Raw genomic sequence first — 72,089 nt, 5'->3', positions numbered from 1 at the left:
AGGATGACCTCAAAGTCTATCATATCAAGTACCAGAAGGTCCACTCTAGTCTTGTAACCACATAATGTAACCACATAGGACTTGTAGATCTGATCCACAACCACAGAATCGCCCATAGAAGTGGATACATAAATAGGAGTACCCAAGGATTCATGAGGAATAACCAAGAAATGAGTAAACAGAGATGACACATATGAATAGGTAGACCCTGGATCAAATAATACCGAAGCATCCCTACCGCATACAGAAATAATACCTGTGATCACGGCATCTGAGGCCAATGCATCTGGTCTGGCCGTAAAAGCATAGAATCTAGCTGGAGCGCCGGCTAGCTGGCCTCTGCCTGGCTGAACAATAGCTAGCCGACCTCTCCCTACCTAGCCTCCACCTCTAGGAAGGCCCCTACCTGCCTGTCCTTCGCCTCTAGGCGGTCTGACGACTGGTGCTGTAATCATAGGCTGATGATCCTGCTATACTGCCTTGCCCCAAAGTCTGGGACACAATCTCTTCATGTGACCCGGATCCCCACACTCATAACAACCCCGCGGTGCCATAGACTGATGTCCCGAAGTCTGACTCTGATGGCCTGAATACCCACTAGAAGAACCCTGGATGGCTGGTGGGCGGTATGAACTCTCTGGCATGGTACTGAAATAGGCATTGGAGGAACCCTGATGAACTGGTGGGCGATAAGAACTCTCTAGCATAGCACTGAAATAGGGTCGTGCTGGAGCACCCAGGGGAAGTGGTGGTGGTGCTGGATATGTGGGCCTGCTAGGCTGACCCCTCCCAAACTGACCTCTGCCCCTAGCCGGGGAACCTCTAAACTCTCCCGAGAATCGGGTCCTCTTGTCCTGCTGCATCTGCTCTCTACCCCTCTGGCGGTAGCCCTCAATCCTCTAAGCAATCTCTACCACTAGCTGATAATCAGTACCCATCTCAACCTCCCTGGCCATACTAGCCCGAATACTGGGGTGTAACCCCGCAACAAATCTCTGCACTCTCTCTGCGTCCGTAGGAAGTATCATAAGTGCATGGCGTGACAACTCAGAAAATCTCGCCTCATAATCGGTCACAGACATCTGACCCTACTCGAGCTGCTCAAACTGACACCGCAACTCTTCCCTCTAATAGGATGGAATATACTTGTCCAATAGAAGCCGTGTAAACTGATCTCAAGTCATAGGAGGAGAACCCGCTGGTCTGCCAAGAAGGTAAGACTGCCACCATCTACGGGCCCTACCCTCCAGCTAGAAAGCGGTGAAATCTACTCCATGGGACTCCAATATTCCCATGTTGTGCAGTCTGTCCCTACACCGATTAATGAAGTCCTGGGGGTCCTTATGCTGCTCACCCCCGAAGATAGGAGGGTGTATCCTAGTCCATCTATCCAGTAGCTTTTACGGATCGCCGCCCGCAGCTGGTCTAGGCTCAGGTGCTGCTGCGGTAACTGGCTGGGCCCCGCCCACGGGTAGTGTACCCGGAGTCTAATATACTGCAACTGCGTGCCCAGGAGCCTTAGCAGTAGGGGTCTGTGCTCCCCCTCCTGCCTGAGATGTGGCTGGGTCTACTAGAAATAAATCAGCCTGAGTCATAGTGTCCATGAACCGCAGCATACGGCCCATGACCTCCTGAAAGCCCAGTGCTGCCATGAAATCTACTGGGGTTGACTCTGGAACAAGCACCTCGCCCTGCTCCTCCATGATGGGATCCTCCAATGGATCCACTAGTGGTACTACTGGGGCAGCTCTGGGACGCCCTTGTCCCCTCCCTCGGGCCGGTGTCCTCCCCCGACCTCTGCCTCGACCTCTAGCAACAGGGGGAGCAGCTCCTCCCGGGTCTGGAATGTCCGTTGTATGCTTTCTCACCATCTGTGAGAGAATAGAAATAAGAAACTTAATATACCATCAATTGCACGATAGGAGAAGAATAAAGAGTAGTTTCCTAACACCCTATAGCCTCTCGAAGATAAGTACGGATGTCTCCGCACCAATCCGCAAGACTCTACTAGGCCTGCCCATGACTTGTGAGACCTACGTGAACCTAGTGCTCTGATACCATGTTGTCACGACCCAATTCCATTATAGGTCATGAAGGCGTCCAACAGCGTTGTTAGGCAAGCCAACACTGATCAACTAGTGATTTCCCACTTAGATAGATTTGTAAACGATAGCTTTTTCTTTATTTTAAAAAAAAGATTTAGGAGTTTGCAATTTTAACATAAATAAATGGAAACAATTAGTACTTAATCATGTGAGCAAACCAAAATCATAAGTCTACTAGTGTGTATGCCAAGACCTAGTGTCACAAGTATGTGGGCAAACTAGTAGAATATACAAAACAATGCTAGCCTACTGACTGAAAGGAAATAGACAGAAAATAAAAGAACATAAGAGAGACTCCAGCTACTGCAAAATGGCTCAAAAGGACAGCTCACCGGGAAGTCTCGAGCTGGGAAATCAGTCTACGCGCCGGTCTGGTGGCCAGATGCACCTGCCTCAAATCTTTTACAATCAAGTACAGAAGTGTAGCGTGAGTATATAAAAATATGTACCCATTAAGTATCCAGTCTAACCTTGAAGAAGTAGTGACGAGGGGTCGACTTCGACACTCACTAGGGCTAACAATATAATAATATGTGATTCTAAATAAGCTTGATACACTAAACTAATAATAAACTCAGAACAAGAAATAACTATACAGTTCTTCCATCATATCTAAGAAAAACAAAATACTTCCTTCATTTTAAATAAATGATCTCTAAAACAGTAAATTTATACCAATTATAAAAAGGGCTTCCACTTCTACTATCACACACAAATTCCACCAAGGACGTTCGTCCCGATCCAACATGAAAATGTAAATTATGCACTGTCGAGGGTCGAATGGCGCGAACCATAGATGCATCTATTAACATGCCGAGGCGAACGACCCGCTCCCATGAGAGTAGTGGAAATAGTCACCCCGCTCGCGGAATATACTTACGACGCAGTTAAATATAACTATAACATAATTTTTCTCAATTCTTTTCAGAATATTAATTTACTTGAAATCTTGAAATCCTCAACTTAGTTCCATTCAATGCAAATAAACAATTATGTTCAGATAACGGTACCCACAAAGCATGGTGTAAGCCTAGAACTACCCGGACATAACAAGAATAGTAGCTATGTACGGACTCTAGTCACTTCATGCGTACATAGCCCCCATAACTAATCATACATTAATTAAGTTCACCTGTGGGGAAATTTTCCTCTTACAAGGTTAGAAAAGAGACTTACCTCGCTTTAAGACCTACGTTTCGGTCCAAGCTTATGCCCAAACCCTCCATTTGGAGCTGAACAATCCAAAACTATCCAAGTAGTGTAGAAACTAATCAATATAGGCTTAAAAGTTCATATCCCTACTATTTAAGTAATTTCCCAACACTAAATGCAAGATTCCTAAAATTCACCTCGGGCCTACGTGCCCGGATTTTGGATATTTTCGAAGAAAGTTGTTACCCATAACCTTAGGAACATAAATATATGATTTTCATTAAGTTCCATAACCATTTTCGCGGTAAAACTCCATTTTTTATCAAAAAACTAGGTTTTCATCTAACCCTATGATTTTCACTAATTTACATGTTATAACCTACCCATAAACCATGTATTTAATTCACATTTAATAGAAATTACTTACCTCAATTAGTTGATGGAAATACCCTCTCTAACCAGCTCCAAAATCGCCCCAAGAAGAGTAAGAAGTGAGTAAAAGTGCTCAAACCCCGATTTAAAGCATCACTACCCTTCAGCGACTTCCGCACCTGCGGTTAAATTGGTGCACCTGCGCTTCCGCTTCTGTGGACAACTCACGTAGGTGCGGACCAAATCTAGGCTACCTCATCTCGCTTTTGCGCCCAGGTGAGCGCACCTGCGGCCACGCATTAGCGACAAACGAAGCGCACCTGCGATACTGCCCGCTCCTGCGATGCCTGCCTTCGCACTTTGGCTTTCGCAGGTGCGGTCCTTCTTCCGCTTCTGCGATGGCTATGCAGTCTATGCTGGGACGCATCTGCGATCATGGGGCTCGCACCTGCAGCTGACCAAGCGCAGGTGCGATTATGACAGCAGCTGGAGCTTCAGCTTTGGTTTCCAAATTCTAACTTAGTCCGAGCCTCGTCTGATTGACACTCGGGACTCCCGGGGCCCCGTCCGAACGTACCAACAAGTTTGAAATCAGAAAACGGACTTGCTCAAACTCTCGGAACGCCCGAAACAACATTAAAACTAAGAATCAAACCTTAAACCAATTGAATCAAACTTAAGAACTTCAAGTTCTTCAATTTACTTCCAATGCGCCGAAACGTACTTATACTACTCGAAATGACACCAAATTTTGCGTGCAAGTCTTAAATGACACTACGAAACTATTTCCGATCTCGGAATTCTGTTTGGACCTCGATATTACCAAAACCTGCTCCAAACCAAATTTTAAAGAACTTCTAAAACCTTCAAGAACCAACTTTCACTATAGGGTGCCAAAACGCTCCCGGATCATCCAAAACCTGATCCGAACATACGCCCAAGTCTGAAATCATCATACAAACATATTGGAACCGTCAAATCCCGATTCTGAGGTCATTTACTCAAAATGTTTACCGAAGTCAAACTTGGCCTTTCAAGTCAACCTTAAGGAACCATGTGTTCCGATTTCAACCCAAACTCTTTCAAATCCCGAACCAACCATCCCCGCAAGTCATAAATCAGTAAAAGTATGTATGGGAAGTCTTATTTAGGGAAACGGGATTCTAGAAAGCAAAACAGTCGGTCGGGTCATTACAGTCATGACCCAAAATATACCTAGTCGTGATGGAACCTAACTCAACCCGTCAGGTAAGCCAATTAATAGCTATCCAACTAAATGAGATTTATTAAGATAAAAAAATGATAATACACTGCTTTTATACAAAAATTTTCTAAGGGCCGGTAGTACAAATCATGAGCTTCTAATATTAGAATTTACAAAGTTGTTATGAAATAAATACATTATTTGTTTGAATTGTACATAAATAGATTTTTTTTTATAAATTTAAGGCTACCATGAACAAGAGGCAGCTACGACCGGAACACAGGTACATCTTCAAATCCATCTCTCGTCGATCACACCAACATTAGCATCCAATATCTGCACGCAAGGTGCAGAAGTGTAGTATGAGTACAACCGACCATATGTACTCAATAAGTAACAAACCTAACCTTAGGTTGAAAGTAGTGACAAGCTGGAACAAAGGTCAGGGTCCAACACCAATAGCCAACAACAGTTCATAACAACATAATAGAAGTAATAAAACAAGAAGCTCAGAGATAAAATGCTCAGTTCGTTCACAGTTCCAGAAAAATAGTCCTGCTTTTCAAATATATCAGTGAAAACCCAATTCCTTTACCGAAATCACCAATTTATGAGTAAGTTTGAAAACTGTGATTTTTCCCAAAACTTTCAGTAGGTAATTATTTCATTTTTAAATAACATGAGTAAAATATATCTCTATGCCTTCATGTCAATATGTAGGAGAAGTCATGAATGATGCAATATCGTACAGCATGAGGAAAAATACATCTCTATGCATGTATGTCAAGCGTGCATGTCAATGCGATGCAACTCAGTAATAAAACCATATGCATACTCTCAGAGTATCATTTCACTCAGTCCTCCCAGTCACTCAGTCCTCACAGTCACCCAATCCTCCCAATCGCTCGGCACTCACACTCAGTAGGTACCTGCGCTCACTAGGGTTGTGTACAGACTCCGGAGGGGCTCCTTTAGCCCAAGCGCTATAACAAGCCAATCATGACATAAACCATTCAACCATGCTACAGCGTGCAGCTTGATCCCATAAATAATAAAATATATAAAGAAAATATGGCATGCTGCGGCGTGCAGCCCGATCCCATAATTATCCTCACAATCAAGCCCTCGGCCTCACTCAGTCATCAATCTCTCCAGTCTTTTGGGTTCACAATGTCATGAAACTAGCCTAAAAATGATGATATGATGTATCAATATATAACAACAGAGATTGAGATATGATATGCAATGAATGAATATGACTAAGTATGAAATTATAATTTAAACATATAATTCGACAACAGAAATGACCTCAGTGGGTCCCAATAATACCAGCATTTGCCTAAGCATGATTTGTAACATTAGTCACAGCTCAGTTTCTCTAACACATGAAAAATACATGGAAAAATACAAGTTAATTGACTATACAACTCTACGGAATCGACTGATTCTCAATTTCTACGGTGCACACCCACACGCCCATCACCTAGCATGTGTGTCACCTCCCAAACAATTCACATAACACATATAATCAGGGTTCATACCCTCAGCTCCAAGTTTAGAAGTGTTACTTACCTTGAACAAGCCGAATCCGTTGCCGAGCAAGCTAAACAATACTCCGGAAATTCCATTCTACGCGTATCAACCTCCGAACGGCTTGAATCTAGTCACAATTAATTCGATTCAGTCAACACAAATTATAGAAATTAATTCCATATGAAAATACTAATTTTTTCACAAAATCTGAAATTACACTCAAAAATCGCCAGTGGGGCCCACGTCTCAGAATCTGACAAAACTCACAAAATCTGAACCCTCATTCAACCACGAGTCTAACCATACCAAAATTACTCAAATTCAACCACAACTTGGCCTTCAAATCCTCACTTAAACTCTATGAAATTGTCTACTATTTTCAACCCAAAACACTAATTTGTTGGTAAAAACAACAATAGATTCGTATAATTTAACTAAAACCATTAGAATCACATACCCCAATCCATATGGTGAAAATCGTCTCAAAAATCACTTCAATCCGAGCGCCATAGCTCAAAATTTGTTAAAATGGCTTAAACCTCGAAATATAGCTTCTGTCCAGGCATTTACTCTTCGCGATCGTGGTAAACCAATCGCAATCGCGAACCACAAACTCCCCAACTCTTCCAGATAGCCTCTAGTATAATGGTCATAACTTTTTGTACAAAACTCCAAATGACAAATGGTTTGACTTTCGGAAAACTAGACATCAAGGGCTACAAGTTTTATTATTGGATCATCTCCAAATTCCTTATAGATTACGAGATATAAGATTCCAAAGTCGGGTTAGTGTAGCAGAGATTTTGTTCTTCGCGATCAAGAAAGAGCTTCCAAGATCGCGATTCATAAGACCCCAAACTGTTGTTTGCTCTTCGCGAACATGACCAAATGTTCGCGATGCACACCTCTGTAGAAAAAAACCAACACTTAAAAATGGCCTAGAAATGGTCAGAAACCACCCCGAAACTCACCCGAGTCCCTCGGAACCCCGTCTGAACATACCAACAAGTCCCAAAACATATTACAGACCTACTCGAGGCCTCAAATCACATATAACAACATCAAAACGACGAATCGCACCTCAATTCAAACTTAATGAAACAAAGAAATTTCAACTTCTACATTCGATGCTGAAACCTATCAAATCAAGTCTAATTGACCTCAAATTTTTCACACAAGTCATAAATGATATAACAGACCTATTCCAATTTTCAGAATCGGATTCCGACCCCGATATCAAAAAGTCAACTCTCCGGTCAAACTTCCAAACTTAAACTTCATATTTTCGCCATTTCAAGCCTATTAAACTACGGGCTTCCAAAAAAAAATTCGAACGCACTCCTAAGTCCAAAATTACCATACAGAGCTATTGGAATGATCAAAATTCTATTCAAGAATCGTTTACACATAAGTCAACATCCGGTCAACTATTTCAACTTAAGCTTTAAATCTTAGAACTAAGTGTTCCAATTTATTCTGAAACCTCTTCGACGAGTCACATAATTATAATTGAACACAGGATAAGCAATAAATGGGAGAACGGGGTTGTAATACTCAAAACGACCGGTCGGGTCGTTACATTCTCCCCCATTTAAACATACGTTCGTCCTCGAACGTGCCAAGAGTTGTTCCTAAGCCTTTAAATCATTATTCCACCCTACCACGCACATTCCCGGGGGTAATCCCACATCACCCTATTCTGTATAGGCCTGACAACACAACATATTTGAAAGTCATTAATTTAACCTTAGTCCATAAACCTTGTAATTCAATTTCTAACATTCAGAATTTCTTTTCAAGACCCGAATCTCACATCTACCCACTTTATAAGTCTGAACAATTTGTATTAAGCCTTAACCATAAACCGATATATAATCACATAACATACTACACAACTCGCATACTCGCAACACCATTTCAGATCACAGTAACTACTCAAAACCAACCAAGTACTAGTATTAAACCCCATATCAAACAAAACCTCATTCCAAAACCTTTGTACACTGATGATATAAATAAGTCATGGAGCTCTCTCGCCCCAACAAGAACCATAATCACTTTCTAAGCCGACTTTCAATGCCATCCTCCTAAATATACCATAATCAAACCTGATAGTACCCATTCTAGGTCCAGTGACCATATATTATTAAACACAACTATCCCACATACATGCCACACCAATATAACTCAAGCCACAGTTGCGCAATCTGTGTACCCAAAAATGGAAAATGTCTCAAAGAAGAGAACCGTATTGCAAGTTCAACAAGCACCACCACAACTGCAATGTTATAAGATCATCATATATAGTAGAACCAAGACATACGAATCTAATAGTGGTAGCCAGCTCTTCTAGAGATCACATTAAAATCAATCACACAGACAACTCAAGTACTATAGTATCAATATCTGGACTCGCACGGACAATTTACGTGCCAATAATATCAGTATATGGATCTGCACTGACAACTCACGTGCCAATAACATAATCTGCCTAGCATGGTCACACGCCTCCAGTCCAAGCATATCATACAGGATCAATTAAACAAGTACACATGTTTATGATAATGAAGTAAGATTCTCACACTCCTGGACTGGTATAAATAACACGCCATAGTGTAGGCATGTGCAAAGTATGCTATCACAGCTCAAATCGGCAAGTTATCACAAATTTAGTAACTACCAGTTTATTCAGGGAATTAACCTCTTTGTAACCTCAAGTATAACCCAGATAGTTCTCAACAAAGGTACGAATACGAGAAACGCTATAACTTTGCGCTTAACAGTCAACTCTAGCCATATCATAGCCTAAGCATTCTTCCGAGTATGAATACTGCCCCGATGCCCGCACATGGGCTCAAACCTCACATATATGCGCACTCATAGCGCGTAGCTATCATAATTAATTAGCGTAACTAGTGCCTCTACTGAGTTTAAATAAAACACTCACCTCAAACGGGTCGCAACCCTGAAACAATATGATTCTAAGAACTCCCAGTCTCCAAATTCATAGAACACATGAATCACCGTAACTGCTCCCAACTCCAGTACTCAAATAACTATCACATCTTTCATGCACGATCACCTCATGAGGAATACTTATATAATTATTACGTGCCACATAACAAAAAATCGAATACCAGCAGTCTATAAACCATGTGAGTACCGCAATACCAACGAAACATTCGTAAGTCAAAACACAATGCGCCTTTTAAAATGCGCACCCTTTTCAAGGATTATCGAGCAGTTATAACATTCATCTAAATATCTTAAACTAACCATTCTGTCCAAAATTCGTGATATTCCCTTCAAGATTGAACTGCCCCCTTGTACATGTAAATATTAATCCCGCACAACACACCATATCTATCATGCCATCATGTGACAAGCACGAGAATCTCATTATCAATTCTGAGTCACCAGCAAATTACATACCGGGTCATTTAGAAACCTTCCTTTTGCTTCCTTCAAGGAGCAAGTCACAATATATAATACGTTCCCCACACCGGTGGAAAATATCCGGTTCAAACCATGGTAGAAACAATCAAGAACACTTTGAAATCCATTTGCACATAACTAAGCTATCAGAACTGAATTCCTCTAACTCGACCAAGCCATGCAGGTCACCAAACCCAAGAAGATTGACCAAAAAATATTTGTAAAGTCTCACCACATCATAATTACGTAAAAGAACCGAGTATACCATTATCATACTGGTCTAGCCTACTATCCAGTTGTCCTATTTTCTCCGAGTTTCTTCTGAATTACCCTCAAGTTGACACTTCTCCCTGTCAGAACTCCACGATCCTTATCCAAAGCTCACTAAAAGAAATTCTAACATAAAATCACTCCGCCCTAAGGCCCATAAGCCATTGTATTCTTCTTAAGCACCTCCATAAATACCACAGCCGTAACACTCACTCTAAAAATACCTTATGTGAATTTAAAATTGTTTTTCTTAACTTTCTTATACTAAAATGAAGAATCCATAGTCATACAAAATTACCGCAAGTCCCAACACCATTAAATGTAAATCTCAAATTCTATCCATACACAAATTCGGAAAAATTCTCGATTGCTATATATCGAACCCATTAGAACCTTCTTGGGAGTCACCTTCTTTGCTCAAATCTAAATTGCACCGCCAAAACGGGCTAAAAGACACATGCCCCATTAGCACAACAACACTCAAAGAGGTAACCCCTTCTTAACACCACCGATCCAATTCATACTCCATGCGCACTACATCATTTATAAATAACAACTCACTCATCCCATGATTTTCATATACTCATAAAGCGCAATGTAACCCGTATTTAGGAATTTCAGTACTCGAGTCATCCTCGATCTCAACCTCTGCAAGTCATAACCAATCCATAAGTATGCCTCAGACCAAAACTAAAATTTAACATATAACCATGAAATTAAATTGTCAATAGCAGGCTCCCCCACTTGGCTCAAAGCCATAGATTAGAACACTCAATAACTCACAATACCCATACTCTATTACTTCCATAATACCGCAGTTAGTTCAACGAAAATTCTTCTCAAGTTCATGCAACGCCAACCATAAAAATACCTCAATCATCCGCTAAGCTCGCATTCATTCTCTTAACACTCAAGTCAACTTTCTCAACCAGATTCAAATTCAAATATCAACACATACACCCCGCTGAAAGAAAAGAAACTCTCTACTCAACATTATAAGGAACACACCTACGTAGATTACTCCGCAGGGGATAACCCACCAGCTTAGCCTCAAATTGGCATCTTGTTATACCCTTTCGCAGTCACAATTACCATGCAATCACTTAATCTTTCTGAGTCTGAACTCATTAACAAGACGTGAGAATTTAATTTATCCCAAAATTTAACAAAGTGAAAGATCCTTCAAAATATTCATACTCGAGATTGTACGTCACATCAAAACGAAAATGAAGCACCCAATGGCCCTTTTTACATTTCAAGGAAACACTTCTCATCACATTCAAATCGTCTTAACATATCCCGCAGTCATATCATACTCATCACAAAGCCATTCCACCGCTCATCGAGCCAAAAATTCTACTCATATGGACATTACCGGACATATGAGTCCAAATGTATAAGTTACAACTGAAGCTACCGAGCTTAAGTTGCGGTCTAACCCTGGCCTCAAGTCCTCCAGACTGGCCCATCACTAAAACACAGAATACTCATCTCGAACCTCGTTCATGGAATCATAAGCCGGCGATGCACAGCTGATACCGAGCGCCCACATGCGCACACGAATACATGGAAGGAATTCAAGGAGTTATGCTTCAAGATAAATCAATTACGCACGATAAGGAAATAAAGATGGAAAATTATCCTAAATGCCCTGTAGCCTCTCGAAGATAAGTATGGACGTCATCATACTGATCCGCAAGACTCTACTAGACACTTGCTCATGACTTGTAGAACCTATGAACCTAGGGCTCTGATACCAACTTGTCACGATCCAAAATCCACCTAGCCGTGATGGCACCTAACTCAACCCGTTAGGTAAGCCAATTAATAACTATCCAACTAAATGAGATTTATTAAGATAAGAAAAATGATAATACACCCCTTTTATACAAAAATTTCCTAAAGACTAGTAGTACAAATCATGAGCTTCTAAGATTAGAATTTACAAAGTTGGTATGAAATAAATACATTATCTGTTCGAAATGAACATAAACAGATTTTGTTTTTATAAATTTAAGGCTACCATGAACAAGAGGCAGCTACGACTGGAACACAGGTATATCTTCAAATCCAGTTCTCGTCGATCACAGCAACATCAGCATCCAATATCTGCACGCAAGGTGCAGAAGTGTAGTATGAGTACAACCAACCCCATGTACTCAATAAGTAACAAACCTAACCTTAGGTTAAAAGTAGTGACGAGCTGGAACAAAGGTCAGGGTCCAACACCAATAGCCAACAACAGTTCATAACAACATAATAGAAGTATTAAAAGAAGTAGCTCAGAGATAAAATGCTCAGCTCGTTCACATTTCTAGAAAAATAGTCCTCATTTTCAAAAATATCAGTGAAAACCCAAATCCTTTACCGAAATCACCAATTTATGAGTAAGTTTGAAAACTGTGATTTTTTCCAAAACTTTTAGCAGGTAATTGTTTCATTTTTAAATAACATAAAGAAAATACATCTCTATGCCTTCATGTCAATATGTAGGAGAAGTCATGAATGATGCAATATCGTACAGCATGAGGAAAAATGTATCTCTATGCTTGTATGTCAAGTGTTCATGTCAATGTGATGAAACTCAGTAATAAAACCATATGCAAACTCTAAGAGTATCATTTCACTCAGTCATCCCAGTCACTCAATCCTCACAGTCACTCAATCTTCTCAATCGCTCGGCACTCGCACTCAGTAGGTACCTGCGCTCACTAGGGGTATGTACAGACTCCGGAGGGGCTCCTTCAGCCCAAGCGCTATAACAAGCCAATCATGACATAAATCAGTCAACCATGTTGTGGCGTGCAGTCCGATCCCATAAATAATAAAATATATAAATCCAATATGGCCTGTTATGGCGTGCAGCCCGATCCTATAATTATCCTCACAATCAGGCCCTCGGCCTCACTCAGTCATCAATCTCTCCAGTCTCTCGGGCTCACAATGTCATGAAACTAGCCCAAAAATGATGATATGATGTATCAATATATAACAACAGAGACTGAGATATGATATGCAATGAATGAATATGACTGAGTATGAAATTACAGTTTAAACATATAATTCGACAGCAGAAATGACCTCAGTGGGTCCCAATAATACCAGCATTTGCCTAAGCAAGATTTCTAACATGAGTCACAGCTCAGTTCCTCTAACACATGAAAAATACATGGAAAAATACAAGTTAATTGACTATACAAATCTACGGAATCGAATGAGTCTCAATTTCTACGGTGCACGCCCACACGCCCGCCAACTAGCATGTGTGTCACCTCCCAAACAATTCACATAATACGTATAATCAAGGTCCATACCCTCAGCTCCAAGTTTAGAAGTGTTACTTACCTCGAACAAGCTGAATCTATTGCCGAGCAAGCTAAACAATACTCTGAAAATTCTATTCTGCGTGTATCAACCTCCGAACGGCTCAAATCTAGTCACAATTAAATCGATTCAGTCAATACAAATTATAGGAATTAATTCCATATGAAAATATTATTTTTTCTTCAAAATCTGAAAATACACTCAAAAATCGCCAGTGGGGCCCACGTCTCGGATTCTAACAAAACTCACAAAATCCGAACCTCCATTCAACCACGAGTCTAACCATACCAAAATTACTCAAATTCGACCACAACTTGGTCTTCAAATCCTCAATTAAAGTCTATAAAAAATTTTATTGTTTTCTACACAAAACAATAATTTATTGATAAAAAAACCAATAGATTCATATAATTTAACCAAAACCGAGTTAGAATCACTTATCCCAAGAAATATGGTGAAAATCGCCTAAAATTCGCTTCAGTACGAGCTCCATAGCTCCAAATGTGTTAAAATCGCGCGAAACCTCAAAATATAGCTTTTGTCCAGGTATTTACTCTTCGTGATAGCAAAGCACAAAATTTTCCAGCTCCAAATTGGCTCTTCGCGATCGCGGAAAATCTATCGCGATCACGAAGCACAAACTCCCCAACTCTTTCAGACAGCCTCTAGTATAATGATAATAACGTTTTGTACAAAATTTCAAATGACAAATGGTTTGACTTTTAGAAAATTAGACATCAAGGGCTACAACTTTTATTTTTTAATCATCGCCAAATTCCTTATAGATTGCGAGATAAAAGCTTCCAAAGTCGAGTGAGTGTAGCAGAGCTTTTGTTCTTCGCGATCGCGAAAGAGCTTCCGTGATTGCGATTCACAAAGACCCAAACTGTTGTTTGCTCTTCGCGAACGCGACCCAATGTTCACGATCGTGATGCACACCTCTGTAGACAAAAACCAGCAATTAAAAATGTCTTAAAAATGGTCTGAAACCACCCCGAAATTCACCCGAGCCCCTCAGAACCCCGTCTGAACATACCAACAAGTCCCAAAATATATTACGGACCTACTCAAGGCCTCAAATCACATATAACAACATCAAAATAATGAATCGCATCTTAATTCAAACTTAATGAAATTAAGAAATTCCAACTTCTACATTCGATGCCGAAACCTATCAAATCAAGTCTGATTGACCTCAAATTTTACACACAAGTCATAAATGACATAATGGACCTATTCCAATTTCCAAAATTGAATTCTGACCCCAATATCAAAAAGTCAACTCCAAAAGTCAACTCCCCGATCAAACTTTCAAAATTAAACTTTATATTTTCGTCATTTCAAGCCTAATTTAACTACGGGCTTTCAAAAACTTTTACGGATGCACTCCTAAGTCCAAAATCACCATACGGAGCTATTGAAATCACCAAAACTCTATTCCGGGGTTGTTTACGCATAAGTCAACATCCGATCAACTATTTCAACTTAACCTTTAAATCTTGAAACTAATTGTTCCAATTCATTCTGAATCCTCTCCGACGAGTCACATAATTATAATTGAACACAGGATAAGCAGTAAATGGGGGAATGGGGATATAATACTCGATACTACCGGCCGGATCGTTACACTCCCCTCCTTTTTTTCTTCCAGTAAAAAGTTATTGTTATTCCACCCAAAAAACTAAACAAACATTCGTTTCAAAATTATTTTCACTAAATGCCATCGAAAAATTCCATTGAAGACAAAAAATTTCACTTTATTTTCTTATTCTTCTATCAAAGCCACCTAAGTTTTCATTAATTCTCACCTGCAATTTATTAGCGACAGCCTACTAACTAGGTTTGCTTTGGAAGAAAAAAGAGAAAGGGAAAAGGAAGAAGAAAAGAAAGTTAATGGCAACGATATGGGATGATGGTGTTGGTTATGTGGGAGTTTGAGGGAAGTTGGGATAGAAAAAGTGGGTGGAGACTAGAAAATGAATGAAAAAAAATATTGGAATGAAAAGAAGGAGGGGAAAAGAAATGATTAAAGGGAAGGGAGGTAAAATTAGGATAGGAAATGAAAACAAATATAGAAAGGGGAGGGGAGTTTGCTAGGGAAGACAGAGAGAAATGTGGGAGGGGAGGAGAAAAGAGAAGGGGATAGGGATAGGTCTTTATTCTTTTTTATTTCTTTTTCTTGATTCTAATATTATTTAATTAAAACAATCCCATTACGCGCCTTGACAGCGTGACTTTCACTCAGTTCGTCCATGTCAACTACACCATTTCCACATAGGTATGGTCAACGGTCAAAAGTATTTATAGTAGTCATTTCTTCAATATAAGTGTTAAAATGAAAAAATGGGAAAGTTGTAAGTTTGTTTACTGGATTGACAAATGGCTATAAGTTTAGGTGGCCCCGAGGCTATTTTGCCAAACATAAACTAAGGTTAAAAACAAAAGAAATGATTAAAAAAGAAAAAAGAAAGAAAAACTGCAACTCCCCTTTCGTTTAACTCCACTGCCTTGCCCCTTCATTTTACCTCTCCCCATTTCTTTCCCCTTTCTGAAAATTCCACCCCCATTATTCCCGATGCCTTCACCTCCCCTAATTCCTCCTTAATTTCTCTTCTTTTTCTTTTCTTTTCTCGATTGATTTTTCTTCTAGGGTTCTTATGAGGTGTTGTCACTAGTGGTCTTTTTTTAATGAAAGACTGATTAGTGTTTTCTTAGTTGCAGGTAAGTGATTTGAAGGTTGAGTTTAAGATTTGGAATTGGTGGAGAAGATTTGGTGGAAGAAGGCATCTCACTATTAGTACAAAGGTGATGATGAATTGGTGTCCGTCTACGACGTTCTAATTTTTGTTGCTCGTTGCTGCCTTCGGTCTCTGAAGAGATGCAGGGTTGTTGGTGCTCTAGTAGTACATGACGATGGCATTGTTGATGGTGCTCTAGTAGTGCATGACGATGGCATTGTTGCTGGCATATCAGAATATTTTCAGAAAATGAGGCCGAGTTTTTCATGGGCAAAATGGTGATTTTATTGAACATAAGACTAAAAAGAGAATTTGGGTAAAAAATAGATAATTTAAGATATTTTTTATCCGATCAATAATTGGTCATGAATGAAGATTATGGTGGTAGTATGGCTCCGATGGAATAGTTTTGGTGGGGTTGAGAAGGAGAGAGAAATATTTTTAGCAAATTTCATAAATTGATTTAATACCCTGAAACTCGCCTAAACTATACAACTTTTGTCAGTTCCCCACCTAAACTATCGCATGTTCCAGAAAACTCTCTGAACTATATCCCCTTCATAATAAAGCCCCTTCGTCGCATTCTTACTAGTGCGTATAATACACTATCCAAATTATTTTTAAAATCTGTCATGTGGCAATCTACGTGGATATTTGTAGCTTAATCTAAAAAACAAACTTAATTAAGATTTTAATACTCTTTATTATATCATTATAAAAAATTACTTAGTAAAAATAAAAAGGGGGCTAGGGTTAAAACTAGTGGGTCAATTATAAAAAACTCATTTTCTCTTTGCTCTCATCGGAGAATGGCTACACTAATCTCTCAGTAGCGATTTTCACCATTAATCTTGGTTTTAATCTCGATTGCTTTATCGATTCTTGCTTCTGTTCGAAAATCAGGATAAAAACTAGGGTTTCTGCTCCTGAATCAGTATAGAAAATTAGAGTTTTGACATACTTAAATTCTGAAGATTGTCAAAGGAGATACCTAAGCTATTAAACAAGATAGCTACATGTCCTATTTCTTTATTCCCTAATTACTTGAAAGGCATTAAACCTCATGCTCTACAAATACTTTAAATAATGTTCTTTCTTTCAAATAAAGGGTAAGAAACAAAGTATGGATAAAATGACAAAGATAAGAAATTAATTCAGAAATAACAAGAGAGAGAATTTCAGATGGATTTAGATGAAGAAATGGAGAAGAATGGTGAAAAATGGAGAAAAAAGGTAAATAAATGAGGAAGGAAGGTGAAATATAAGAAAAATAGGAGAAAATATAAAGAAATATAAATTTCAAAATATAAGGGCTAATTAGTTGTTAGACACTGTAAGATGGGCTATTTTAATGGTTTTTTCAGCCTTCACGCGCTTTTGGACGATTTATTACACACATTATGCCATATAAGCGACGAGGGAATTTTATTATGAAGGGGGATATAGTTCAGGGGGTTTTCAGGGACATGCGATAGTTTAGGTAGGGAGCTGACAAAAGTTGTATGTTTAGGCGGGCTTTAGGGTATTAACTCATTTTAAAATGTAGGTGTTAAACCAGTAAAACGGTACAGTTGAATTTGTTACGTGGTTTATAAAAAAGTGAACCAATTTGATCCCAAAATGATAAATAAATTAAATTAAGTATAAGACTTAGCGTTGAAATCTAGAGAAATAGCAAGCAGACTGGTTTCGGCAGCAAAGCTTCCGAAGATAGCGATAAAGACAATATTAGAAAGAAAATAAAGTTATATTATTCAGCTTGATAGTAAAATGTAGCATAAGTTTTGCCAGAGATTTTGTGTCCTACAATGGTTATTCAAGTCCATTTTTATAGCTATACCTAGGGAACAAGATCCTAGGATCAAGACCCTCTTAAATGACAATAATGAGGGTCATTGATGAATGTGTAACAGCAGACCATGAATACAAAAATTCTCTGCAACGGCTGCATATTTAATACTGAAGAATATTCTTTATTAAATGTCGTCCGATAATAAATATTTGTTTGCCTCCATTGACTGTGTTCCATTCAGGATCTATCCGATACCAGCCGAAGTTATTATCCTCAGTCTTGGTTCCTACTCGCTTTATCTTCCGTCCGCCCCGGTTCCACGTGACATGTAATTATTCGAGCATTTAATACAAATAAATTTTACCCTATATATATAGTCCCCTTGCTTTCCGGTGGCACATCTTTGTGTCATCAGGAAGTTGGTGAAGATTCTTTTCTTGGCAGGTAAAACCCTTCTGAAAAATTTCTGACGCTTGATAAGACGCACGTCTCCTCGTATTTAATACCCCGAACACGTATTACCCCACGATTTATCAATATTTTTGCCGATTCTCGAGGTAATCATGACCACGATTTTAGCCGCATATATCTTTACTTATATGCCTCATTCTTCTTCTTTCACTTCTACAACTTCATAAACTTTCTTAACCTCTTTGCACTTATCTTCCTTTTGCTTTCATCTCTCTTTGATCCTTTTGAAAAAAACTCTATCATCTCCTTATCATCATGGCTTTTTTTACTAGTTCTTCTGGTTTTCTCTTCGGTGGGGGCCCGAAGAGGAGCAAAGATAAAGAGGTTGATGTTGATATTTGATCCTCCCACGATGAGCACCATTATACCTAATCATCTAAACACTGCCAAAGATTTCGAAGAGAAATTCGCCACTCCAAACCCTCGAACTTGGGTTGTTGGTAAATATTCTTCTTATATTCGCCCTTCTAGCATTCTTGCTGTGAAGGAGGACTGTAACTGGCATGCCCTAAACATCATTGCTCTCGATCTGGTGGAGTGGGTACCTTCACTAAGAAGGGTTTACGTACATTTATTTGTATCCCTTCACTTTGGGTCTGTTTTCTTTGAGCGGGGGATTTGACCCCATGATTTTGGAGTTGTGCCACTGGTACCAGGTCTGTTTGGCTCAGGTGGGTCCTTCGGTGTAACTAACAGTGGCTTGTCTGTGGCGGCTGTGCCAGGAAACGAAGGAGTCCCTCACCCTGGCACATATGATGAACCTCTACTCCCCCAAAATCTTTCGTGGGGGAGTAATAAATTTCAGCAAGTGTGGCCACCATACCTTGCTTACAAGCATGGATGATGATAATGATCATGGATAGATGGAGCAGTTTGTTGTCATTGCTACCAAAGATATCATCCCGGCCACAACTCCATCTTTCCCCGAATCTTAGAATCGTTCACGTAAGTTCAAAATCTATCTCTTTCTCAGAAAACGATTGTCCCCATATCATTGTTAACCCTTTTTCTTTTGTTATTTCAGCTACTCGATGGACACCACCAAGGGTTGAAGTCTTGGACCGATGGGTTAAGAAGATTATGGACATCACTACGTTAGAGACCCGCTGGTGGAAGGAGTTGGCCCTCAAATATGAGTGGAGGGTCAAGAACCATGGTAAACTGACTCTTCCTTCATTCCACCTTTGTACATAAGAAAACCTGCTAACCCTACCTTTTTATTTGATTCAGGTCTCCCGCAGGGTTCTGTTTCCCGCCTTGAGGAGGATGTTTTGGTCGGTCCCGCAGAGGTTACGAAGTTGTTGTAGGAAACTTTCACCCTAACAGGTGCCCTTGGGTCTGCTTCTAGTGCAAATACTTTCTCTAGGCATCCTCGGCTAGAGAACAAGCAACCAAAAAGGCGGCATTCTTCCTCGGTTGGGGCTAAAAATAAGAAAGTAAAGAAATCCACGCCCGAGCCAGTCGCAGTCACTGTAGTTATTGACGACGGGGAAGCTAGTGATGGAGAGGTTTCCCTTCTAAGGAGACAAAGATCTTCATCGGCTCAATCGAATTCTCAGTATGGAGAGCTTAGAACCCCAACTAAGGGCGAGGTCAGAGTGCTCTAGGGAGAACTGGATCTAGTGGAGAATGCTGACTCTTCCTTTCTAGTCCCAGTTGCTACTCCTGGTCCTATGAGGTTGAATATCGGGCATCTTCTGCCTTTGGATGGTGATCAACCAACAAACAGCACGGCCTCTATCGCAGCTACTTCTCAACCTAAACCACCATCAGCTTCATCTCCCTCCACACCGGTCGTGCCTTCATCACCAGAAACTGCCACATCTCCTATGTTGGCTGCAGACACCCAAGAGGAGGATGTCCCTCCTCCCTAGTCCCTTGACCACGGGAATTTGGGGCACAACTATTCATTCTCTTTCTGTCGATCCCCAAGGGAGAAGGGGCGTCTCTCTCTCTTGGTCTCAAAAGAGTTCCACCTGCTGTCCAGGCCGGTGAAGCTCACCAATTACCTGAAGCCACTGTCTTCAAAGAATGATAAGAAGAAAATACACTCTCTTTCAGGGAAGTGTATGTTAAATAACGCCATGCATAATGCAGCAGCGGTATTGTACTTGTTGTTTTTACTGCTTGTTTTTATTCATCTGTTACAGCAGGGTTTCTGACTTCGATATTTGTTTTACAAGCCAACTTCCTCGCTTCTGATGGCCTTCAGAGATTGATCCTTGACAAAGAGGGACTTATGTCCGAGCGGGATCAACTGTTGGCCGAGAGGAATTAACTCGTCGCACGCCTCTCGGTACTAGAGGCGAAGGCTGCTGAAGCGGCCGAGCTTCAGTCCCGGTTGCAACAGAGTGAGCAAGATGTGATGTATCACAGCCAAGAATCCACTAAACTACATGCACAACTTCAGGATGCAAAGTCTAGGCAGGCTAAATATCAAGATGTTTCTCTTGCGGCTATCGAGCGCGAGTCTGCCTCCATCGAACGAGCAAATAATTTGGAGGCAGCTTTGAACTCAAAGGCTTAAGAGGTTGTTGCTGCCAAGGAAAAGCAGGCTTGGGTGGAAGATAGGTACAAGAAGATCATGGATCAAAATAAGGTTCACATAACCACAACCCGTGATCTCGATCTTAGCCTTAGTGCCATGAGATCCGAGTTGGATTGCCGTTTGACCGAGGTTGATAGGCTTAAAGGAAAAGTTCAGCACCAAAGAGATTCTATCATCATTGAAAAAACACAATCTATGTACCATATGAAGAGAAAAACCTTGGAAGAGGCCAAAGCAGGCGTTATTGATATTGATGATAAGATTACCAAGGCTCGAACACTGGAGTTAATTGCTCGAGAACGCCTCCCGGCGCAGCCTGATGCAACTGGCTCTTCTAGTCCCGGTTTTGAATTTTCGGGAACCGAGGAGAAACTTGAAGAGAATGATGATGAAGGCCAAGATCCTTTGCTGACGACAGATCCGCCTACTTCCCCCGGCGGCATAGATGCTTCTCTTCCCCTGAGTTCCGGTGGCGACTAAGTTTAGCCTTTTTGCTTTGTTTTCTTTTGTTGTCTTCTTTTGTATCTTTGTATTCATGACGCTTGACATGTTTGATAAATAAAAAGGACCTTTTGTTTAAGTATTGCACAAATTTTATTCCTTTTATGTCGAATTAAGTAACACTTCGGGTGTGTTTTCTTCCGATAGCTTTTGGGTTCCGGGCATAAACTTTTCTAGAACCAACCCTTTACGATGAGGGTTTCATAAGAGAGGGCCCTCTTATGTTTATGTTATTCTTGAAGAGGACGTCTCATGTTCATTCCGGCACTAGTATTTGAAGTTTTTAGTTAACTTTCAAATGATAAAATTAAATCAATTCATTGTTTGGACAAGAAACAAGATAAAAATAAAAGGACTTCATTTTATTCCTTCTATCTTCAAAAGTACATTAGCATTCATTTGTTGAAAGAAAAGAAATTGCCAATACATGTGGCTAATTTGTACAACTTATTTCTACGGGGCTAGCTGTGCAGTCCCCAGTCTTGATAAGACATTATTGTTCCCGGGTCTCACAGTCTCGGTTTTCGTGGAAATCAAGTTGACGTATTCTTATACTATCCCCCCCCCCATTGTTCGAATGCGTCGAATGCGAATTGGAACACTGGAAGTCTTGCTTCTCTGAGGAAAAACACTTGTGAACAGTTGAATAGCCTTTGGTATGATGGCAAGTTTTGCTTCCCATTAGGAATTTGTCATCGAGCCAAAGACTATTTAACCATCCCGCAGTGGTTTGTCGTTTCAATGCCCTGTCATTTAAAGGTCTTAACTTTGCTGATGACATTTCCTTTGTAGTATGCTTTCCATTGGTACCTCGTTAAAAATCTTTCCAGAAAAAACCCAGAATGGAAAAAGAGTGCAGCACATACTTTCAGTGTAAGTAGGATCCATCAGCAGTGATACCTTTTGAGGAGAGTCACATTCCAGTTGCTCGGCAATTTGACTCCATCTTGGTTCTCTAGTGCATATGATCCTTTTCCGATGATAGAAAAAACCCGGTATGGGCCTTCCTATGTCGGACCCAACTTTCCCGCGTTGAGCTCCTGGGTGTTCTAAGTCACTTTCCTCAAAAACAAGTCTCCCACTTTAAAATAGCGGAGATTGGCCCTTCAGTTATAGAATCTTTCCATCCTTTGTTTCTGAGCCACCATTATTATATGCACCAAGTCCATGCGTTCGTCAAGCAAATCCAGTTTGACCAGTAATGCCTCATTATTTGCTTCTTTGTCCGCCCGGAAGTACCGCAAGGTCGGTTCTCCTACTTCCACCAGGATCAGAGCTTCTACGTCGTATATGAGAGAGAAAGGTGTCTCCCCCATGCTTGACTTAGTCGTCGTCCGGTATGCCCACAACACTCCCGATAACACTTCAAGCCACTTGCCCTTGGATGCTTCCAACCTCTTTTTGAGGTTTTGAATAACAACCATATTAGTTGATTTCGCCTGCCTATTTGCGCTTGAATGGTATGGTGAATATGTGATTCTTTTAATTTTCAGGTCTTCAAGAAATTTTGTAACCTTAGAGCCTATGAAATGTGGTCCGTTGTCGCAGGCAATCTCCTTCGGTATTCCAAACTGAAAATTATATTTTTCCACAGTAAATTGACCACTCTGCGCTCACCGATCTTTTGGTAGGGACCTGCCTCAACCCATTTAGTGAAGTAATCAGTTAAAATTAAAAGAAACCTTACCTTCCCGGGACCTGGTGGCAGCGGCCTAACTATATACATCCCTCATTTCATGAATGGCCATGGGGACAGTACCGAATGCAATAGTTCTAGCGGTTGGTGCACTAACGGTGCATGGCATTGACACTTGTCACATTTCTGAACGAATGCCTCCGCGTCTTGTTCCATCAGAGGCCAATAGTATCCTGCTCTAACTAATTTTAGCACCAATGAATCTGCACCAGAATGATTCCCGCATATCCCTTCATGAACCTCTCTCATGACTTAATCTGCCTCTGAGGCTCCTAAACATCGGGCCAATGGGCCTTGGAACGACCTTCTATATAGCTTCCCCCCTCCCTCCCCCTCCCCTAAAAGCTATAGCGAGCTGCTTTGGTAGAGAGTGCTCGGGATGCCCTCGGGTCTTCGAGAAGCTTGCCGTACTGAAGGTAATCAATGAATCATTCCTCCAGTCCCAGACTTGGTTGGTTGTATTTACTTTACAATAACCATCCACATCTAGTACCGAATGCATGATTTGTACGACGGTACCAAAATCTGATCCCTACATCTCTGTGAACGACCCAAAATTGGCCAACGCATCTGCTTTTATGCTTTCTTCTCTCGGGATGTGGATAATCGACCACTACCCCGAACCATGTGAGCAAAGTTTGAACTTTAATCACATATTGGTCCATGTGTTCCTCCTTTGTGTCAAAGATCTCATAAACTTGGTTTACCACTAGCTGCGAATCACATTTGATCTCTATGACCTCGGAGCCAAGTCCCCGGGCCTATTCGAGTCTTGTAATCAATGCCTCATACTCGGATTTATTGTTAGTTAAAGGAACAAATTTTATGGTCTGCCTCAGGGTTTCTCCCGAGGACGTGATTAGGAGAACCCCGAGCCCGGACCCTTTCACATTGGAAGCTCCATCTGTGAACAGGGTCCAAACTCCTGATGTCATTTCTGACACCATCATCGCTTCTTTTGCAGCCAAATGCAGTAGCCCGGGACTGAAATCGGCCACGAAGTCGGCCAAAACTTGTGATTTGATCACAGTCTTGGGCTTATACTCAATATCAAATTCACTAATTTCAACTGTCCATTTGGTCAGCCGACCTGACAACTCAGGTTTGTGAAAGACATTCTGCAAGGGAAAGGTTGTCACAACGGCTATCAGGTGGCACTAAAAATAAGGCCTAAGCTTTTGAGAGGCGACTACGAGAACTAAGGTCAGTTTTTCGAGGTGCCGATAATGAGTTTCCTCTCCCGACAAAATTTTGCTAACATAATAGACAGGAGATTGCGTACCTTCATCCTCCCGGACTAGAACGGCTCTTACCGCTACCTTTGAGACCGCTAAGTATATCAGCAATTGTTCGCCTTCCTCTGGTTTTGATAGTAGCGGAGGGCTTGATAGATAACATTTTAGGTCTTTTAAGGCCTGTTGGCATTCTAGATTCCATTCGAAGTTGTTCTTCTTCTTTAAAAGTGAGAAGAATTTATGACATTTTTCTGAAGATCGAGAAATGAACCTACTTAGAGCAGCCAATCTACCGGTTAGCCTTTGGACTTCTTTCGTACTTGTCAGCTGGTCTGGGATGTCCTTGATGGCTTTTATCTTATTGGGATTGACCTCGATCCCTCTTTGTGACAACAAGAAACCCAAGAATTTTTCGGAGCTAACTCTGAACGCGCATTTTTTGGGGTTGAGCTTCATGTTATGCTTCCTTAGGATATCGAAGGTTTCCAAGAGGTATTTTAAATGGTCACCTGCATTCAAAAACTTGACCAGCATATCATCTATGTATACTTCCATTGTCTTACCTTTTCGTTTTCGAACATCTTATTCATGAGCCTCTGATAAGTGGCTCCAGCATTTTTAAGCTCGAAGAGCATTACATTACAACAATATGTGCCAAAGTTTGTTATGAACAAAGTTTTTTCTTGATCCTCCGGGTTCATCTTAATTTGATTGTACACGGAATAAGCATCAAAAAAACTCATTAACTCGTGTCTGGCGGTCGCGTCAATCATTTGATCGATGTTCGGCAGTGGGAACGAATCTTTTGAGCACGCCTTATTCAAGTCTTTATAATCTAAGCACATTCAAAATTTATTATTCTTTTTCGAAACTACAACTATATTAGCTAGCCAGTCGGGATACCTTACCTCTCGGATAGAACCGATATCAAGTAACCGAGTTACCTCTATTAGGCGTTTCTTATGCCTTAGGGTGGGATGATTGGGTCCAGGCTTAGCTTGTGCACAGCTACCTCTAGCGGGATACCTTTCATATCCGCGTGCGACCACGCGAAACAATCAACATTAGATTTAAGAAAATCAATAAATCCTGACCTGAGCTCGGGGTTGAGTCCTGTACCCAAGTGAAATTTTCTCTCCAAGAATTTTTCGAACAAAGCCACTTGTTTGAGTTCTTCTTCCGTGAACTTGGCCGTGTCTATTTCTTCCGGTACCTGAAAATATCTTGGTACCTGATGGGATTCCGACGACTCCTCCCCTTTGTCATCTTCGATCGGTTCGGGAATAGGCATCGGTTCCTATAATTGCTATGTGTTGAGTTCATTCCCTTTTACTGCTGGAAATCGATACCGCATTCATTTACCTTGTTGTCAATTGATCTCCTATTATTTGTTTGATTCCCTCTGGAGTTGGGAATTTAAACAGTTGGTGATATGTTGATGGTATGGCATTCATCTCATGTAGCCAAGGTCTACCAAGAATTATGTTGTAGCCCATGTCGCCATCCACCACTTCAAATAAGGTGGTCTTCGAGACCCCTTTGGCATCTGTGGGCAACAAGATCATCCCCCCCCCCCCCCCGGGTTGTCACACTTACTAAGTTGAACTCGGCGAGGAGCTTTGTTGTCGGAATGATGCTTCCGGTAAGTATAGATTGTTCCAGCACCCTCCATTGAATGATGTTGGCTGAACTTCCCCGGTCAACCAAAACACGTTTAATATTGAAATCTAAAACATTAAGATAAATTACCAGGGCATCGTTGTGCGGCAGAAGAAGTCCATCGGCATCTTCTTCCGTGAAGGTGATGGCGTCATTGGTAACTTCCTAGAGTCTCTTGCTATGAGTCACTGATACCTTTGTCTTCTTGGCTGCCGAGAAAGTTACACTATTGATCTCGTTCCCCCCGAAAATCATATTGATAGTTAGTCAAGGAGGGTCTTCCCCTATCTTCGAGGGTTCCGCGTTGTCTCGGCTACGACTGTAATTATTCTTAGCCTATTCGCTTAAGAATTCCCTGAGATGGCCGTTCTTCAACAGTGTTGCCACCTCCTTGTGCAGATGTCAGCAGTCCCCAGTTCGGTGGCCATAAGTCCCATGATATTCGCACCATAAATTAGGATCCCTCTGGCTGGGATCGGATCTCATTGGCCTCGGGAATCATGCTTCCTTGATGTTTCTCATTGTCGATACCAGCTCCACTACGCTAATATTGAAATTATACTCTAACAGCCTGGGATAAGTGAAATCCCGGGAACCCGATACCTTTTTGTCCTACAACGACCTATTATTTTGACCGTGGTCAATTCTTCTACTGGGGTCGAACCTATCCGTTGATCGGAATCCTTTGCTACTGCGTCCTTCGACCCTCTCGTAGGGTAAGAATTGGCCCTTAGAAGATCGCCGATATGAATAAAAATCATCTTTCAATTTATCCCTGTTCTTTTCTCGATCCCGACCCTTGGTTGATGCCGAGAAGCCGAGCTGATCATCTTCTATCCTTATCTTTGATTCATAATGGTTATGGACATCCGCCCATGTAGTTGTTTGGAACTCGAGCGGGCTTTCTTTCACCTTTCGGGAGGCATCGGAGCTCCTCAGGTTCAACCCCTTAGTAAATGCCTCGGCTTCCCATTCATGTGGCACGACCGGTAACATCCTTTCTTTCTGTAACCTGATCACAAACTCACGCAGTAACTCGGGCTCTCTTTGCTAAATTCTGAATATGTCCGCCTTCCGGTCCTAGACCTTCATGGCCCCAACATGGGCCTTGATGAAAGAATCTGCGAGCATCTCAAAGGAATATATTGAGTGTTCGGGTAAGAGTGAATACCATGTCAAGGCCCCCTTCGTGAGGGTTTCTCCGTATTTCTTCAACCGGACCGACTCAATCTCATGTTGGACCAAGTCGTTTCCTTTCACCGCCATGGTATAGGTTGTGCTATACTCCTGAGGGCCTGAAGTCCCATCATACTTCGGTATGTGTGGCATTTTGAACCGTTTCGGAATCAATTCTGGTGTTGTGCTCGGCTTAAATAGCAATTGGGTGTACTTCTTCGAGTTCGGGCCCTTCAACGCTGGTGGTGTGCCAGTAATTTGGTCCATTTAAACATGGAACTCTTTCGCGTTCTGATCCATCCACTCGTTCATTTTCCTCATGAACCTCATGAGTTCGGTTTTGAAGGGATCATTGTCGTTGTCGTTACCGGCTCCGCTATCGATCCCCCCGGCTCCATCAAAGCCAACCTCACCCCTCGAGGTGTTGTTATCAACTCTTTGAGCTATTTGATTTGTGGGAGCGCCGAGAGGAACATGGCCTCTTCTATTCCATTGTTGGAAGCGTATGACAATGCCTGATTTAGTTCTCATGGCCTGGTCTTGCCTTGAGAGATGGCACATGATGGACTTTTGCTACTCTCTCGGGATCCTTACTATTTCCGCAACGTGCTCATCATTAGGATTTGTCTCCTCCACATGTCGGGTATATGGCCCGCCATGGATCGAAGTTGTAACGTCCCCCTCATTGTGGGTCTCATTGATCGAATCCTCGTGTTATGGCAGATTATTTAGTGCCTCAACGTTGTGTGTGATGTTAACATCGTCAGCTGCCATTTTATACGATTTTTGCTATGAAACAAAGAATCAAATAAGTTAGTAATAGATTCAAGGATCAACTCAATTATGCAGTTGTCTAAGCCCCACGATGGGTGCCAAACTGTTTACCTGTAAAACTGTACAATTGAATTTGTTGCGTGATTTATAGACAAGCGAACTGATTTGATCCCAAAATGATAAATAAATTAAATGAAATATAAGACTTAACGTTGAAATCGAGAGAAATAACAAGCAACCTAGTTTCGGGAGCAAAGCTTCTGAAGACAACGATAAGGACAATATTAGACATAAAATAAAGTTATATTATTCAACTTTATAGTAAAATGTACTCCCTCCGTTTCAATTTATGTGAACCTGTTTGACTGGGCACGGAGTTTAAGAAAAAATGAAGACTTTTGGAATTTGTGGTCCTAAACAAGTCAAAAAGGGGTCCAGAGTATTTGTGTGGTTATAAAAGCTTCTCATTAATGGTAGAATAGCTTAAACTAAATTATTTCCAAATTTAGAAAGGGGTCATTCTTTTTGGAACAGACCAAAAAGGAAATAGGTTCACATAAAATGGAACGGAGGGAGTAGCATAAATTTTGCTAGAGATTTCGTGTCCTACAATGGTTGTTCAAGTCCATTTTTATAGCTATACTTAGGAAATAAGATCCTAGGATCAAGCCCCTCTTAAATGACAATAATGAGGGTCATTGATAAATGTGTAACGACAGGCCATAAATGCTAAAATTCTCTACAACAGTTGCATATTTAATACTGAGGAGTATTGTTCATTAAACATCATCCGATGACAAACATTCGTTTGCCTCAGTTGATTGTGTTCCGTTCGGGATCTACCCAATACCAACCGAAGTTGTTGTCCTCGGTCTTGATTCCTATTCATTTCATCTTTCGTCCGCCTCCGATTTCACGTGTCATGTAATCATTCGAGCATTTAATATAAACCAATTTCACCATATACGGTAGGACCCATAAATTACACGTGTCAAACCATAAAAAACCTTATCATATGACGTGTTATCCTTGTCAACACAATTGAGTATCAAGCTTTGATGCAGGTGTTTAAAACGTGTGTTTTTATAAGTTAAGGTATTCAAATGAAAAAGTTAAAAGTTTATTTACCGGGATGAAAAATTAATGCAAGTTGAAGTGTCTACGAGTTCGTTTTGCCTAAAATAAAAATAAAACATAATTAAAGTCCAGCCGCCATAAAACTAAAGTGAATGACTCACAGCTGAAATAAATCAACGAAGTGGAGTACGACCCGAAGGTAGTGGTAACGCCTGCAAACGAAGAGAGCTTGCCCCGATGTTTGGAATCAGTAGAAATTGCGCAAAAAGAGCGTCTCATTTCCATCAGATTTCAACTCATTTACTCCACAGCTGCAGCGACTTCCCGTGCTAATACATTGGTGGACTTTCTGGTAAATTCACTTGGCTTCTCCAACAAAGAAGCCATTTCGACAAGCTCCAAGGTAACTCGTTCGACACTCCGAAATTATGAGCCACATTTGTTACTTGATCTCTTTCACAAAATGGGTATGAACAAAGCCCAGATTAAAACCCGTGTCTCTTCTTCTGTCAAGTGAAGAAGAGCTCGATTATTGTACAAAATCCATTATCAGAGAAAGAGAAGAGAGACGAAAAGAGAGAAAATATCTAATCTATTGAAATGAAAATGTCTCACTTGTTTTATTCCAGAACCATCTATTTGTTTATATAAAAGTAGAAGTGGCTATCAAGTAAATACAAAATGTGTCTATTACATATAAGAGTATAACATGTACAAAGAGGTTGCTTCAGCTATAATTGGGCCAGTGGTTTATTGGGCCTATGCTGTCCAATACCCCCCCTCCCCCTCCCGGAAGCTTGAGGGTGAGAGCACACCAAGCTTGCCAAACAGATTATGATGGAGGTGTCCTGGAAGAGACTTGGTTGATATATCAGCCACTTGTTCAGAACTGGAACAAAATGAAGTGAAACCAAGCCAAAATGCAGACTGTCGCGCACATAATGGCAATCAATCTCGATGTGTTTTGTACGCTCATGAAAAATAGGATTCCGAGCAATATGAAGTGATGCCTTCCTGTCACAATAAACAGGGATAGGAGAGGATATCAACAACCCAAGATCAGCTAGAATCCTAATCAGCCAAGAAATTTCAGCCACAACCATGTTCAAAGCTCGGTATTCTACCTCAGCGGAAGATAAGAAAATGGTAGGCTGCTTCTTACTCTTCCAAGATATAGGACAGCCACCAAGTGTGATGTAATAACCAGTGATAGACCTCCGAGATTGGGCACAAGTAGCCCAGTCAGAATCAGCATAGGCTATAAGAGAACAATCAGAAGAATTGGAGAGCAAGATCCCAAGATCAGGAACAGCAGACAGATACCTAAGGACATGTATAGCAGCCAACATATGAGGAATTTGAGGAGCCTGTAAGAACTGGCTAAGATGTTGCATATAAAAGGCAATATCAGGCCGGGTATGTTGAAGAAAATTCAACTTCCCAATGATCCTCCTATAAGTGTTAGGATCAGATAGTGGCTCTCACATGTCAGCAACCAACTTGATGGAAGAATCAAGAGGTGTCATCACTGAGGAGAAATTCTGACAATGAAATTCAACTAGCAAATCAGAAGTAAACTTTTGTTGGCTCATGACAAATCCCTGAGAAGTGTGAGTGACCTCTAAACCCAAGAAGTAATGAATGGAACCCAAATCGTTAATCTTAAAGTGTGCATCTAGGAAGGTCTTGACACTGTCCAACTCAAAAATGTTGTTCCCAGCCAACAAAATGTCATCAACATAAACAGCCAGTACAGTGAGAGACCCATCAACAGATTTTGTGAATAAGGAATAATCATTTTTGCTTGAAATGTAGCCTCTAGAGAGCAGAGCTTCAGACAGTTTATAGAACCACTGTCTAGAAGCCTGCTTGAGGCCATACAAAGACTTCTTGAGCTTGAAAACTAGAGGATAAGTAGAGGAAAACTGTGTAGAAGAAGCAGAAACTTGCAAGCCAGGGGCAACTTTCATGTATACTTCTTCATTTAGATCCCCATGAAGAAAAGCATTATTTACATCGAGTTGGTAGACCGTCCAATCCTTCTTGGCAACAAGGGAGAGGAGGCATTTAATGGTAGTGAATTTAACGACAGGGGAAAAAGTCTCATTGTAGTCAATGCGCTCTTTTTGAGTATCCCCTCTAATCACCAACCTAGCCTTGTACTTCTCAATAGAACCATCAGATTTCTGCTTGATTTTATATACCCATTTGCAAGGAATGGGCTTCTTGTTGGGAGGAAGAGAGACTATGTCCCAAGTGTGATTAGCCTCAAGAGCTTCAAATTCCTTTAGCATTGCCTTTTGCCAAGCACGATGGGAAGCATCCTGTTGGTAAAAGTGAGGCTCATACAAGTGTAGTTCAGCAGTGGATAGCTTAGAGTTAGGAGGGGAAGAAGACTGAACATTAGAACAGGAATAATCAGAAAGATAGGGAGGAGGATTACTCACCCTAAGGGACTTCCTAAGAGGTGGAGGAGCACAAGGTGCAACAGAAGAGGAAAGATCAGGAAGAGGAGTAGATACATGGGCAGAAATTGGAGAAGATGAGGAAGTGGAGACTAATGGAGCAGAAGAGGTGTAAGAAGGAGTGTCAACAAAATGAGGAGATGGAGCTGTGAAAATAGGAGAAGAAGGGGAAGCATAAGGAAAGACAAACTCATGAAATACAACATCCCTAGAGTAGAAAATGGATTGAGTGTATAAATTCAAGAGTTTGTATCCTTTCTTTCCACAAGGATAACCAAGAAAGATGCAAGAAATGGCCCTAGATTGGAATTTATCCCTCCCAAACTTAGGTGAGGTGGCAAAATATAAGCAACCAAAGGACTTGAGATGATCATGGGAAGGAGGGTGACCATAAAGTTTTTAATAAGGTGAGATGTTATTCAAAACAGTAGAAGGGAATCTATTGACAAGATAGGTAGCAGTTAAGACACAATCACCCCAATATTTGGAAGGTAAGTTAGATTGAAACAACAAAGCTCGAGATGTTTCCAGTAAGTGCTTATGTTTTCTCTCTACAACCCCATTTTGTTGTGGGGTGTGTGGAATGGTGGTATGGTGCAAAATACCTTGGGAAGAGAAAAAGGATTTGGCCTCAGAACTAGTACCAAGCTCAAAAGCATTATCAGATCTAAAACTTTGAACTGAAGTGTGGAATTGTGTGATTACCATAGAAATAAAAGCTTTAATAATAGATAAAGCATTACCCTTGCATGAAAGTATATAGGTCCAGGTGATTCTTGTAAAATCATCTACTAAAGTCAAGAAATATCTGAAACCATCAAAGGTATTAGTGTTGTAGGGTCCCCAAATGTCAATGTGTACTAACTGGAAAGGAGCAGATATCAAAAGATGGAGCTATCAGTAAATGGTAATCTTTGTTGCCTAGCCATAGGACAAATAGAGCAAATAAAAGATTGTTTAGAAGAAACCTTGCTAGAAACAAATGGAATAGATTTCATTCTAGCAAAAGGTATGTGGCCTAGTCTTTGGTGCCAAAATAGATCAGTTTTATTGATACTAGAAATTGAATTACAATGGGGAGCAAAGGGAAAAGGAGTTACAGGATTAAGTGCAGAAGTAGAAACATTACAAGACTGATTAGAAAAAATAGGGCAAGAAGATGCAGTAAAATCAGAAACATTGTAAACAGCAAATGGGACTGACATAGATGATGGAGCAGTATCATCAAGGTGGAGAAAATACAGACCATTAGTAACTTTACCAATTTCCAGTGGCCACTTCAGAGAAGGGCCTTATAAGTAGCAATTAGAAATGGTGAGTATTGCAAGACAATTAAGTTAAAGAAGAAGTTGATATACTGAGATCAAGTTAAATTGAAAAGAAGGCACAAGAAGGACATTATGTAACGTTATGTCAGCCCTAAGGTGTAAAGATCCAGTTGAGACAACTTTGACTTTATAACCATTAGGAAGAGTGATTAAGAATGGCTTAGGTAATGGTTTTAAATTGTGAAGAAACTGTTTATGAGGTGTCATGTAGTTAGTAGCCCCAGAATCTAAAATTCAAGTATCATCACTTAACTGAGAAGATGCACAAACATGAAAATCAACAGAATTAACCATAGAACTTTTCAACAAACCTGCAAAGTGAGCATAGCCAAAAGTTTCTCCAGAAGAACCATTGTTATTGGTACCAGGAGAAATATTTGCTTATTGTAGAAGAGAGACAAGATGTTGATATTGATCCTGGCTTAAACCATGAGTTGATGAAGTCACAGGTTGAGAAAGAGGAGCTTGAACTGAAGACTCAATAGATGAAGTGCCAGCATAAACACATGAGGCAAACCTTTTAGACCGTGTGAATTTGAAATCAAGAGGGAATCCATGCAGCTTGTAGCACTTCTCAATGGTGTGCCCTGGTTTTTTACAATACTTGCATGATATTCCCACACCTTGCCCAGGCTTTCTTGACTCAAACTAATCCCTTTGATTAAAAGTTTTCTGATTACCAGAAGGTGTAGAAGATGCAGAGAAAGAAACTGACTCGTTGGAGAGCCTGGTGTGTGAGAAGATTCCCTTTGTTTCTCATCATGTTGTAGCATAGAATAAGCTCTACTAACAGTAGGGAGTGAAGTCATCAAAAGAATGTTACTCTTAACTGTAGAGTAAAATTCATTAAGGCCAGCTAAGAAGCAAAAGAGCTTGAGTTCTTCAATGAACTTGGGTAATACACCACAAGAACAAACAGGACATACATATGCAGTACTCATTTCATCCCAAAGATTTCGCAACCTAGTAAAGTATGATGCAATATCTGAAGTCCCTTGAGAGATAGTGTCAATTTTCCTCTGAATCTGAATGAATTTGGACCCATAAGACTGTCCAAATCTTTCATTTATATCTAACCAGATTTTCCTATTAGTGTCATACCCCAATACACTGGTAGAAATCTCCCTAGAAAAAGAATTAGTGATCCAAGCGATCACCATGTTATTGCATATTTCCCAAAAGGGATAATAGAGAGAATCTACTGAAGGTTTATCATGCCGACCATTAATCAGGCCCAGTTTATTTTTGGCAGACAGAGAAACAAGCATACTTTTCCTCCACGCGACAAAATCAGTACCATCAAACGGAGGAGAAACTAAATGAGTATCAGGACTATCCGACGGATGAACATAGAAAGGGTGAGAAGGATCTAGACTAAAAGTAGCAAAACCTTCAGAGGAGACGGACGAAGACGTAGTTTCAGCATCTATGGTCATGATAACACCTGGTATTTCTAAAATCAAATGATATTTCTAAGAAAGCTTCAAAGCAGGATCACATATATACAGTAACGGATAGGAGTGAGAGTAGATGATACCGCTCTTCCTCTGAAATGGTGGAAAACTATCAAGGCTTTAAAATTCAGTCAAAACTCCATGGACAACATCATTAAAGCTTCATCTTTGAAGTAATCGACCACAATATCCGTAAAACCCCAAATTTTGGATTATTAGGGTTTGTATGTGAAACCGTTCCTTGTAAAACTAAGGTCGAGGGTAACATCGCTCGACTCGGACAAGAGAGCTCGATTATTGTACAAACTCCATTATCAGAGAAGGAGAAGAGAGACGAAGAGAGAGAAAATATCTTATCTATTGAAATGAAAATGTCTCACTTGTTTTATTCGAGAATCATCTATTTGTTTATATACAAGTGGAAGTGGCTATCAAGTAAATGCAAAATGTGGCTAGCTACTACAAAATGTGTCTATTACATAAAAGAGTATAACATGTACAAAGAGGCTGCTTCAGCTATAATAGGGCCAGTCGTTTATTGGGCCTGTGCTGTCCAACATATTTATTTTCTCACATTGATAAAAACCTTAAACCCAAAATTAAGGTTTTACAAGAACCTGGCTTATCTGGATCTGACCTTGTTACATTTATCAATAAAAGCGATTTCTTGACAAGAGGTTTACATACTACTATTAAACCCAGTGTTGATTGTCTTCTGGAGTTATTGGGCAGTTACGATGCAGTAGCTAGGGTCGTTAAGAAAGAGTCTAGGCTGCTTTCCAATAATCTCCCTAAAGCAATACCACCCAATATGTTACTGTTGCAAAATCTTGGGTTTTCACAAATGGACATTGAGACGGTTTTTTATCGGCGTCCTAGGTATCTGCTTAATAACCCTGAGTGGCTTGAGAGAGTAGTAAATCGAGCAGAAAAGAATTTTCGCATACCTCGGGAGTCACGGATGTTTCTTCATGCCATTGAAGCACTCGTATCACTTGATGAATAAAAATTAGAAAGGAAATTAGATATTTTCCGGAGTTTTGGATGGTCTGATTCTGATATAAGCGCAATGGTACGAAAGCTTCCTTACTGTTTGACTTCATCAGAGGCTAAGATAAGAAGTACATTAAAGTTTTTCATGAACGATCGGGTATGAACCTAGTTATCTGGCTTTTCGTCCGACACTCTTAAAGTTGAGCTTGGAGAAGAGGGTCATGCCACGGAATGAAATCTTGAAATTTCTCAAAGAAAACCAGCTGGTAAAAGGGAAGCTAAGTCTTTACACTGTTGTCATGTGTCCTGAATCCAAGTTTCTGGAGAAATATGTGCTGCCTTTCAGGGAGAAGATGCCCGAGGTGTATGATTTATAGATGAAAACTAGAAGCTAGAAGAGAAGTCTTTACAGTGGAGACAGTGGCTGCAGAGCATCAGTTATCTCTTAGTTTATTCAATTCCTTGATAATATTGCACTTTCTCTATAATGCTCTTGTCAAGCATAGTACTGCTTGTTTACTTTTCATGGCTGATGATACATAATTGAACAATTTCTTTTCAAAAAATTATTGAGCGATGAGAACTAAAAATTGGGAGCAGTTTCATTTTCAATTCAACTGATGCTTCTTGTTCAATGAGAAAGGAAAGCAGTGTAGAAATCAGACTTGATGTCTATGGCATTGATATTTGAATGCTTATCTCAATCAGGACGGTATTTGTTCTCGTTGTAAGTGAAGTTTCTTATTCCTATATCTTTGTGATAGGACAGCTTTGCTCCTCGACCTAATTCTAACTTGACGATTTTCCTTTCTTTCCTTGTGTAGGCGAGTAGTTCTATTATCTTCATTATATTAATTGGAAAAGCACCTTCTTTCAAGCTTGGTCAAATGTGGCATGATGCAACATGTACTTAATAGGCCATTGCGTGTTGACAAGAAAAAACAGTGTGATAACATATACAAGCAAATTTAGGATGACTTATGTGAAAGTTGTTTCAACCAATTTTACTTTCGGTGTGAGCTTTGTTTCATTTCTTTTGTTGTAGTCATGTATATGGAATTCGGCATTGGTTGACTCTTTACTTGTCCTGAAAGGGTGGAATGGTTCATGGTGTATAAGATAAACAGAAAGGTTTCCTCTCATAATGTGGCTGGTTTGGTGATATTGGAAGATGGAACCTTGCAATTTCAGTTGCTCTCTGAGCCAACTTTCGCAAACACCTTGGCATCGGATGATTGTTTTGATGAGTAATGTTGACAAGAATATATCTGATCGTAGAGCTGTTATGATACTAATATCACTCATTCTTTAATTTAACATAATAACTCTAGAGTCTCTTCAGATTGAGCTTTCCCTTGTAAGATATGTGTAGATGGGAAACTACCAAGCTACATTGGCTTTGGTAGAAGTCTTTATTTATGATTCTTGAGTAGGACTTAGTTTTTGTAAACAATCTTATTGGAATAACCAGCTGAATTCTTAAATTTGCATGAAAATAGGCCGGCTTTTATATTTTTGAGGTTTCATGTTTGAGTTGGCTGGTTTAGATTTTCTCTTTCATTTCTTCTGTTGCATGTAGTTGAAGTTTTTTGGTTTTTAAAGGGGGTAAAAGAATGAAGATAAAAGATCACATGATTCCACATGCACCAATAAGTATTTTCAAAATTGCTACATACTTTTGCTTCCTCTTCTATCCAAGCTGCTAGAAGCATTTCATATAAAACTTGTCTTATTATTGTTACGACAAACTATTCAGTTCTCTTCATATTTAAGAATTCCTGCAGACCAACCATGCTTGGTATATAAAGTGGATGATTATGATAACAAAATTTGCTTATGTAGCGATAGGAAAGAGAAACTCTTGGTAGGTAGTGCTTCCCCTTTAAATTGGCCTACGCAGCGCGAGTTCAGGAAATTACACCTAATGATGTTGAAAATAGTCACTCTTGACTTTTTGACCCGCTGGTTGAACCTTTAATGTACAAAGTCAAATGTGTTGTCTATGGGGCAAGCAAGAGGCAACACTTGTTAAACTTGAAGTGTTGCTCATGGGGCAAGCGGGTAAAAAAACCAATAGTGGCACCAAAGTGTCCTTTTTTTGTCGTTCATCCGCGAGAATTTGGATTAGTCGGGCCAATGAATTATGGAGACCAAATGGTTATACCAATAAAAAAATGCTTATCCCGAACACGTACTCCATATGGAAATCTGTGATGAGCGCAACCAATACTCTGTTAATTGTTAAGGGAATCTGTGATGAACAAATTGGTCATGTTTCCACTTGTTCATGAGGCATTATATGCTTGTCAAGACTTGTGTTTTATCTTTTCATTGGTAAATTCAAAGAACATAAAAACCTCAGTTTAAACAATTTCAGATGACCTTTCCACAATGAGCGTAAACATAACGCCGTGTAAAATACAAATATGTCATAAATCCAAGAGCACTTACTCCACAAAGTAGCCAATAAAAGTAATCTAGATGTCCTTTGTTCAAGTTGTCTGAAATCCAACCATCTTCGCCTTTACCACCTGTTGTTTTCTCAACGACAAAGATGAGGAAGCTACTTAGAAAGCTCCCCACACCAAAGATACTAAGGTAAAGAGAGAGACCTATGCTTCTGAATTCTCTAGGCACTTGATCATAGAAGAATTCTTGAAGACCAACCATAGTGAATGCATCAGAAATTCCAATTAAAAGATACTGCGGAACTAACCACCAGATAGTCATTGGAACTGTTGCATTTGGTACATCAGCCGATCCATATTCTCGTGCAATTTCGAGGCGCTTCTTCTCCACCAGTGCTGCAATTGCCATAGTAAGAACAGACAAAAAGATCCCAGTTCCGACTCTTTGGAGTTTTGTAATACCAGATGGAGTTCCAGTAATCGTTCTCGCAATAGGTACTAGGATCTGCTCGTAGATTGGAATGAAAATGACAATAGAAACATTGATAAAGGACTGAAGGGCAGCAGATGGTATCCTGAAAGATGGCGTAATTGATCTGTCCATTGTGACTGCTTGCTTTGTAAATAAGGTGAATGCTTGAGCAAATACGATCGCATATATCAAACACGACGCCCATATAGGAACCAGCCTGAGAAGTCCCTTTGCTGCTTCAACATCATTGATTTTGGAAATTTGGCCATCTTCAGCCGAATGATCATCAGGTGCAAGCAAAGCTTTGTTCAGAAACCTATAAACAGACTAACATTCTGTGAAGTATTATGCAGTATAATTCTGTTTCCAAGTCTTATATTTACAGCAGAAGATAGTCTAATATTCTGGTTAAGATAGAAAGAACAGCATTTATATCACACCATTTGCTTTTTTGGATAAAACTAACCACTTATCTGACTATTCAATAAGACATCAATAAAATTTTATAACTGACAACGGTTACCTGTTTTCCTGGGAATCTTGATGACACTGCACTCTTGTTTCTTCTATTGATGTCACTACAGATGTCGCAAGCCAATTTCTCACTGCTTTGTTGAAAACCATGCCAATTCTCACAAATGGGCTTATTTTATCACATCTGCTGCTAAACCGATAAGTTAATGTACCAAACCAAAAAATGACAAGTGCAAGGCACATGACAACACAAGGAATGCCAAACCCAAGACCCCAATTAAAGTTGTCCTGAATGTAGTTCAGAACCGAGATGGTCACAATATTACCTCCACACATGCCAAAGTACCACCAGTTGAAAAATGAGCTTCTGGCTTTGCATTCTATGGGATCTAGTGGATCAAATTGGTCAGCCCCAAAAGCCTGAACACAAGGCTTGTGTCCTCCCTGAGCTACTGCGACCAGATACAAAGAGAAAAAGAATAATACAACTTGGAGTCGAGGAGGAGAACATGCATCAGCATTATCAGTAGTTTGGCAGTTAGAAGAGCTGAAGAAGGGGAAGACAGCCGAAAGCGTCAATAGTCCGAGTCCCTGTTATCATGCGAATCAAAAGCACAAGTAGAAGTGACTGCCATTTCTAGATGGAATATTTGTCTAACTGAATTCAAAAGACATTCTAGTAGGCAAACCTTACAAACTCTCAACCTCATCCAACATAATATATATGAAAAAGTATTACTAAGTTCTTAAATATTTTTTGATAACCAAGAAATCCCCGAGGGCTAGTGGCGCATGATTCGAAACTCGTGGATAATGGGCTCGGTCCTCTATCCTTTTCTACATAAATACCAAGCTTTTGTCTGTGCCACGGTTCAAACCCATGACGTGCCCCTAACCTACACAACACGTGTTGCACTTTTACTACTAGACCCATGCCCTTGAGACAACTATAAGTCCTACACATTTGAAGGTTAAAATTTCAACTTTAGAAAACCTTGAGGAAGCGGCTGGTGGGTCCTAAATCCACCTATGCTAAAGGGGGTAGTATTGCTCCTAAACTAGCTTTTCCTCCACAAAAACAGTTCAAAATCTTACGACATGTTAAATCGAGGTTTAGAAATTTAAATCATAGAAAAATATAAACAGAAAAAAATCCAAAAGATGGGCTATATGAATGGGGCATATTCCAATGATAGAGTAAGGTTCATAATTCTGTAAGGTACAATCTATTGTATTCTATTAGGTACAAGCTGGAAACTCAAAGAACATTCAAATAGGCAATGAGAATTCTTGATCTTAGGCAGTTTTGTACGATCCATGTCCGATCTACAAAATTCTCATATCGTGAACTCACATCATGCTTTTCAACACCATTTCAAATTCAAAAGACCAAAACTTTGAACAGAATAGGATAAAGGTTATTAGAGCATTGAGCATTGAATCCATAGCAATCAATTGAAGGACTACAGAGAACAATATCCCTCAATGATATTACCTTCTTTAGTAACCCCGAGTACCTATACAAGTATATTGATTTGAGGTCTTGTGGACCATTTCTCAGTGCCTAACGCCAAGAACTTTGAAAAATAAGAGATTAACACTTACCAGAATGTAAAACAGAGAAGCAAACACAATTGTGCGATAACGACCGAGGAAGGAGTCAGCCACCAAAGCACCCAAAAGGGGAGTGAGCGACGCTGTTCCGGACCACGCATTCACATTCTCGGCAGCTGCCGCAGTGGACTGACCCAGTGGCCCAGTCAGGTAATTAATTAGGTTAGAATTTATTCCATAATATGCAAACCTCTCCGCTATTTCCACGCCTGCCATATAACAATATAGTAATAGTAACTAGCACTCTCTCTGCCTAACATGAAAGATGGAGTTCATAACTTCATATTATGAAGATCAAAACTAACAAATGTTTCAGACTTGTCTACATCTTGCGACGTGCACTAAGTTTGAATTCATTTTTTCAGAATAATTAGTGCTAAATTCAAATTGGAGACAGCAGAAATCTAGAACACGCAGATTAAAGGATTTTCATAGTGTAGAGGGTGTGTAAATATTTTAATTCTAAAATAAAAGGGGTATCTAAAGCTGAGTCATATTATAGAGGTGTTTAGTGTAATTAAACCTAAGAAAAAACACCAAATCAATACACTTGGTGCTGTCAATATCAAACAGCCAATCTAAGTAACTTTTCCAGTTAGGCTATATCCAGATTTTGCTCATGGTTTCAGCTAACTAGGACAAATTGCTGACTTCACTAACACAGTGAATTCCACTTTTTTTCTTTTTATAAGAAGAATTGAACTAATAATTTTTAAAAATCTAATCAGAAATATTTGTAGCGAAAGAAGTAGTGCACAAAATATTAGTAACTATGTGTAAGCAGGGTCATGTCAAATGAAATGAATAACGGAATACTAAAAAACGAAAAAGCATATCAATTGATGTGATTTACATATGATGAGAGAAGCGGATCGCCATCGACCGGAATTTGATCGGAGGACCGGACGGCCGTAGAAGTCAACGGAATCTGGAACGACATCGTTAGAATGAGTTGGAGTTTCAGTCTCCAGCAATAGCATAGCTTCTTCTTCTTCTTCTCCTCCTCCTACAATTGGTGGTGATGAGGAAATATCCATTTTCTGTAGCAGAAGAAGCTAGGCTGCTCGAACTGCACGCATACAATTGAATAGTTGACAAAGCTATGTTGACGGCGTTTGCTAAATATATACGTATATGTTGTCACTTGTTAGTGGCGTCACTCGCACGTCGAAGCAGAGAAATTTTAGTTTTATAACACATCGCAGCTGTGTGAGAACACTTCCTACCTTTGGCAAGTGGCTTGGCGGAGATGGAAATGGAGATGAGAGGTGTGCCACAATTTAAAGTTTGTAAGTTGCCGTTGAACTCACAAGCAATCTTATAGAAAGCTACTTTTGTCAAAAACTCTTTTCAAAAAATTTGTGTTTGGCTAATTAATTTGAAAAATATTTGAGTAACAATTAGTGCTTGACCAAACTTTTAAAAAATATTTTTAACTGTATTTTTCTCGAAAGCGCTTTTCAAAAAAGTATTTTTAGAGAGAAGCTATTTTTGTCCCAAAAAACACTTTTGACTAAAAAATAAGCTTGGCCAAACAGTCTATTAGGCCTTATTTATTTATTTAAAATTAAGATATCTCAATCAGAATACATATTTGAATATCAAAATGTGTATTAAGATTAAGACATCTGAATCTGAATACACATATAATTTAAGATCTGAATACTAAATAATTAAGGCTATTTGTTTATTAAACATCTGAATATATAGAATTTATCTTTATATAAAAATTAATAAATATAAATTCAAATAAAATACTAATTAATCTAATATTCTATCATATATATATATATATATATATATATATATATATATATATATATATGTGTGTGTGTGTGTGTGTGTGTGTGGTAGTTGGTGGTGATGATGGCTAACAGAGTTGCTTGTGAGTGCCGACTAGAGGTGGTGGTTAGTGGCGATTTTGGTTGATGGTGGTGGTTCTGGTAGTAGCTAGTGGTGATAGACAGTGATAGCGATTATAGTCAGGGGCGGAGCGAGCCTACTAGGTGTGGGTTCGGCCGAACCCAGTCACTTTTGCTTAGACACTGTATTTTTATTAAGAAATTTATTAAATATGTATAAATATTTAATTGCGAACCCAGTAACAAAGACGAGCTATGGGTCCCAGAAAAAATTCAGAACCAATAAACTTCAAATCCTGACTCCGCCTCTGATTATGGTTGAGGATGGTGGCGATGGGTAGTAATAGTTAATAATTGTGGGTAGTGATAGTTGTTGTGGTTGTGATTGAGTAAGGTGATGGTGGGTGGTGGTAGTTTATGATTGTGGGTGGTGCCGTCTATGGTTTATGGTGATTGGGTGGTTGGTGGTGGTAGTTTAGGTGGGTGAGTGTGTGGTTATTGTCACGACCCAAAATCACACCACATGCGGCGTGATGGCACTTAGTCTCTAAGAATAGGTAAGCCGATTACAATTACATTTCGAACCTTTATTTTTGGGATAAATTCCGTGAAACAATTTCACAACACATAATGAATCCCCGTACCGGTAGGACATATAATTCATAAAATTGTAATCAATTATCCCGAAATTACATCAAAACCCATTATATTGAGTAACAAAAAGTCACTTTTGGACTCATAGCCCTCAATAGTGTGCAAAACAACATGATAGACACGGGCTAACACCGTCAAATCTTCCAACAGGGATAAGCACGTGAGTGGTGTACAAATCACAAACTCGCCCTATATGGAGCACGATAGGAGGTCTCACCTCGATAATCAGAATTGAATCAAAATAAGAATAGTGCTCCTTTTCAGGGGCGAAGCTACGTTCCACCAATATTATACTACGTATAAGGTAAAATATTACTTATTATTGATTAAAAATAGACTTTTAACACCCTTGCATAGCCTACTGGTAGAGGTTTGAACACCCTTGTTGAATTTTCTGGCATCGCCGCTGCTCCTTTTATTATAAATTAAATCATGCCTGTAACAACACCATCTGGTGTACTGGCCTTAGCTAAGTCATATCAATTATATTAACAGGTCGGGCCTCCCTCTATTGGGCGCCCTCTACCCGCCTGTCCTACACTCCTAACTGGTTATGCACGTGGAGTATTAACTGAAATAAAACTTGTAGCCTGAGTGTTCTGATGAAATTCACCCCTCCCAAGTCTGGGACAGTTTCTCATGATGTGCCTAGTATCACCACACTCATAACAACCCCTCTGCGACTGCTCATACTGAGTATGTGCCGGATAACTGGAATAACCACTTTAAGAACCCTGTGCCGGTGGTGCACTAAAAGTATTACCTGGAGCACTACGAGTATTATGAATTGCGGACTGGGCTGACTGACTGCCCGGGCCTCCGCCATGATGAGTCATAGCTGCAGAGTAGAATCCACTGAATCCTCCAGAGTTCCGAGACCTTTTGGTTTCCTTAGGCTCATTTTCCTCACTTCGAACACGTTCTGACATTCTGGCAATCTCTACTACTTGCTGAAATGGAATGTCAGTCTACAACTCTCGATCCATACATATTTTAAAATCATAATCTAGCCCTTCAATGAATCTGCGGACTCACTCTCTAACTGTATGAACCAAGATAGGTGCATGACGGGCTAACTCACTGAATTTGATAGAATATTCTGACACTGTCATGGTGCCCTGACGCAATCATTCAAACTCTGTGCGCCACGCATCCCAGAGAGTCTGGGGAACAAACTCTTTCAAAAACATCTCTGAAAATTGAGCCCAAGTTGGTGGTGGTGTTTCGGTTAGTCTACCCCCTTCATAAGCTTGCCACCATTGATATGTTGCTCCTGACCGGTGCTCTAGCCGCGGTATGTGCCCTTCCTCGGCCTCCACCTCGGCCTCTACCTCGGCCCTGGCCTCTTGCGGCCCTAGTAGAATGCGCGGGTGTCTGTTCAGCTGACTCGGTAGCACGTGTCCTCACCATTTGTGAGAGAGTAGAGATACAAAGGCTCAAATTCCAAAATCAACAAATTTCGCACGACATGAATGAAAGAAGTTACGACCCAAAATCCCACCACAGGCGTCGTGATGGCACTTAGTCTCTAAGGCTAGGTAAGCCTATTACAATTACATTTCGAGCTATTTTTTTAACATATAATTTAATACAAGTGTTGAAACCAACAACGGAACTAATTATAACAACCTCCCACGACTGGTAATACCGAGTCACGAACTCTAACTGAATACATGGAATGATCTCAAGGATCGAATATACAATATTGTTTGAATAAGAGTTGACAGTACAATATAATGGAAAGATTCCAAGGGACTGCGATGACCAAGCAACTCTAACCTTGAGTCCTTGCGATCAACACCCTAACTCTGCCCGAGTCTGATATCTCTAATACCTGGCTCTATACAAAAATGTGCAGAAGTGCAGTATGAGTACACCACAGTCGGTACCCAGTAAGTATCAAGACTAACCTCGGTGGAATAGTGATGAGGTACAGTCAAGATACTCACTAGTCAAATAACTTGTGCAATATAGCATTCAAAAAATAATAGAAAATAAATAGTCGTGATGGCAACAAAGATCAATCAAGGATATGAACAACAAGGCAACAAGAACACCATAAATATTGCTCAAACGAATAAGGAACATAATTACAACCAATTAATCAAGTCCTTCAAATCTAAATCTTTCACATATAATTTTTTTTTTAAAATAAAAATCTTTCGAATATAATTCCTTCAAATAAATATCCTTCGAGTATAATTCTTTCAAATAAAAGTCACTATGTGACACCTCATTTCATAATCATAAAACACGGATCTCAGTCCACTTTTATTTTTTCACGGCACCTCATGCCCATATCTCTATTACAACCGCACGGACAACTAACATACCAAAATATCAATGTATATAAGATCCGCATGATCAATTTATTTTCAATAAAGTAAGTTTACAATTTTTAAACCAAGTAAGGAATCAACAAAGAAATTAATTTATTTTTGAACTCGTTTGGGTGAAGAAAATGACATTTCAATTAAAATGAAGCATCCGATAGCTACTGATTTGGATGTAAAATTTATTAAATTAAAATATAATAGCAATTTCTTTTATTCAAAATAACTCAAACCTCGAAAACCAGTAAAAACCAGAAACACAAATCCTCAGAGCCTTGTACAAAGAGCCAAAGCCGACACAATACAACAAGGAATACAAAATACATAATAAAAGCAAATAATGCATCACGGAAGAACACAAAAATTTACATATCACGGAAAAATAAAATAACCAAAGGCAAGTGCAGCCATAGAAAAATATCAACAAAGGGCACTTTCGAGGTACCGCCTCGTAGTCCCAAATCATAAATAAATTTTAATCTTTCCTTATATCACCGCGGGAGCCTTCACATTTAGTTTTTAAAATCATTTTTCCCGAAATAGCATCACGCATTTTAGCCACCCTTATCACACCGCATGGCTTCTAGTAGTTCCCTTACTAGCCACGCGTATCAAACCCCCCTTATCTCACCGCATGCGTTTCAACACCCAGATCTTATACCACCGCATGTGTATCAATATCACAATATATCACAACTCGCACCTCAAGTGCTCGATTATCATAGCATAACACAACTTGCACCTCAAGTGCTCAAATATCACAACATATTATAAATTGTACATCAAGTGCTCAAATATCAAAACATATCACAAATTGTACCCCAAGTGTTCAAATATTACAACATATCACAAATTGCACCCCAAGTGCTCAAATATTACAACATATCACAAATTGCACATCAAGTGCTCAAATATTACAACATATCACAAATTGCACATCAAGTGCTCAAATATCACAACTTGTCACAGAAATCAACAATACATTATTTTTCACAATAAGGAGCCCATGGCTCGACCATATTGTGTATAAAATCTTAACAAAAATATCCGGAAGTGAACAACTCAACAAAATAATATTTCACAATTTAACATTTTGCTTCAATATGATTTACGGCCTTTATATCTCAATACCAATTTCAATAACATGAACTGGAAAGTAATTCATCAAGGAACAACACCTTTTTTAATCCAAATTTTTGGCAAATAGATTAATGCCTCATTTAAATTTATTTAATAAATTATTTGTAAATGAATAAACCATAATGAAATTATCTCCAGGAAATATCAACTCAACAAAAACACAGGATTCACACAAAAATCAAGGTGACAATCACACCAAATTATCATATAAAAATAAATCCAACAAACAAGGATTTACTATGTTTCAACAATTTTCCAATTTAATACATAAGGGCGTCTACGAATTTTAACCAATGTAATTTGCACATATAAACCAAGTACGTACTCGTCACCTCGCGTACATAGTTTTCAATTACATAATTTTCACATAAGACTCAATGCCTAAGGGGTAATTTCCCCCACTCAAGGTTAGGCAAGATACTTACCTCAAACCGTAAAATTCTTTACTCCGCTGTGCCTTTGCCTCGCGAATTGGCCTTCGAAAGCCTCGTATCTAGTCACAATTAATTTGATCTTGTCAATACAAATTATTGGAATTAATTCCATGTGAAAATACTAATTTTCGAACAAAAATTCGAAATTTAACTCAAAAATTACCCGTGGGGATCATGTCTTGGAACCCGATAAAAGTTACAAAATATGAACGTCCATTCAACCACGAGTACAAATTTTACCAAATTCCGACCTCAGCTCGACCCTCAATTCTTCAAATTAAACCAAAAGGGTTTTCACAATTTTCCAACTTAAATCACCAATTAAATGTTAAAAATAACCATGGATTCGGGCAATTTGACCAATATTGAGTTAAGAATATTTACCCCGATGTTTCCCTTGAAAATCTCCTGAAAATCGCCTCAAAAATTATTTCAATCTGAGCTCCATAGTTTCAAATATGTTAAAATGGCCGAAACCTCAAAATATAGCTTCTGTCCAGGCATTTATTCTTCGCGATCGCGAAGCACAAAATTTTCCAACTCAAAATTTGCTTTTCGCGATCGCGAATCACAAACTCCTCAACTCTTCCAGACAACCTCTAGTATAATGGTCCTAACTATTTGTAAAAAATTCCAAATGACAAATAGTTTAATTTTCTGAAAACTAGACACAAAGAGCTACAACTTTCATTTTTGGATCATCTCCAAATTCCTTATAGATTGCGAGATATAAGCTTCCAAAGTTAGGTCATTGCAGCAGAAGTTTTCCTCTACGCTATCGCGAAAAGGCTTTCGCGATCACGATTCATAGTTTCCAAATAGCAAAATTGCTCTTCGCGATCGCGCCCGTTTGTACGCAATCGCGATGCATACCTCTGTGGCAAAAAACCAGCAACTAAAAATGGTCCGAAACCACTCTGAAACTCACCCGAGCCCCTTGGGACCCCGTCCAAACATACCAACAAGTTCCAAAATATGTTACAGACCTACTCGAGAGGCCTCAAATCACATATAACAACATCAAAACGACGAATCGCACCTTAATTCAAACCTAATGAAACTAAGAAATTCTAACTTCTACATTCGATGCTGAAACCTATTAAATCAAGTCCGATTGACCTCAAATTATGCACACAAGTCATAAATGACATAACAGGCCTATTTCAATTTTCAAAATCGGATTCCGACCCCGATATCAAAAAGTCAGCTCCTCGGTCAAACTTAGTAAAAATTTTTTATTTTTCAACTTTCGCCAAAGTGCGTCGAATTGTCCTATGGACTTCTAAATCCAAATCCGGACATACGCCTAAGTCCGAAATTACCATACGAATCTATTGGAATCATAAAAATTCTATTTCAGAGTCGTTTTCTCAAAAGTCAAATCTCCGGTCAAACTTTATAAATTCAAGCTTTATAAATGAGAATTGTTCTTTCAATTAAATTCCGAATCTTCCGAAAACCAAACTCGACTCCACACGCGGATCATAATACATATTACGAAGTTGTTCGGGACCTTAAGTCACTGAACGGAACGTAAATTCTCAAAACGACAAGTCGGGTCGTTATAGTTATGGTTGAGGATTATGGTGGTAGGGTGGTGGTAGTGGTCACGGCTATGGTTAAAGATGGTGATGATGGTGGTAGTTGATAATGGTAGGCGATGGTAGAAATTAATAATGAATGTGGATAATAGCATCTTAATGAAATTAAGTATTTGTTATAGATCTTAATCATACAGACTTATTCAGACTCATTAAGTAGTTGTGAAGTAAAAAAATACTTAATGATTAAGATTTGAATGATTAAAATTTAGACTTTAAAAACAAACACATTTAATATTTGAGATCTGAATGATTAAAGGCTCAGACCTCAATTAAGTGCAAGCAAATGAAGCCTTAGCTATTGAGTCCGTAAATAGATTTATACATATTTTATAAATAATTTAATACAAATACTAGATCTAAGCAAAATTATTGGGTTCGTCCGAATACGTAACTAATGATCTAGCTCTGTCTCTGAGCATACTGTTAGTAATCTGTATTAAAAAAAAAAAATTCACAACCTGTAAACAAACACAAAAACATAAATATAGAAGCAATAGAAATAAATCCGAGCCCACTAAATTCACAGTGTATCCTTAAGGAACTTAATCTCCTCCTAATATGCAAGATTTAGAATTATTTTCTTATAGGATAGAACCGATTAACCTCACTAATGTAATGGTACTTCAAACACAAGTGTTCAACACACTCAATAAGGCAGCAACAAATCACAATTACTTTTTCTTTATTAAAACAATGCAAGAGGGAAAAAGAGTGCTTTGACGTGTAATTATAGCCAAAAAGTGGGATCCAAACAAAGAGATGCAACCTTTCATATCAGGCTACCACTCCAAAGTGGCTGTTATATGTAACGACTATTCCATAAAATGTCTGAACAAATAACGAGAGGGAGAACTAAATTATCGTTACGGAAACGATTTATTTGGATTAAAAGTATTAGTGTAATCTTTATATTAATAAATAAATTTGGTCCAAAAAAGACAAAATGCAAAGTAGAGCGCGTGAGACTTGCTTCTTCTCAACTCTTTAAGAGTTAGAAGAAATACAATTATATATAAACTCATCAAATCTATTTTTCTCTTCTAATATGGACAATAATTCATTGTAAAAAAGAGAAATTCAAATATTTATTTTTTCTCTATTTTCCTCACACTACTTTGCCAAAACACAAAGGTCACTCGGACCTTGAGACAGGGTTTAATTAGAGTTTTACGTGGTATTAGTACATTTTTATAAGTTACTGTAATTACCTTTTAGCCCACTGCTCACAATTTCTTTTTTCCTTTTAATTCATTTTCTTTTCTTTGGGTTTTTCCAAACAGTTTCCTTGAAACGACAAAAACTCAGATTTGCAGCTTTGTCGAGTCGTTGAGCTCTCAAATTCCTCCCTCCTCCCAAACACCAATTCATAACTTCAGATCCAAAGAACACAGCGAAAGAGAGTGCTCACGTTCTGTCGAACAGTAATAAAAGATACAGAGCATAAAGAACCCGTAATTGATAAACAAAAAAGACGTTTCAAGAATCAATTTTCAAGATCTCACAGCAATGCTCTCCACCGTCCGATCCCTCTTTATTTTCATCATCTCCTCTCTGTTCCTTGCATACCCATCTTTTGCCAAGGTAGAAAATTTTGAAAATCTTGGAATTTCAGTGAATTAATAATTTGATGCACTTTAGTTTATGAAAATTTAAATGGGTTTTTGTTTTTGGGGTTCACCATTCTTGGATCTTGAGTTAACTCTATGATGTGTTTCTTTTTTCTTTTTTATTTATTTATGTAACAGCATTTTCTGTAGTCACAGCGGATCCAGGATTTGAACTTTAAGTATTCTGGATGCCACTGAACCCACTGACCATTTGAGTTACTGGGTTCGACATTTAATATTTGTACAAATTTAGTAGGTTTCTTAACACATATATCAGTTTCGCCGAACCTGTAGCTTCTTCTTTTCTTTTCTGCTGTTTATGTGTGTACATACTTAGTTTTTAGTGAAGTTGAGCTTTGTGGAAAAAAATAGAGACTTTGTATGATAATGCTTTTTGATGAAATTGTATTTGTGTAGTGATTTGAAGGTTACAGACTGGATGTTTTAAGGTCATTTTATTAAGATTTTATGTTTATAGGTGCTAAGCGTGTAATAATTTTGAGCTTTATAAAAGAAAATTTTGAACTTTTATATTATAATGATCTGATGCTGAAGGTCTAGTTGGATAATGATTTGAATCTTAAAAAATGGATGCTTTATGATCATTTTCTTTTTACACTGTTAATGTGTTTACATTCATACTGTTAATGATTTTGAGCATTGTTGAGAAAAAGGTTAGAGTAGTAACTCTTCTCTTATCTGGCTAGAGCATTTTGTTTGACGCTTTTTATGTGTATATGTGTTGATTGGGACTCTTATGTTTGCTGGAAGTATAACAACGGAATTCAAAGTTTCCCCTTGGCCCTTTCTCTCTGAATCTGTTCTCAATTTTACCTGATTATTCTGTTTTTGAGGTTATTTTTAATTGAGAAACTATAAATCATTATTGCTTGAAATCTCGTTTCACTTGTGGATTACCTTGCCTTAAGCTTTTTCACCTCAAAACAGTGTCTTCGGCTCTTTAATATGTTTAGATCAAAGAAGGGAATGAGAATGCAAAATGGAAAGGAAGATCGATAGATAAGCTCTCCCATTTAACTGACTAAACCAGATATATCTTCTTATAATTCTAATCTTTTCAAAAGTTGAAGGGTATGAAACCTTTATTTCACTCCTCCTTAGTCCATACCCTGTACTCTGTAACCACAAAACTGGCGCATTTACTCATCGCCTTCCTTTGAATATTTCTTGTTTCACCATGTCTTCTGCTACTAGTTCTTCTATTCTTCTATACCTTCTGCTGCCCTCCTAATAAAGCATATGCGATAGTTGATACTAATTAACATTCAACAATCAACGCGAGTGCTGTTCGGTTAGCATATCTTATGAGAGCCTAAAGACTGTCTCTTTTAATGTCTCTAAACTCAGATAGGAAAATCTGGTTTCACAAAAATTTTGCTGGTAAGAACGTGGTTTGAGTTTATCTGATGGTATGTATGTCTTTTCTGCTATTTGCTGCAGTATCAAGCAGATGAACCTGTCACTCTTTGGGTAAATAAAGTGGGACCCTATAATAATCCACAAGAGACGTACAACTATTACAGCCTTCCATTCTGTCACCCCGGTGATGGTGGTCACAAGTGGGGTGGCCTTGGCGAGGTTCTTGGTGGGAATGAGCTTATTGATAGCCGAATTGACATAAAGTTCAAAAGTATGTTTCTTTGAAATTTAACAATGGATTTGTTATTCCTCAAATGCGCATCTTTTTCACCATGTTCCGTTTTTAATACAACAGGAGATGTGGAGAAAAGCACAATTTGTGATCTTGCATTGGATGCAGCAAAAGTGGCACAATTTAAGGATGCAATCGAAAATTCATATTGGTTTGAGTTTTTTATGGGTATATTTTTTTTTTTATATGTCCTATGGTTTTTTCTTTTTTAAAGTTCTTTTTTAACAGTAACACATGGCTGCTAGATGAGACCTGCTAAGTTACTGACCTTTTTACTGTATCCTGTGATCTGTATGTATTTTGTGGTTATGACTTATGGCTTCCTGCATCAGACGATTTGCCATTATGGGGTATGTGCTCAGCTAGTTTTTGTCTTGTGAATTCTGATAACTAGATACTGTTTAACATAACTGAAATTCATTATGGTGTAATGGAAATTCAGGTTTCGTCGGTGAAGTGCTTCCTGATAGAAGCCGAGACACCAAGCATGTGCTCTACACACACAAGAATTTTCTTATTCAATACAATGGAGACCAGGTAATGTATTATTGATCTTCACTCTCGTGGTCACTTCTCATACCTATTGCAACTTAATGTTGCTATGCTGAGTTAACTTTTTAACTCCGACAGATCATTCATGTCAACCTAACTCAAGAGAGCCCAAAGCCATTGGAGGAAGGAAGACTCTTGGGCATGACGTACTCTGTAAAATGGGTTCCCACAAATATTAGTTATGAACGCCGGTTTGACGTATACCTGGATTACCCCTTTTTTGAACACCAGGTACATGCCAATCACCATCGATGATCCTCACCTTGCACTCGTATCGCTTTTATTGAAAGAATCAACTGAACAATGAAATGGTGATTGCAGTCTTATGCTCTGTTCATTTGGCTCTATCCTCTATGAGCTATGGCCGGGTCAATTATATGAAAGAACTACTTTGATAACTGAAAATGCGTCCAGTGGACAATTCCATACTTATTTCCAACAGATAACTGTTCACATTTTCTTTACTGATATGATTGGAGACAATACTTTGTTGCCCCGAGAGAAGTTGTAGAATTTAAATTCCTTGTGGCTTTCTTGTCTCATGTGTGTTTTGAAACTTCATTGTCATCTGGTCCTTGTTGAAACAAATGACTAACGGATAAATCTGCACACGAGTATCTCCAAGTTACTCTTTCTGTTGCCAGCCTCTGTTAACTTCTTATTCTTTATGCAGATTCACTGGTTCTCTGTTTTCAATTCGTTCATGATGGTTATTTTCCTCACTGGCTTAGTGTCTATGATTCTGATGCGCACTCTTCGTAATGATTATGCTAAATATGCCCGTGAAGATGATGATCTGGAGTCTCTGGTAATGTTTCTTCTTCTCTTGAATCATGTCTTTGCATGATGTCTGTGTGAGAAAAGCCCATAGTCCCTTAAGTTCGAGCGTTGATGCAAAATCTTACCTTAAATATATAGTGGGGCACTAGTAGTCCTTCTAGTTTTAAAAATGGTGCACTTTGGTCCTGATAGATGGAACTTGTTAGTTGTTTATGTGACCCGTATTTGTTGCTGCCCAATACAGAATAACCCTTTCCTGATAGAAATTGCAATTGCAGATGCTTTGATGGCATTTCAACTCCTAACTGATCTGTAAAAGCTAGAGGCCTAATGAATCTTTTTGGTTGGAGTAATCTATCCCCTGTAAATAATGTGTTCCTGTTCCCCTTTCTAGACTTCATTAGCTCTCTCATTCTGGCCCAACAGCCAATTTTCTGGTTAGCTCCCTGCACTAGATATAGAACTTTTTATAACTGGCGCTAACACATCTACTCTTGTACTTATTGCATCTTCTTCATGCCAGTAATATAACACCTTACTTCAAAAAAAAAAAGAAAAGAAAAACCCCGACAACACATTTCACCTTTCTTAGTGAAACCGGCCATGTTTTTCTTTACCTTTTTTTCCCGAAAAAGGGGCCATGTTAGCTTCTGCTACCAGACACTCACTATTCACCATAAAAACTTCCCGAACTTGCTATACATTTTACAAGAGATGGGTCTCCTCTGTTTACAAAATTAAATTGCTATACATTTTACAAGAGATGGCTCTCCTCTGTTTACACAATTAAAGATACCATCTAGTGTTGTTCTTGGCCGACTTTAATTTTTAGCCAATTGTTGGCTTTCGGGTTGGAAGAGCTTTTGTAGATTTTTTGCATCTTCTTTCATGCTATATTTACTTTTTGTAACTGCACACTACAAATAATAAAATTCTTTATTATTACTTATAAAAAGAATGACATGATCTTCTTGCGTAAGCTATGTGGCTTTGGGTCATTTCTTCCTAGAAAAAAACAAATATGAAGAAGCCTCCAGATTGAGTGGATCAACAACCTGAAAAGATGGTTTAGTTCTAATTAGCCAGCTTATCCATGAAAAGTTATTCAGTTTCAAAAGCCATCGCCGACAGATCTACAATGCTGCTTTCACACAATGGTAGTAAATCACCTCAAAGGCTGTTTCATTGGCTGCATTCTTTCCAGTACTGATTCTGCCTTCACACCTTTCCCCTGCTTATCAAGCACCCAGTATTGTTTTCATTCAATTTATTCTTGTCTTTTCTGAGGAATGTGGAAAACTCTCGGTCAGTGTTGTGAAGAGCGTGAAGCGAGGAAAAGCGACAAGCCCCTTTTCGCTTAAAGCGAGAAGCGAAGCGCTTGCTTTTTTGAAGTGAAGCAGAATTTAAAAATAAATATTAAAATAAATACTGCATAGACAATGAAGAAGAAGAAGAGGAGAATGACAATAAAATAAATACTGCATAGACAACTAAGAATAAATGATCTGAAAAAAATGGCAGTAAGTATGCCAAAAAATGGCAGTATAACTGAAACGAAAAATGGGCAGCATTTCGCTGCAATTTATCACTAAAACAGTGAAAGAAAATGAAGAAGAAGAAGAAGAGGAGAATGAGAAAAAGAACTGAAGGGAAAACATTTCGCCAACATTTCGTTGCTATTTGGACACTGAAACAGTGAAAGAAAAAGGAGGAGGAGGAAGAAACCACATACCTGGGACCAAACTTGATGATCTTGAAGTTAAAAAAAAGAGCCTTTTTAATTAATTAACGTTGGCAGCCCAGTTATAAAGAGAAGCGCTCGCTTCTGTCGCTTTGTTCGCTTCCTCGCTTCTCGCTTTTCCGGGGGAAGCAATCGCTTTTGTGTACCTGATACGCTTCAGATTAGAGAAGCGCCAGATGCCTCGCTTCGCATCGCTTCTCGCTTTAAGCGAGGAAGCGGTCGCTTTTAATAACACTGCTCTCGGTGTGGCACCAATCTATTCTCCCCCAGCTAATTCCACCCAGAAGAAGTCTTTAATCCACCTGCAGTGCACTCCCTTATTTACTTGAAAGGTCCCTATTTTCGGACCTCAGGAACATAATGGAATCACCAGCAACAATCTTTTTGTGATTCATGAAAGATGAAAGTACTCCATTCAAGTCAATACTTTGAGAGAGGTGCTTTTGTTTACGAATGGGTTGTTTTGTATTGAATGGCAAAAAGTAGGGGGTGATATTAGTAGCTAATAGATTCCATCCACCAGGACCAAAAGTGCACCATTTTTAGAAACTGTTACTGCTCCAGTCAGTGCATACATAAAGGACAATTTTGAGTCTTTACCCAAATTTAAGGTACTATTTGAGGCCTTTTCTCATGTCTGGCAAATTTTTGGATAGTTTATCAAAAATTTAAATTAATTGTACAGGAGAGGGATGTAAATGAAGAGTCTGGTTGGAAACTTGTCCATGGTGATGTCTTCCGGCCTGTACCAAATTTGGCCCTGCTTTCAGCTGTTGTTGGCACTGGCGCTCAGCTTACAACACTTGTTCTCCTTGTGATCATATTTGCTATTGTTGGAATGTTATACATTGGGTATGTCTGCGACCTTTCCCTCTAATTATATGTACTAAATCTGAAGATTGTGGTTCTAGGTAGAGTTTATTTCCGGTTCATTACCTCTGGCTCCCTCTTTAACCTGTTTCTTTTTTTTTTGTGTGTGGGGGGTGGGGTGGGGGTGGGGTGGGGGGGTGTTAATGAAGTAGTGATACACTTTAACCCATTAATCTTCATCCTCTTGTCTGAAGACTTTCAAATATATGTTCTGTGTAATCATTATTGTGTCAGTCACTTTCTATTTGAGTTCCAGTACATGGATTTGGATATTTCCTAGTGAATCAAATTTGTCAGTGTTTAAAATCTTTACTATTTTATCACCAGTAGTTGGCATTTACAGTGCTTCTCATGTGGGTATAACATTTTTTACTATTTTGGGTAATAATATAAATCTTATTCAACTAGAACAAGTTTAAAGAACTCAAATTTGTCTAATTAAATATAGTTTGGATTTGATTTTTTTTTCAGTAAGCTAAGGTTTCAAATATTAGTTAAATTTCTTACACTGCTACCTATATAGTATAAAAATCACATTAATATTGTAGAACTGTCCATGGTTAAATAATGTCACATACTGAGGGAGTATATTCCCCCCACCCCCCACCCCCCTACTACTTCTATATTGTGCTTATCTGCTGTACTTTATATTGCTCAGGAGAGGAGCTATTACTACAACCTTTATCGTATGTTATGCTCTTACATCATTCATTGCCGGATACGTGAGTGGTGGCCTGTATTCTCGTAATGGTGGTATGTTATCTTTCTGCAACTGACGTCTCTTCAGTTGATTCAATCAATTATCTCTAATCATTAAGTGATTGAAGGTTGTTTTTTTACCCTTGAATATTGTCAGGTAAAAAGTGGATAAAGTCGATGATCCTTACAGCGTCACTTTTCCCCTTTATGTGCTTTGGCATTGGGTTCATTCTAAACACGATTGCTATATTTTATGGATCGTTAGCTGCTATTCCCTTTGGAACAATGGTGGTTATTTTTGTTATTTGGGCTTTTATTTCATTCCCTCTGGCGCTTCTTGGTACTGTTGTAGGAAGAAACTGGAGTGGTACGCCAAACAATCCGTGCCGTGTTAAGACCATACCCCGTCCTATCCCTGAGAAGAAATGGTACCTCACACCATCTGTAATTTCTTTGATGGGAGGTCTTCTTCCCTTTGGGAGCATTTTCATTGAGATGTATTTTGTCTTCACTTCCTTCTGGAACTACAAGGTAATTATTCTCTCCTCTTTTTTTGGCTAAATGGAAATAGCATTTTTAAAAGATATTGTTCCTTGCACTATTTTTACTTGACAATCTTTTCAACTTTATTATATGTTCTTTTGCATCACTACTCAATTTTCCACTATCTAAGTGTTGAATTGGTCGGAGACATAGTAATTTTATTGCCTAAGAACTTATTTCATTTTGTTCGGAGAAGCAAGCAAGCATAAACACCTGTCTTAATTTGCTTGCTGTCAGTTAGTTGAAAGTAGGGGTGGCAAATAGGCGGGTCGGATATGGGCGGTCGAAAACGGATAAATTATCCCACCTGACCCATATTTAATATGGACAAAAAATGGGTTAAATCCATATTATCTATGGCTTCTTGAATATGATCACTTTTGGGAGTGTGAGAAAGCACGGGAGAAAATATGTTATTGATATTGGATAATAAATACAATACAAGAGGTCCCTATTTATAGCTATACACTACAAAGAGATATTACTCCTCTTCCAATGTGGGGCAAGACTACACTATACATATCTGTAAACTAACACCCCCCTCAAGCCGGTGCATACACATCATATGTACCGAGCTTGTTACACATGTAGCTAATACGAGAACCAGTAAGAGATTTAGTGAAAATATCTGCTAGTTGATCATTTGACTTTACAAACTTTGTAACAATATCTCCTGAAAGTATTTTTTCTCTGATAAAGTGACAGTCGATCTCAATATGTTTAGTCCTCTCATGAAACACCGGATTTGACGCAATATGAAGAGCAGCTTGGTTATCACACACTAGTTTCATCTTGCTGATTTCTCCGAACTTTAACTCCTTGAGCAACTGCTTGACCCAAACTAACTCACACGTCGCCATAGCCATGGCCTGATATTCGGTTTCGGCGCTAGATCGAGCAACTACATTCTGTTTCTTGCTCTTCCACGAGACCAAGTTACCTCCTACTAGAACACAATATCTAGACGTAGAACGTCTATTAAAAGGTGATCCTGCCCAATCAGCATCTGTGTACCCAACAATCTGCTCGTGGCCTCGATCCTCGAATAGTAATCCTTTGCCAGGAGCCGACTTTATATACCGAAGAATGCGAACAACTGCATCCCAGTGACTATCACAGGGTGAATCCATAAACTGACTTACAACACTTACCGGAAAAGAAATGTCAGGTCTAGTCACTGTGAGGTAATTCAATTTGCCAACCAACCTCCTACATCTCGTTGGGTCTCTAAGAGGCTCCCCCTGTCCAGGCATAAGCTTAGCATTCTGATCCATAGGAGAGTCAATAGGTCTGCAACCCATCATTTCAGTCTCTCAAGAATGTCTAAGGCATACTTCCGCTGTGAAATAACAATACCTGAGCTAGACTGAGCGACCTCAATACCTAGAAAATACTTCAATCTGCCCAGATCCTTAGTCTGGATTCTGGAAGTGCTGAAAGAGATGTTGCTTCAGATTAGTAATACCATCCTGATCATTGCCAGTAATAACAATATCATCAACATAAACCACTAGATAAATACACAGATTAGGAGCAGAATGCCGATAAAACACAGATTAGGAGCAGAATGCCGATAAAACACAGAGTGATCAGCCTCACTACGAGTCATGCCGAACTCCTGAATAATTGTGCTGAACTTACCAAACCAAGCTCGAGGGGACTGTTTCAAACCATATAGTGACCTGCGCAATCTGCACACACAACCATTAAACTCCCCCTGAGCAACAAAACCAGGTGGTTGCTCCATATAAACTTCTTCCTCAAGATCACCGTGGAGAAAAGCATTCTTAATGTCTAATTCATAAAGAGGCCAATGACGTCATGGACAAAAAGAGACGAACAGATGCTACTTTAGCTACAGGAGAAAGTATCACTATAATCAAGCCTAAAAATCTGAGTATATCCTTTTGCAACAAGACGAGTCTTAAGCCGATCAACCTGGCCATCCGGGCCGACTTTGACTGCATAAACCCAACGACAATCAACAATAGACTTACCTGCAGGAAGAGGAACAAGCTCCCAAGTGCCACTCACATGTAAAGCAGACATCTCGTCAATCATAGCATGTCGCCATCCTGGATGAGATAGTGCCTCACCTGTAGACTTATGGATAGAAACAGTGGACAAAGAAGATATAAAAGCATAATGAGGTGAAGACAGGCGATGATAACTTAAACCGACATAGTGGAGATTAGGATTAAGTGTGGATCGTACACCTTTGTGGAGTGCAATTAGTTGACTAAGAGGAGACAAGTCCGTAGTAGGTGCAAAATCTGATGCGGGGCGTGAATCACCTGGGCCTGATGCTAGATGTGGACGACAATGATAGTCAAGAATGGTGGAGCTGCAGAAGGTTGAACTGGATTATGTGGAGGAACTGGAGCTATAGGTGGTGGGGCTACAACTGGAGCTGTCGGTGGTGGAGCTGGAGTGACTGAATTTCCAAAAGATGAAACTGGTAGTACCTCAGAAATATCTAAGTGATGACCTGAACTTGTGAAGTATGACTGGATTTCAAAGAAGTAACATCAGCGGACATAAGGTACCGCTGGAGGTCAAAAGAGTAGCATCGATACCCCTTTTGTGTTCTCGAGAAACCCAGAAATACGCACTAAAGATCACAAGGAGCTAACTTATCTGTTCCTGGAGTAAGGTTATGGACAAAACAAGTGCTTCCAAAGATATGGGGTGGAAGAGAGAACAAAGGTAAGTGGGAAAATATGACAGAGAATGGAGCTTGGTTCTGGATAGCTGAAGATGGCATACGATTAATAAGATAGCAAGATGTAAGAACTGCATCCCCCTAAAAATGCAACGGAGCATGAGATTGTATGAGTAGGGTACGAGCAGTTTTAATAAGATGTCTATTCTTTCTTTCAGCTATCCCATTTTGTTGAGATGTGTACAGACAAGATGTTTGATGAATAATTCCATGAGATTTCATAAACTGCTGAAATGGGGAAGACAAATACTCTCAGGCATTATCGCTACGAAATGTGCGAATAGAAACCCCAAATTGATTTTGAATTTCAGCGTGGATGGTCTGGAAAATAGAAAACAGTTCAGATCGATTTTTTATCAAAAATATCCAAGTGCACCTGGAATAATCATCAATGCAACTGACAAAGTAGCGGAATCCCAAGGTGGAACTGACCCGACTAGGACCCCAAACATCTGAATGGACTAAAGTAAAAGGGGACTCTGCTCGATTATCAAGACGCTTAGGGAAATGGGAGCGAGTATGCTCCTACCGAGCTGACATGACTCACACTCTAGAGCTGACAAGTGAGATAAACCAGATACCATTTTCTGAAGTTTTGACAAACTGGGATGTCCTAACCGTTTATGTAATAAATCTGGTGAATCAGTAACATGACAAGTTGTAAAAGGAAGGCAAGATGTGAGTCCATGTGATTTAGCAAGGATGAGGTAATAAAGTCTGTTTGATTCACGCTCGGTACCAATGATCCGCCCCGTACTGCGTTCCTGTATAAAAACATGGTCATCAAGAAATAAAACAACACATTTAAGTGATTTGGCTAAGCGACTAACAACTATGAGATTAAAAGGACTATTGGGAACATAAAGGACCGAATCTAAAGGTAAGGAAGGAAGTGAGCTTGCTTGACCTATTGTAGTTGCCATGGTTTGAGACCCATTGGCCATTGTGACTTTTGGAAGAGATTGAGAATACAAAATAGTAGTGAAAAGAGATTTGTTACCAGAAATATGATCTGATGCACCTGAATCAATGACCCAAGACTCAGAGGATGAAGATTGGGAGAAGCAAGCCACGCTATTACCTGTTTGAACAACAGAAGCTATCTCAGAAGATGTCTGCCTACATGCTTTGTACTGAAGGAACTCAATATAATCTGCTAAAGAAACCATCCGACTATTCAAAGCATCGGTTCCCATGTCACTACAATTTGTAGTAGTAGGGTTAACTTGAAATAGTGGAAATAAGTAACTCCTGTGAGAAAACTGAAGAAATAGCTTGAAAAACACTGTTTATAGCAGGAAAACAGATCACTGTCTTGCGCCGAAAACACTGTGGAAACACTGTAGCTCGCCGGAATCTACTGTAGCTGACGGTAAAACTCAAACTGGTCGGAATGAAACAAAACCAGTGAGGGTAGGATCGGAATTACCAGGCGATCCTACTGTTCAACTGGAACTTTTTCAAAATCTGGCCGGAACAGTGCTCACGCGCCGGCGTGTGGGTCAGATCGCGCCGGAATTTTTTTTCTTTTCCAGGTGCGTGAGGGCGCGTGGACGTGTGTTTTCCGGTGGGGTTGACTGGGATTTGGTTGCCGGAGCGTGAGGAGTCTTGTGGTGGTGTTGATTTTTGCACAACACCAACAGAAAGTGATTTGCTTACGGACAACCTTCTAAGTCGCCGGAAAATTACACGGCGAAGAGGTCTTTCTTCCCGGAAGTCGCTGGAATGATGTACAACAACGAGTTTCTCACTAATGTTCTGATACCATGCGAGAAAGCACGGGAAAAAATATGTTATTGATATTGGATAATTAATACAATACAAGAGGTTCCTATTTATAGCTATACACTACAAGAAGATATTACTGCTCTTTCAATGTGGGACAAGACTACACTATACATATCTGTAAACTAACAGGGAGAATTTCTAGCCTCCCAAACTTGAGGAACCCCCAATTTGAGTCTTTGCAAATATAAAAGTTAAATACATTGGTTATCCATTGCTTATCCGTTTTTTAAGTGGATAATATGGTTGTTATCCATATTTGACCCATTTTTAAATAGTTCACTATCCAACCCATTTTTTAGTAGATAATATGGATGGATAACTATTTTTTTAAAACGTTCTGCCACCACTAGTTGAAAGTGAAGCTGCGCTGGTTCAAACACGAGCTTCTGACACGCGGAATATGTGTATGAGGCATTTTTGACACAATACAGAAGCACATAACTAACGCTCACATACCCAGAAAAATCTAATAAATATTTAATACCATGAGACATGCATAGAGATAGTTTTGCATTATAATTAGTTTTCTCAGTTTTTCGCTTCAGTAAGATGCTTGATCCTCCACCTTTCTCTTTTTATCCCGCTTCAAAATTGAGTTCATCTGGAAAGTTTCAAAATTCTAAATTGACCTTATTGCTAAAGAAAAAAAAATAAAGACATCGGACTTTTAAATGTATCTGTTCGAGGAGTGAGTACACACTTAAGACCTATGAATGATGTGTGAATAAGTTTTCATGGTCAGAAAAAAATAAAATAAGAAAGGTGACCTAGATGTAACATTGTTTTTGGCATGACGGCATGTCCCTGGACTGTCCGATGTGTTCCTGTCAGACACTACTTCCGACATGGATGGTGAAACCATTCTAACTGCCTTAGCTTAAGTTGGAAACCAGATTTGAACTTTATAACGAGGCATAGTGCAACAGAGCCAAACTTGCATTACATATCGATGTCTTTGCCTATAGATGCTGGTGACCATTTCTCTAGTTGCTTGAGATTCTCAAAACATTGATCTACTTATGTTTTTTGGTATAGTTCCTTCCGTTCTTTTTCTAAATTATTAGACAAATCATTTCAACACATAAAGGACAACTTGCAATGTTCACTTCTTCAAAGTAGCAACGATCTTAGAGCATTTAATATCTTCATGTCATCGACAATTACTACTTTCTTGTCTGTTAAGTTGCTGGAAGTTGTGTAGTATTTATCTATTGCATTTCTGCTGTATTATTAGCTGACCTTGATTTTGTTGTTGCGCAGGTCTACTATGTCTATGGTTTTATGCTTCTTGTATTTATTATCCTGATCATTGTCACTGTTTGTGTGACAATTGTGGGCACATATTTCTTGCTGAATGCGGAAAACTACCATTGGCAGTGGACTTCGTTCTTCTCTGCTGCCTCAACAGCTCTTTATGTGTATTTATATGCGATATATTACTATCATGTAAAGACTAAGATGTCCGGTTTCTTCCAGACCAGCTTTTACTTTGGCTACACTATGATGTTCTGCCTTGGCCTCGGTATCCTTTGTGGTAAGATATATATTATTTGTATGTCTCAAGTCAATACAGAATCTGGCGGGTTTCAATTAAATTCTTCATCCCTGTCATGGATTTAAGTTCTGACTTTAAATTATTCTTTCTTGATTTGTTTGGAAATCCAGGTGCTGTAGGATATCTCGGCTCTAATTTGTTCGTTAGGAGGATTTACAGAAATATCAAGTGTGATTAAGTGCCTAAATGAAGCAATATTGAAACGCTGCGCCACAGTTTTGCATGCCTGCCACTTGAGAGAAGAGTTCAGAGGATTTCCAGATAATACCACAGCAATTTGGTCACCTAATGTGAATGAAGATTATTTTGAGAAGAGGATAGAAAATTAGTTTTTATTTCCAATTTTCTGGTTTAGAATGGGTGAAAGTGTTTAGTAAGTTCTGTGGGAGGAAACACTGGAAGATTGTTTCTTAGTGCATAGATAATATTACTTACATTTGTTATTACTTGAAAGGACATAATCAACACTGTATTTTGGAATACGTTGAGAATCATTTTATGATGAAGCAACATATTACTTCAATTGCTTAAAAATGTTTCTTAGGTTCTTTTTCTTTCATTCCCCCCCCCCCCCCCCCCCCCCCTTCATTTCATGTTCTTTTCACCTAGCGAAATTCGAGTGCTCTATACCAAATGTTCTTGTCGACATTTTGCTATTATTGGTTGAACATTAGCTCTTGCCTATGCGAGTTTGCTCAGGTTGCCAATCCAAACTCGGATATAGGAAGAGGATTGCGACACATCTATGTAACAATGTCCACAGTGAGTTTGCGAATCGTTGTGATCGTCTCTTCTTTTTTAGGTTCCCATTTCCCTATCAACAATAAATCGTCTCTGTGTGACTAATAGTCACGGATTTGAACTATGGAATCAGTCACTACTAGTGTTGGCAATGTATGCTTCTCAAGCCACATCTCGAGACTTGTATGAGGTGTACAAAGATGATGTAGAGAAGGCAAAGAGATACAAAATATTCAAGAACAACGTTGAATACATTGAATTTGTCAACAAGGCCGGGACTCGACCATACAAATTGGGCATAAATAAATTTGCTGATCGAGAAATGATGAATTTAGAGCCAGGAATGGGTACAAAATGTCTTCTCATCAAAAGTTGTCAAAAACCACATCATTCGAGTATGAAAATGTGACTACTCCAACACTAAAATAATGTCGTAGGATGTTCTTTTAACTACCTAAAAACAAGCTAGAAGTTCTTATTTATTCAGTAGCTTTCTTTTTTTTTTTTTGTTATTTTTTTCTTCATCATTATCTGTGTAGAGAAATTATGCTCGCAAGTTGGATCATTGGTGTCACTACTGGATAATATAATCTAACTTCTGCACATTGATGTAAACAATCTTGAAGAAAATTCTCACCAGGCTGCATCTTGATATCGAATTCCTAGACTTTGCTGGAGATTTAAGAGCATGATGTGATGGTTACTCTTCTTACCAAACAGAAACTTCAACACGCCTCCTCACGTGCGGGTTAATTTTTTTATAAGACAAGCACGTCAAAATTCTTCTTGATAATAGGTAGTGGTGAGACTCGAAACTAAGACATCTATTTGTTCTGATATCATGCTAAGAAATAAACGTTGGGCTTCACTCAACTCAAAAAACTAGCCCACAATGCGAGAATTGTCCAAAACTGTCCAAGGAGATCAATAAGCCATCCCACAATCGACGTGGTACTTCTATCAACTACAATGAAGAGGAAAACAAGTAGTATATTCGGATAGCCTCATTCCCTAAGGATTGAAATTAAAGACCTGCGTGGCTTCTGAGAATATGCATCATAATGGGGGCGAAGTGCACCAATAGCCATTTTTAAGCCCGTTAAGTAAAATATATCCATAATTTATAATGTATTTAAAGATTGCCCAATTCACCCAAACTTCAGGATTAAGTATCCTAAGCTATATATATATATATATATATAATATGATGATTTTCATGATTTGAAGATTGATGAAGAAAAAACTCTTCGATCAATTTTTTGAAAGAGAACAGAACGCCTAGGCACCCGTGGCCGATGCACATGAGCACTTGTGGGTGCTTAATCACCCATTAACTTTGACCATATTTAATAAATTACATAGGCAATTGTACAAATATTTAGATAAATATTGAGTTAGCACCCATAAGTATATTCATTTTTCCTCTTCTTTTGGAGTCTTTATCGGCGAGCACCCATAACTTTAAAATGTTGGATCCGCCACTGTTAGGCACAATTATTTTCTGATGCAAAATAAATAAGAAGTCATACAAAGAGGATCGAAGCAACAACTGTTGGAAGAATTCAAAAGCAAAAGGTAAGAATACATGCCGCATAAGCACTAGGATGTGTGTTCTATTTAAACAATTTCACATGGTAGTAATAGCACGGGTAGGGGTGTTAATGGTTTGATTTGGATCGGGTTTTCCCTAAAAAGAAACCAAATCAAGTAAATCGATTCTTCAAATATTAAAACCAAACCAAACTAATTAAGTCAATTTTTTATCAATTTGGTTTTTATCGGTTTGGTCGGTTTTTTGGTTATTTATCGGTTTTTCTTAAATATGAGATATACACTACCAAACACATATTTCGGAGACTACATTTTCAACGTAACACTATCAAACTAATTGCTCTTTGAGAAATCTATCATTTACCAAGATATATTGATGATAATTGAATCAACTAGTGATAAATAATTTAAGTACTCAATTAAAAATTGATTATTTATAACATGAAATAAATTCTTGTACTTACCAAAAGAAAACTACCAATCAAACTAGAATGTAAAGGCAAAAAATTAGATTATTATAAAGGCAAAAAACTAGACTAATATAAACGACTCATATGTACCATAAAATTTTAGAAACTTTATATAAAAATATACATATATATAGGTGTAATAAAAATTTTAATAGCTACTTCTATAATCGGCTTGGTTCATTTTTTTCGGTTATTTTTTTATTAAAACCAAACCAAATTTGATCGGTTTTTAAAATTCAAAACCAAAATCAAACCAAACCTAAAAAGTATCGATTTTTTTGGTCGGTTTGGTTCGGTTTTTCGGGTTTTTATGAACATCCCTAAGCACGGGATAGCCACTTTTCAGCTCATGTAAGTGAAAAATAGCCATTGTCATGGAGTTTCAAATTCCACAGGTGAAACTCCATGACAATTTGAAACTCCACGACATTGCTATTTTTTAATTACGGGAGCTGAAAAGTGGCTATTTGTGAATCTTATCCTTTCATATGCAAAACAAATGACACAAAGAAGTCAACTAGCAAGATGGACAAAAATTAAACACATCTCCAATTCAGAGAAATTGCTTATCAAAATGTGATAGATCAGTTCCATGAATAAAACTTGAATGTATGTGCTCAATTTTGAACTAATTCTTGGGAAGAAGCTAGGACTAGAAAATATGGTATACATCTTCATTAACAGGTTTTGAGGTCACTACCTCATTACTAAGAAAATAGCACAATTGTAAGTTCCATGAAACTAAGAAATGATGGAGCTCCAAAGATTGAATCGATCTGGTTACTGAAAGGTAAGAATACATGCCGCATAAGCACTAGGATGTATTTTACTTTACCAATTTCATATGGTAGTAATAGCGCATGATTGCCACTTTTCAGCTCATGTAATTGAAAAATAGCCATTGTCATGGAGTTTCAAATTCCAAAGGTGAAACTCCACGACATTGCTATTTTTCAATTACAGGAGCTGAAAAGTGGCTATTTGTGAATCTTATCCTTTCATATGCAAAACTTGACACAAAGAAGTCAACTTGCGGAATCCCCAAGTAATTGTCATAGATAGCTAACCAGAATCCATGGTGAAGCTTTCTTACAAATGTGATCTGGAGGAGAATAACACCAAGTAATTGTCATGTAATTTGGCCCAGACCTGAACAGAAGCTTCTTGCAATTGTTATTTTAAGCAACACTTCTTTTCTTTTTTAGACTGCTTTCTCTTAGTGCTGCTGTATTTCAATAACAAAGTATGCATAGCCAGTGAGCTTCTTTTAAAAAGCTGTTATCTATATGAGTTTCCCACAATACAATCATTACAGCTCTAGTTGCACAAAAGTAAGCTTCGCATGCCCACAGGACAGTGAGAGAAGATACTGTCCCAAGATAAACTAAAGACATTCCACTTCTCTGCCTAGCAATGCAGAGGAGAAGCCCAAAATTAATTAAGAATTTAGTAATACTATCATATGGCAGAAAGTGGGTGAGGTTTCAGCCAACAGGAAAAAATGAGAATGGAATTATGGAATATGCTGTGGTGATTGAGATATGCATTCATACAATCAATAATTCAGGGCAAGGAAGCTAAGAAATTTCTGCTATTTCCTTCAGCATTTACAACAAGCATCTCGGTGCAAGGAAATGGAAACGTTCTCTATTTTAAGTTTTCGTTGATTTCTATGATAGTAACAAAGAAAAAGAATGGCTCTAATCTGCATATCTTACCAAAAAGAATTATCTCTTAGCATCTATTTCTAATGCATAAACACCTTGAGCATCTCATTCATAAAAGGTAGCATGTAGTTCTCTTAACACTTTGGCTCATACAATGACAGGATAGTGTATTAAAGATCTAGTTTACACAAAAACCAAGATTGTTCTAGTAAATCAGGTCAATATCCGACAGTTATTCCAATGATATAATTCAAATTAAGATCCAGTACTACAATACAACAAACATAAGACATGCTAACTAAGAGAAGCCATTTGCTACCAATACTCCAATACCAATAGAGGCGCTTCACAGGATTAAGAGAACAGAACTAGGCAGCTGCATAACATAGTACAACGACTGAACAATGTAAAGTAATCTCCAATTAGGAAAAGACTGGATATCATACGGATGATGAGTCTGTTTAGATGATGGTTAAGTTACACTAACATATTTGGACACATAAGCTGATTTTATGAAATATACTTCAGACGAAACATCAGGTTCTCTGTTACTTTTTACATCCACGGACTACCTCATTCTCCCAGAAGTGTGCATTACTTATAGCTTGTTTGGCCAAGCTTTTAGAAATCCAAAAGTATTTTTTTTTAATTAAGAAAAAGTTTAAGGGTAAAGTAAAAAGTTTAAAGTTAAATTGTTACTAAATATAGAAAGATGTAATTCTTTTTGGGACTGGCTAAAAAGGCAATAGTGCCACATAAATTGGGACAGAAGAGTAATAGGATATATGTGTATTGTCAATGTAACTATGTATTTCGATACAATATTCGGTATTTCATTTTGTTTTTTTCTTTCTAAAAAACCGAATACCGTACCAAATACCAAAATTTTTAAAAGCTTAAATCAAGTAATGTACCGAATATCAAAATATCGAAATTATGCACACCCCTACACATGAAAAATGAAATAAAGCTGAAACCTAAACTAAAATTGATATAGTGAAGTAATTTTTCTAGAATTCATCCCAAACTTGCTTCCATCTGAATCTTAAGTAACGGTCACTTTTTCTTTTCTTTTTGGGGCCCCATTTTCACTTTGATAACAATGTATCTTGACAAAAGGCAATGGTATACGGCTCCTATAAAAATTGTCAACAGGTACATGCTACATGTCGAAAGATCATGCTCACTTGTCAAAGCTGAAGAATGTGCTTTTCCAAGACAGAATGAAGATTTTAGTTCCACTCACCAGGACAAGGCAACACAAGAAAAGAAGCCTCTAGTCAAACCTATGTAATTGAGGAGCAAAATTATCCTAGAGCAAAGACAAAAGAAAAAGACTTTTCAGCGCAAGCCCGAAGTGTACTAACCTGACAGAGATAAGCATTCAAATAATCAATCTCGAAACATAAAATCTCATTTACTTCTATTTAAACAAGCACAGGTTGATTGAAGATGCGACGCGCCTCAATTTCCAGTATTCATCGCTCAATGATGGACCATCAGCTATGAAAAGTAAAAAAGCAGTAATATGTCTGAGAAGAGCATGAAAACAAAAGTGCAATATTATCAAGGAACTGAATAAACCTACTAGACAATCGACTATAAAGACTTCTCTTTAGCTTCTAGTTTTCATGTATAAATCATACACCTCGGGTATCTTTGCCCTGAAAGGCAGCACATATTTCTCTAGAAACTGCGATTCAGTACGTGTGACAACAGTGTAAAGACTTAGCTTCCCTTTTATCAGCTGGTTTTCTTTAAGAAGCTTCAAGATTTCACTCCTTGGCATGATCCTCTTCTCCAAGCTTAACTTTAAAAGTGGTGCATGAGAAGCAAGATAACTAGATTCATACCCCAATTCCATCATAAAAAACTCCAATGTACGTCTTATCTTATCCTCTGATGTAGTCAAACAGTAAGGAAGGTTTCGCACCATTGCGCAGATATCAGAATCAGACCATCCAAAACTCCGAAAAATATCTAATTTCCTTTCTAATTTCGATTCATCAAGTGACACGAGTACTTCAATGCCATGAAGAAACATCCGCGACCCCCGAGGCATATGAAAGTTCTTTTCCAGTCGATGCACTACTCTCTCGAGCCACTCAGGTTTAATAAGCAGATACCTAGGATGCCTATGAAAAGCCATCCCAATATCCACCCGTGAAATCCCAAGATTTTGCAACAATGATATATTGGGTGGTAATACTTTTGATAGATTACTAGAAAGCAACCTAGGCTCCTTCTTAACAACCGTAGCTACAGAATCAAGATTACCCAATAACTCCTGGAGATAAACAAGATTAGGCTTTAAAATAGTATGTAAACCTTTTTTCAAGAGATCGCTTTTTTTGATAAAACGATCAAGGTCAGACACAGATAAGCCAAGTTCTTGTAAAACCTTAATTTTGGGTTTAAGGGTTTTGTCAATATTACAAAACAACAATTCAGGGGAAGAAGAAACAAGGGTTTTGATCTGGGCTTTGTTCATACCCATTTTGTGAAAGAGATCAAGTAACAAATGAGGCTCGTAGTTTCGGGTTCTCGAACGAGTTACCTTGGAGCTCGTAGAAATGGCTTCTTCTGTTGAGAAGTCAAGTGAGTTAACCAGGAAGTCCACCAATACATTGGCACGTGAAGTCGCAGCAGCTGTAGAGAAAAGGAGCTGAAATCTGAAGTAACACATGGGAAAGAGATGCTGTTTTGCGCCATTGCTAACAAGTCCAAACATCACAGCAAAAGCGAACTCTTCCTTCCCAGGCGGTAGCGCAGGGGTTCTCACGACCTTTTGATTAGTAAAGAAGAAATTGGGATTTTTGAAAAAAATGATATTTTGTAATTTGAATTATGTTTGGAGTGCATTCTATTTCAAAAAAATATTTTCTGGGTGGAAAAAAACTATTGTTCGAAAAATTTGAATATTTAATTTTTGAAAAATCTCAAAAAACTCATAAATTTTCATGGACAAACTCATTGTTGAAAAAAATTACAAAAAAAAAGGAGAAATTATCTATGGACAAACATGCCCTAAGATACGGAAAGCAGTCATATTTGCTCATAGATAAAAATTTATCCCCACGTATTTATACTAATCAATAAATATAAGACATATATTTTGTATTTAACGTGCCTAAGTGATATGCTTTTTTACTTTAATTTATTATTAATTCTTAAGGTTAATTATTTAGTTTGATAGTTTAAAGGTACAACCATCCTGAAAAACAAGTATGGTTATCCAGATCCGGAATTTAAATCCTATGAGTTCAACTTTTAAGGTTTTTAGTATTGAACCCATTATATTTTTAAAGTTATGAGTTCATATCCACTATTTTTGTAATTTTAATAAATTTTTACATATAAATTTTTACACCACGTCAAAAGTTATGTGTTTAGTTGAACCTGTTAGTTGTTCACTACATCCGCCTCTGGTTATTCATTAGGTTAATTATATAAGACAAAATTTATTTCCTGCATCTATAAATTATATTTTGAATCATTTTATCATAGCTCAAAAGCATAACTTAATGGTCAGGGGGTTCAAAATCTTTATAAGATTATTAGTTTAATTTCCACTAGCCACAATCTTTATTAATTTTTTAACTTATATTCTTTTTTTGAACCCCTTAGGTGATTTGTTTCTGTCACTGTACACAAGGCGCACTTGATTCATTTACAAATCAAAACTCATAACATTACCCACAACTTAAAACAAATAATCTACTCATATAGATTGGGAAGAGAAAAAACGAAAAATGGTTCCGATCTGGTCGAGTTGAAATATTTTTTTGAAAATCTAATGCAGAGAGACATGGATTGCTGGAGTATTGCTTGAATTTTTTAATAAAAAATGTCCTTAAAGTAGAGGTTGTGCATATTTTGGGTAAAACCAATAAATCAAACTGAAAAAAAATTATTATAAGGTTATCAATAACAATTCGAAAACAGTTTAGTGTTATTTGACAATCGGATTATCAGTTTAGGACTTTATTTGTCCAATTTTAAAAAACTTATTTTTATGTATACTATATTAAAAATTATTTTACACGATTTAACAAATTTCGCTAATTACTAAAGTTAACTCTATATATATATACGCGAATAAAACTCCTTCCAGCTGTTTGTTACATTTTAAAATCAGTGATCAGCGCGCATCAATAATATCTTCTATTTCCAAAAAAAATTACGAGATCAAAAAGCAGTTGAACAAAATAACTGATTAAGTTGTTTAAGCAACATCAATAGTTGTTTAAATAACTGATTGAGTTGCTTGAACAACTTTGAAGTTGTTGAATAAATGATTGATTTGTTTTAAAAAATTAAATAGTTGTTTAAATAACTAATTTGAGTTGTTAAAATAATTGATTGAGTTGCTTAAATAACTGATTGAGTTGTCTAAACATCTTGAATAGTTATTTAAGCAAGTGGACGAGTTAGATGAGACGTAGATAGGGAAGGTAATTGTTGACGTGTGTATCGATTATTACCTATTAAATGCTTTATTATTAAGGGATACTCAATTATCATTAATTTGTATATAATTAATAAATTTGTATATTAAAATGTAATTAAGTGATACCTCTCTAATAGGAGTAAATAAATTTATAATAGAGCATGATTAGGTAAAAATTCCTTCTCCTAATGGTTTTGCAAATAACCTAATAAGCTTTACTAAAATTATAATTTTATCATTGGGTATATAAAGCCACTATAGGGCTTTGGAAACTCTACCTTAGTTTCTAGAAATACCATTCTAAAAGTACATATTATGTATATTAGGTTTCTAATACTGGACGTTGGAAACTAATGCGTCACGCACTTAAAAATCTGATAACAA

General features: G+C 38.5%; 4 protein-coding genes across 4 annotated transcripts; 1 reads left to right on the top strand and 3 right to left on the bottom strand.

Annotated features, from left to right (window-relative positions):
- Positions 1–30,543: 30,543 nt before the first annotated feature.
- LOC138907303 (uncharacterized) lies at positions 30,544–34,291 on the bottom strand. Its single transcript, XM_070197897.1, has 6 exons — positions 33,373–34,291; positions 33,167–33,235; positions 32,886–33,082; positions 32,496–32,804; positions 32,133–32,391; positions 30,544–31,673 (listed from the first exon to the last, which is right to left on the bottom strand). The coding sequence occupies exons 1-6, from the start codon at positions 34,289–34,291 to the stop codon at positions 30,544–30,546; spliced, it is 2,883 nt and encodes a 960-aa protein (XP_070053998.1).
- A 3,295-nt stretch (positions 34,292–37,586) lies between these two features.
- Positions 37,587–41,554, bottom strand: LOC104090185 (protein NRT1/ PTR FAMILY 5.10-like). Its single transcript, XM_009595241.2, has 4 exons — positions 41,124–41,554; positions 40,262–40,479; positions 38,706–39,247; positions 37,587–38,498 (listed from the first exon to the last, which is right to left on the bottom strand). Exons 1-4 carry the CDS (start codon positions 41,305–41,307, stop codon positions 37,676–37,678), a joined length of 1,767 nt encoding a protein of 588 aa, XP_009593536.1. The 5' UTR covers positions 41,308–41,554; the 3' UTR covers positions 37,587–37,675.
- An 8,023-nt stretch (positions 41,555–49,577) lies between these two features.
- On the top strand, positions 49,578–63,349 carry LOC104090184 (transmembrane 9 superfamily member 1-like). The gene is made up of 12 exons (XM_070196684.1): positions 49,578–49,878; positions 51,366–51,555; positions 51,640–51,744; positions 51,909–51,926; positions 52,019–52,113; positions 52,207–52,359; positions 52,802–52,936; positions 55,335–55,501; positions 56,178–56,272; positions 56,376–56,749; positions 62,532–62,805; positions 62,937–63,349. Exons 1-12 carry the CDS (start codon positions 49,804–49,806, stop codon positions 63,002–63,004), a joined length of 1,749 nt encoding a protein of 582 aa, XP_070052785.1. The 5' UTR covers positions 49,578–49,803; the 3' UTR covers positions 63,005–63,349.
- Positions 63,350–68,799: 5,450 nt separating this feature from the next.
- LOC104108481 (transcription termination factor MTERF9, chloroplastic-like) lies at positions 68,800–70,087 on the bottom strand. Its single transcript, XM_009617522.4, has 2 exons — positions 69,813–70,087; positions 68,800–69,542 (listed from the first exon to the last, which is right to left on the bottom strand). The coding sequence occupies exons 1-2, from the start codon at positions 69,984–69,986 to the stop codon at positions 68,871–68,873; spliced, it is 846 nt and encodes a 281-aa protein (XP_009615817.1). The 5' UTR covers positions 69,987–70,087; the 3' UTR covers positions 68,800–68,870.
- Positions 70,088–72,089: the final 2,002 nt, after the last annotated feature.

Source organism: Nicotiana tomentosiformis, chromosome 3 (assembly GCF_000390325.3).
Source record: "Nicotiana tomentosiformis chromosome 3, ASM39032v3, whole genome shotgun sequence".
NCBI classification, from domain to species: domain Eukaryota; kingdom Viridiplantae; phylum Streptophyta; class Magnoliopsida; order Solanales; family Solanaceae; genus Nicotiana; species Nicotiana tomentosiformis.
Note: the sequence above shows the minus strand (reverse complement) of the source record. Positions and strands in the feature narration are given on the sequence as shown.

What these genes read in the sequence shown, in the direction of transcription:
- LOC138907303 (XM_070197897.1), bottom strand. Translation starts at nt 34,291, where the DNA reads ATGACCATAGATGCTGAAACTACGTCTTCGTCCGTCTCCTCTGAAGGT. An exon ending in TTCAATTTAACTTGATCTCA is followed by an intron (nt 32,805 to 32,885) that starts GTATATCAACTT and finishes CCTTCTCTGAAG; the next exon opens with TGGCCACTGGAAATTGGTAA. An exon ending in ATCCTTTTTCTCTTCCCAAG is followed by an intron (nt 31,674 to 32,132) that starts GTATTTTGCACC and finishes CTATTTTCACAG; the next exon opens with CTCCATCTCCTCATTTTGTT.
- LOC104090185 (XM_009595241.2), bottom strand. Translation starts at nt 41,307, where the DNA reads ATGGATATTTCCTCATCACCACCAATTGTAGGAGGAGGAGAAGAAGAA. An exon ending in ATCCGCTTCTCTCATCATAT is followed by an intron (nt 40,480 to 41,123) that starts GTAAATCACATC and finishes GTTATATGGCAG; the next exon opens with GCGTGGAAATAGCGGAGAGG. An exon ending in CAAGATTCCCAGGAAAACAG is followed by an intron (nt 38,499 to 38,705) that starts GTAACCGTTGTC and finishes GTCTGTTTATAG; the next exon opens with GTTTCTGAACAAAGCTTTGC.
- LOC104090184 (XM_070196684.1), top strand. Translation starts at nt 49,804, where the DNA reads ATGCTCTCCACCGTCCGATCCCTCTTTATTTTCATCATCTCCTCTCTG. An exon ending in ATGATGATCTGGAGTCTCTG is followed by an intron (nt 52,937 to 55,334) that starts GTAATGTTTCTT and finishes TTAATTGTACAG; the next exon opens with GAGAGGGATGTAAATGAAGA. An exon ending in GTTGGAATGTTATACATTGG is followed by an intron (nt 55,502 to 56,177) that starts GTATGTCTGCGA and finishes TATATTGCTCAG; the next exon opens with GAGAGGAGCTATTACTACAA.
- LOC104108481 (XM_009617522.4), bottom strand. Translation starts at nt 69,986, where the DNA reads ATGTTTGGACTTGTTAGCAATGGCGCAAAACAGCATCTCTTTCCCATG. An exon ending in CCATTTCTACGAGCTCCAAG is followed by an intron (nt 69,543 to 69,812) that starts GTAACTCGTTCG and finishes GTTTATCTCCAG; the next exon opens with GAGTTATTGGGTAATCTTGA.